Source organism: Triticum dicoccoides, chromosome 3B (genome assembly GCF_002162155.2).
Source record: "Triticum dicoccoides isolate Atlit2015 ecotype Zavitan chromosome 3B, WEW_v2.0, whole genome shotgun sequence".
Lineage (NCBI taxonomy): Eukaryota > Viridiplantae > Streptophyta > Magnoliopsida > Poales > Poaceae > Triticum > Triticum dicoccoides.
This window is the reverse complement of record NC_041385.1, coordinates 682,699,600-682,771,688: the sequence shown is the minus strand read 5'-3', so window position 1 is coordinate 682,771,688 and position 72,089 is coordinate 682,699,600.

Genomic DNA, 72,089 nt, shown 5'->3' with positions numbered 1-72,089 from the left:
ATTCATAGTTTGTTCCCCCGAGAAACAAACATCCAAGAAACATATCTGGGTTGGTCCCATTTTTGTTCACTCTAGCCACCTACTCCTATGTGTGGATAGCAAATCTAGTCCTGGTCATACCACTGTGTACAACGTTACCCCTATATTTCCCTTTTCGACCAAGATACCGGTTGGATGACCAGTCTGTACTACTTTCACCCCCTTCCCTTCCTGTTTGTACCAAGTCCGATATACATACTAAATTCCCCCACCCCCACTTTATTTCTTGTTTGAACCAAGTACTCCCTCCGTCCGGAATTACTTGTCATCAAAATGGATGTGTCTAGAACTAAAATACATCTAGATACATCCATTTCAATGACAAGTATTTTTGGACGGAGGGAGTACAAGATTCGACTCCATGAAGTAGCTTTACCTCTAACAATAGAAGAAAAAAAATACTAGGTGACGTTGGACCATCCGGTCGAGAGGGGCTGAGAGGTAGAAAATGATGCACATGCAGCAACGTAGCGAGCTGGGGAGGTAGAGCTAAGGCGGTTTCGAACGAAGATATACCTGAAGTTTGTGGGGATGTGGATAGGTGGGCGGTGGGAGGCGGGATCCGCCCACAGGCAATGACGAAGGGATCGGAGGACCTCCCGCGCCGACGTTCGGCTAGAGATAACGGTGCGGCCGGCAGTGGGTCTCCTCCCTCGGTGTCGACGACGGCCTAAACGCTACTCCTCCTCCCCTTCATCGACGGAGGGGGATACATCCGGATCTGTAACCAGCGGTGAGGATAGAAAGCCAGTGTTTTTTGAAGGGAGAAAGACAATGCTACTACCCCTATCTTGTTTAGATCTGGAGAGGATGAGAGTGTGTGAATAGAGCAACCCTAGCAAGCAAGCACGGAGGCTCCGGCCTATATATACGTAGTGGGGTAGTTTTCCTTTTTCACTCCATCAAAACAATCGTTTAAAATTGTGTACTACTACATGCCAAGTCGCGGTTTTTTTAGTTGTTGATTGTTTTTTGAGATAGCTACCCGCTTGTTCCAAGTGGTGTTACGGTGTGCCAGGTCGCACTTTGTATCGTTCAAGTCTAGTACCACAAGTCCCTCCATTAAATGAACAACCACCCCCTCGTAAAAATTGTGAACAAGCCCACGGCTAAAATTAGCGGAAACGTGGGTTGCCCCAACATGCATTATTATTTATATTTTCTACTCCACATGTCATAGACACAAAAATAATGTGTCATAGACACAAAAATTGTGGCAAGATTCCCTTAGGCAAGCCAAAGTGTGTCTAACAATTTGAGCAACTCAGGTTAGGCAAGTGTGGCAAGTGTGGGAAAAATAATGTGGCAACATAAGAAAAACATAGTCACAATCCAAACAGCCCCGTAATTTTTTGTGACATGCAAGAAAATTTGGTTAGTTAAATTTATAGTCAAAATTTGGCCAGGTGCATCAAATAAACACATGCAAGTATCAAAAGGAAAGTCACGACATGCATGCATGCGTTGTACTCCCTCCGTTTCCAAATATAAGTCTTTTTAGAGATTGCAACAAGTGACAACATACGAAGCTGAATATGTCTACATACGAAGTAGTCCATTTGAAATGTGTAAAAAGACTTAGGTTGGACATAGTGGGGGTAACATAAGTAGTATCATGCACTTGGGACTCGCAAACATGCTTATGTGGCAGACAATTAAAGAAGAGAGAGATGGTTATGGTAACATAGGTCGATACCGTAACAAAATAAATGTGATGCTACTATGTGTCATGCATGTCAATAAATGAGACCACCTATGATACTAATATATGATACTATGCACTATAGAGATAAGTAACATAGACTAGTAACATATGCATGTTACTAGTCTAAGTTACTCCCCACTATGACCAGCCTTATATCGAGTGCAGTGCTTTGATGTGTCGCATCAACTCGTACAAGACCGAGAAATTTGATTACTACAACGCCCTCTCCCTCACGGACTGAGCTCCGGTGCCTTAACTGCACCTGCCTTTGGCTACATGACAGGAGGGCCAACCACCTGTTGGACCCACCAGTCATAGACGCAAAGGCAGGAGCAGTAAGTAGAAGTTTTCGCTACACGCTATCCCTCCCGCATGAGGTGGACGGACATGCAGCAGTGGATTCGATACTGTAGAAGTAGGAGTAACATCATTGTTCGTCTTCTCGAAGAGGCGAAGAGCCAAGCGCAACCCGAACGTGGCAGTTGCAAACGCTCGCGTGGTGTGGTTCCTTGGAGCACGCATATAGTAGCTAGGCTCTTGCATGAGACAAAATTGCTATTGTTTAACAATTAAACTCCATCATCCATTGGTTGATACTCATTCTGCATAGGTCCACGCGCTTAGCACCGTTTCCTCCTGGGGTCACCAATGTTTATTTGCTAATTAATAGCATTGCTTGCAATGAACTAGCCATTGCAAGTCATTAAAAGAATGCACACCTCTCATCTCTTATTGGTTGATACGTCAAGAAACAAGAAACAAGGTAGAAGTTAATGCACCGCGCCTAAGTGTTTTGGGACTATTTGGTTTTCGTAAGATGACTTACACACGTAGACGGAGGGAGTAGTATATCCCTGTAAACCAGAAAGGAGTATTTGCCTTTCTAGAGATTTCAACAAGTGACTAGACTACACTGCGTGCAGCCGTGCAGTACTCCCTCCCTTCCGGTTTATAGGGCTCAAATCTCAAATCTCATGAACCAAGGCATTTTGCGATTGGAGGAATGTAATACCTTCGTCTAGGTGAACAAGTCATTCACATAGTTCTAGGTTGAAGATTTAACTATCTAAATATGTATTATATGTGAAAAAAATATATATTTAGAAACTACATCCCTGTAGAAATCTAGTGATATACTTTTCATGACATATAACACATATTTAATTCCTCAAATCGATGACCTAGAACTACGTGAATGACTTATTCATCTAGACGGAGGTAGTATCTCGTACTACTTTACAAAACTACCCTAATTAAACTCATGCATTAATTACGTAGTTCTCTCGTTTTCCTCTCCGCCTTGGTCGCGGTGCACAATATTGAGCACTCCTATATGACTAGCCGCTCTATCTACATGCGGGACATTTGAAAGCATCTGGGCCCGCGTGCCATCCACCAAATCACAACGAGCTGCTACAGTCGAGACTCACCTGTCACCCCGGTGTGGCCATCATGACCCGTCATATCACAAAACCCACACCTTTACCAATAGTGGTAAGGTGGCCTCCAAGTTGGACTGGACGAAGCAACCATCATTTCACTGGAACGCTTGTTCAAGCCCTTTCTTCCCTTTCTTGAAGAAAACCTTACTCCAGGCAACTCACTTCTGCCATTTTTCTTCTGTACCGACGAAGGAAAGGTGGGCGAATGTCACATCCCTAGCTCCTAGTGCTGCCTAGTGTTTGCATCTTGCTTGCACCATGTTTAACTTTCATGGAAATTTGAAATGGGGATGTTCAAACCATAGCATCAAAAGGAATTCAAATAGGTTCAACCAAAATATTTTTCAGTGATTTCAAAATGCCCTTTAAAAATGTTCATCATTTCTGGATCAAGGTGGAAGCATCTACCAAAAATGGTTCACATTTTTGCAGGACATATTTGGACTTTGAATTAATCCAAACATATTTGAATTGGGGCTATTTAAATGCTATATAGATTTTAGGATCTCCAAAAATGTTGGAAATTGTTATGGGTCACTGGAATAATTCAGGAAGCACCCATAATTATTTCCAGGATTTTATGAAATGGTTAGCATTATTACTAAACCAAAACAGAGAAACAAAATAGAAAACAGAAACAAAAAAAGAAAGAGAGAGAAAGAAAACCTCACCTGACTTACCGCAGCCCACCTGGCCGGCCCAGTCGGCAGCCCAACCACCTGGCCCAGCCCACCTCTTCCTGTCATCTTCCTCCCCTCGCCCCAAAGCAGCTCGGTGGCGAGCGCTGGCGACACCGTGGCCTCCTTCCTGCCTGCCTCACGCCCTCGAGGCCCTTCCAGCGCCACGGAGACGGCCACGCACCCCCCAGGCCCTCTCACTCTCTTCCCGAGCTCCTCTCCTCTTCTGGCTCTCTGGCACGCAACCACCGAGCGCTGTCGCCGCCGCGGATAAACACCACCGCGGCCATCGCCTCTCCATCACCTCTTCGTGATGTCCAGAGGCTCCGCCTCGACGCCACGGAGCCCCAAGACGAAGCACGCGCTCGCGGGACGCCCGAAGCGACGCCATCATCCTCATCCATGCCGTCGGCCGTCGGAGATCCCCCTCGCCGCCCCGCTTGCTACGACCCCTCCCTGAGCCCGCCAAGTCCTCCGTTGAGATTGCTGTGAGCTCCGCCACCATTCCCCCTCCTCCCCGCGCTCGTTCCCGCACCCTAGCCGCCCTTTTCACCAGGACCGTGAGCTCCTCGCCGCCGGTGATGACGCAGACGAGGCCAGAGCCACCATAGCTCACTCTCGAGCACGACAACGTGCTCCACACCTCACCAGGAGCCTAACACAAACACCAGCTCCCCCTCCCGTGCACTACAACGCCAAACCCGCAGGTGCCGAACTCCGGCCGCCACGGAGATGCTCGCCGCCGTCAACTCCGGCCACCCCAACTGCTGCCGCCACCACCACTAGATGCGCGAGAGCTCTAGCAAGCCGTAGCAGCAAACCGCGCTCAAAACGGAGCCCCATAGCGAAATTCCGACTCCCTCCGCCGTTGGTTTGGTCGTCGCCGGCCGAACTCCGGCGAAGTCGACGTGGCACCGTCATTAGTCGCTAATGACTCCGCTAATTAGCCCCCTCTCTCACTGACATACGGGCCCCACTGCCTAATCAACCTAGTTTAGATCCCGTTTAGTTTAAACTAACCCCCAAGGGCCCCATAGTTCAGTTTGACCTGGCCACATCACACGTTGACTGACCCCACACGACAGAGTTGACTTGCTGACGTGTCTATTGACCCGGTCCCGCCTGTCATCCACCCAAACCAGCCTGAGACACTGACGTATGGGTCCCACATGTCAGGTTTGACCTGGACCGGCCTCGTTGACTGCTGACGTTAGAGTGACGCAATGCTGACGCAATAAGTATTTTCTTGATTTATTTTTATACAGGAAATTCCAGAAAATGCCCTAAACTTCTAAACTTCATAGAAATTTAACCATAACTCAGAATGAAATAATTTATATATGAAAAATGATCAGAAAAATCCAATCTATCCATCTGTACTGGTTTCATGCATGTTAGAACAACTTATGACTACTGTTTAGGACAGATCATATAAATGGCATTTGAATATCCACATATGGGGTTTGAATTTGAATCTTGGATTCAAACCAACTCCATTTAATCTGTTGTAGTTGCATTAGGCCAACACACTCATTCTGCCATGTCATGATCATGCATCATATTGTGCATTTCATTGATTGTGTTTCTTCTTTGTTTGTCGGTGCTTGTCCCCTCTCAGTAGACGTGTACCAACGATGTGATCGATGACACCGATGAAGAACTATACTATCTTCAGAAGTGCCAGGCAAGCAAAACCCCCTTGTTCATTTCGATACAATCCTACTCTCTCGCTCCTTCTCTCTTTTACTGCATTAGGACAACAATGATTCATCTGTTACTTGCTACGGTAGCTGAACCCCTTTATCCTCTGCATGACCTGTCATTGCCACAGTAAATAGATGAAACCCACTAGCATGAGTAGGAGTTGTTTGAGCCCTGTTGTGCCTACTCATTCATGCTTGTTTGTCATGCCTGCTACTGCTTAGAGTTGAGTCAGGTCTGATTCATTGGGGGTGAATCAGAGGTGTGTGAACATGTCCTACTGTGTGTGAGCTAAGTGTGTGAACACGATTTGGTAAAGGTAGCAGTGAGAGGCCATGTAGGAGTACATGGTGGGTTGTCTCATTGAAGCCGTCCTCAGAAACTAAGTTCTGTGTTTGTGATCCATGAAACAGTTACTACCACGCATTGGGCCCGAAACCAATGGACCCTCTCGGCTTCTTAACCACCCTTCTTCTCAGTCCAGGAGTTGCAACTAGTTTCTGGTGTTTGTAGGATATGTGTTGGAGGCCGTGCATAGCGCTGACCCTAGGGGTGGGCTATGATGCGGTAGATACACCGTGGCCCGATGCACCGAGCGCCCTTTTGGTGTCTCGGGAACCCTGCACACATCATTTGGAGCTGTGAGCGAAACCCCGGCCGGATCTCCTTGCGGATGGAACCCGAATAGGTGATAAACCTGGACTAGAGACTTGAGTGTTTAGGTAGGCCGTGGCCGACACCCACATTGGGCTTCCGCTTGAAGGTTGCCGAGTACATGTCGTGTAAACGGCGGTAAGTGGTGAGAGCGTGTGTGAAGAAGTACACCCCTGTAGGGTTAACATCATCTATTCGAATAGCCGTGTCCGCGGAAAAGGACTTCTGGGTTGCCTATACAATTCATAGACAAGTGAAAGTGGATACTCTAAAATATGCAAGATAAGCGTGAGTGCTATGGATGGCGTTCTCGTAGGGAGACGGGAGCGGATCCATAGTGGTGTATTGATATGGTGAATATGTGGACTCGTGTGCGCCACCTCAAAAGAGTTACTTGCAGTCTTAGTTCAGGATAGCCGCCGAGTCAAAGCTGGCTTGCTGCAGTTAAACCCCACCATCCCTTTGTTGATAATGATGCATATGTAGTTAGTTCTGATGTAAGTCTTGCTGGGTACATTTGTACTCAGGTTTGCCTATTTTATGTTTTTGCGGAGAGACTTCAGTCTCACTAGTAGTTCCACGTGGACTTCGACGTTTAGCTTGTTACCTCAGCTACGATCTTGTGCCCTCGGCAGGATCTAGTAGATAGTCAGGCTTCTTAGCCTTTTTCATTTGTAGATGTCTGTACTCAGACATGTTAAGCTTCCGCTTGTGCTTGACTTGTATGCTCTGAATGTTGGGTCATGAGACCCATATTTGTAATATCTCGCTCCTCGGAGCCTATTAAATAAATACTTGACTCGTAGAGTCATGTTCTGATGCCATGTTGAATTTGCACATATCGAGCATATTGTGTGTATGTTATTGAAATGCTTGGTATGTGTGGGATCTGACTATCTAGTTGTTTATCCTTAGTAGCCTTTCTTACCGGGAAATGTCTCCTAGTGCTTCCACTGAGCCATGGTAGCTTGCTACTTCTCCGGAACACTTAGGCTGACCGGCATGTGTCCTTCTTCGTTCCTGTGTCTGTTCCTTCAGGGAAATGTCACGCGATGAATACCGGAGTCCTGTTAGCCCGCTACAGCCCGGTTCACCGGAGTCCTGCTAGCCCAGTGCTACAGCCCGGATTCACTCGCTGATGACCGACACGTTCGCTGCTGGGTCATGGATGCCTGTCCCTGTAAGTCTGTGCCACTTTGGGTTTACGACTAGACATGTCAGCCCGGGCTCCTTACCATATGGATGCTAGCGACACTATCACATACGTGTGCCAAAAGGCGCAAACAGTCCCGGGCAAAGGTAAGGCGACACCCGTGGGAATACCGTGCGTGAGGCCGCAAAGTGATATGAGGTGTTACATGCTATATCGATGTGGCATTGAGTCGGGGTCCTAACAGCATTGGTATCAGAGCTTGACTGCCCGTAGGATTACCAAGCTAAACTGGTCGAAGTTGAGTCTAGAAATTCTTTAGTTATGTAAGGGAATTGATTGTGGGATGGAACGTAAGGCTCTTTTTACTCCTTATACCTTATGCCCTTCTGTTCCAAGTCATCTTATGTTTCCTGCGGGGTTAAGGAACTAGGCTTTATCTTCTTTCTATCAGGATCACTTGTTACTAATCCGTAGACTTATAGAATTGTTAGACTTAAGCCTCGGTTCAGTTCCTACTACTTCCGTATGTTAACTGTTGATCTCGAAACCTTGATATTGTGCTTCTAAGTGGCTATGCCACCATTTTTGTAGCATGTCTCCAATCTTTTTGAGCATTTACAGCCGTTATGCTGTCCGAGTCATCCTAGGTTTCTAAATAGTCTGAAGCATTTGCAAAAGCCCTTCCTCCCGTTCTGATGTCCCTTTGGGCCAGATTATTCACATTAATTGGTGAGTTGAGGTACTCTGTTGCCTTGACATATATGCTTGATTTATTATTATGACCTAGGTGTCTTAGAGTGCCACCTAGTAATCGAACCATGTTTTGCGTTCCGAGTGTGATGATTCTGGCCATTATTCTCGAAAGCATCCCGTGATGCCATTTAGTTAGTAGGTATTCCACTCCTTGGGTTTTGAACCCAAGATTCACCCTACTTACTTCATGTTGTTAGCGTTTGCTAGTTCCTTTAGGTTATTAGTAACCTTTGCAATAGTCCTCGAGGTCCGTGGTATCTCCTTCTTCCAAATACTATGAACCACTTACGGCAGATGTTTGTTGGATCAAAAGATCACAACAAGAGTGCTCTAGATGGGTTCTCCATTCTATATCGTGACTCTGCCAGTCCTACCTTCTCTGCATGGGTTATTCGGAAGAAACCTGTTGAACTTGATTCGACATACTAACCTATGCATCCACAACTCAGAAAGTTATATGTTCCTTGAGTTGTTCTCTTTAGTTGTGTTCTGACCCCGTCTATCATTTGATAGTCAAGGGTATGCGTGCATTCGTTCATCGATGCCTATTACCCTTGTGGTTCGTCAAGCCATTCTATCCGGAATGACTTGGAGAAACAAACTCCAGTACCTCTTCCATATCCAGGATTGGGTCAAAGTAGTTGTATTCCGCAGATCAAATGCCAATCCAGCTTTTGTTCTGTTCTACCCTGAAGTATTGCCATCTTTATGTCAGGAATGTCATGAGGAATGCACCTTCTCTTATGAATCCTTGACATAGTGATACTTCTCGCCATCATTATTCATTCCTCGGTTCCGTGTTGCCGCAACCGGAATGCCGACAAGTGAATCGTAATGTGTGAAATCTATACTCCTAGCAACCTTGTTGCTTGGTAGATAAAGGACAATAATTTCATTCTTAGCGTGTTGGTTCTTGAATCATCATTCTAAGATAGATTGTGCTACCTAGTCCATTTTCCTGGTGCACTCTTTGATCGATGAGTTAGGATTATTTCGAATCCTCGCTCTTTTGATCATATCATCTTGCCCTGAAAAGCAAGACTGCTCTCGAGCTTAATAGCATATCGGTGGTTCGTGATTTTCTGAATATCTTCTCGGAAGTATCACCAGGTTGTCACCTGACCGCTATGTTGAGTTCGTGATCAAGTTGGTTTCTTATAAACCATCCCCTTGTCCAAGAATCTGTGTTGGATACCCCTGAGCTAGTTGGTTAAGCTAAACAACAACTTGGAGAGTTGGAGGATAAAAGCTCACCTGACTTAGTTCATCTCCAAGGGATATCCTTGTGTGTGTGTGTTGAAGAAAGATAATATCTTCATTGATTGATCCTCGTGATCAGTTGTTGGACCTATTTTCTCATCAAACTTTGATTTGAGTATGGGTTATCATCAAGTCAAATCAGAACCAACGATGTTCGTAATGTTGTATTACTCGTGGATGATCCCTCGAGCATACACCATTACATCTTTTGGTCTGACCAATGCTATCACCATGTTCACATGATGGTGGAAGTCCAGTGATATGGAAAATTTCGATGAGTTGCTGTTGAGTCCATCAGCAGCATTCTATCTCCCCCATGAGTCATGTTGAACATCAACCTAGTGCTGGAAACTTTGTAAGCAATGCCTTTGTGTTCCGTTCATGAAGCTTATGCTTGGATGGAAGAAGTGACTTCCTCGAATTCATGTGCATTTGGTGCAAGTTGCCGCCGTGAGTTTGAGAAAGATTGTTTTGTTTCCTTTGGAATCATCCCATGTCAGTTATGCAAGTGCGAAGGTATTCTATGGTTTGGTAGATTAATTACCTCCATTCCATATGTATTCCCTAGCACACCAAGCCACTGAATGACTTGTTCAAGGATAATAAGTTCATCGATAAGTGCACAAGGACTTCGATATCCTTGATGATGGTTCCCCACCTGAACTCGGTAGTGTTTTATCATAAGACTACTATGTGTTCATGTTTGTCTGGGACAGCATGTTCACACATGTTTAGCAGAACCAGCTCATGTTTTGGAGCTTGCTATCGTAGTTCATTTCCCGAGAATCTCGCAACGTCCTCTCGTCGATTTGTGTTGCAAACTTTCATTTCTCTTTCTAGACTTGATGAGTCTGGAATGTCCTGACACCAACCAGATCTGATTCTCAGGCAGATATGATGGTTGGATCATTCCTAGCATTTGCATTTTTTTCCCAGCTTGCACCACCATTGTGCCAATCCCCCATGGGCTGGCCTTCTCGGTAGTTGCTGTCCAATATCATCTTCAAAAGTGGTCCTGTCATGGGTCCCATCCATTTCCGGTGATAAGCAAAATTCATCTATTGCTTTGTCTTCGACAAGGTAGTCCACATCATCCATTCTAGTCGGAATATGCCATTCTTCCGAGCTCCTTCAAGTAATCGATTGCAAATTGCCTTGGGCTGGTATGAAGAGTTTCAATGATCTCCGAATCAAAAGTAATTCTTTTTGCCACTTAAGGGAATATTTCTGCGAGTCACGTGCCTCAAGATTTCTTGTTATAGTATCATGGCAACTCAACTCTTCGCTACGTTGACAACCAATCACCAGCTTCTTAAGCGTGAAATTGTTATCTACCTAGTGAACCTTCGTCATCTGTTCCACTCCATTCCTCTAGAGGTGTGCTTCGTCTCTCATCTCGAGAGATGTTGCTATGTCTCATTCCGTGAGTTAATCCTGAGTTGTTCGATCTTCGAGAAGATCGACCCTTCTAGAGTTTTTCCTTTCCTCTCGTTGTCATGTGGGTTGGAGTTCTCAGAGCAACACATCAAGACAAAGATGGTGATAGATTCAACGTTCTTATGAAGTGCAACCTGGATCATGAAGATTGTGTTAGTTTGAGTCCCCCTTCATCTTACCCTACGCTTGAATCTCGGGACGAGATTCTTGTTTAGTGGGGGCGAGTTGTCACATCCCTAGATCCTAGTGCTGCCTAGTGTTTGCATCTTGCTTGCACCATGTTTAACTTTCATGGAAATTTTAAATGGGGATGTTCAAACCCTAGCATCAAAAGGAATTCAAATAGGTTCAACCAAAATATTTTTCAATGATTTCAAAATGCCCTTTAAAAATATTCATCATTTCTGGATCAAGGTGGAAGCATCTACCAAAAATGGTTCACATTTTTGCAGGACATATTTGGACTTTGAATTAATCCAAACATATTTGAATTGGGGCTATTTAAATGCTATATAGATTTTAGATGCTCCAAAAATGTTGGAAATTGTTATCGGTCACTGGAATAATTCAGGAAGCACCCATAATTATTTCCAGGATTTTATGAAATGGTTTAGCATTATTACTAAACCAAAACAGAGAAACAAAATAGAAAACAGAAACAAAAAAAGAAAGAGAGAGAAAGAAAACCTCACCTCACTTACCGCAGCCCACCTGGCCGGCCCAGTCGGCAGCCCAGCCACCTGGCCCAGCCCACCTCTTCCTGTCGTCTTCCTCCCCTCGCCCCGAAGCAGCTCGGTGGCGAGCGCTGGCGACACCGTGGCCTCCTCCCTGCCTGCCTCACGCCCTCGAGGCCCTTCCAGCGCCACGGAGACGGCCACGCACCCCTAGGCCCTCTCACTCTCTCCCGAGCTCCTCTCCTCCTCTGGCTCTCTCGCACGCAACCACCGAGCGCTGTCGCCGCCGCCGATAAACACCACCGTGGCCATCGCCTCTCCCTCGCCTCTCCGTGCTGTCCAGAGGCTCCGCCTCGACGCCACGGAGCCCCAAGACGAAGCACGCACTTGCGGGACGCTCGAAGCAACGCCATCATCCTCATCCATGTCGTCGGCCGCCGGAGATCCCCCTCACCGCCCCGCTTGCTCCGACCCCTCCCCGAGCCCGCTGAGTCCTCCGTTGAGATTGTTGTGAGTTCCGCCACCATTCCCCCTCCTCCCCGCGCTCGTTCCCGCACCCTAGCCGCCCTATTCACCAGGGCCGTGAGCTCCTCGCCGCCGGCGATGACGCAGACGAGGCCAGAGCCACCATAGCTCACTCCCGAGCACGGCAATGTGCTCCACACCTCACCAGGAGCCTAACACACACACCAGCTCCCCCTCCCATGCACTACAACGCCAAACCCGCAGGTGCCGAACTCCGGCCGCCACGGAAATGCTCGCCGCCGTCAACTCCGGCCATCCCAACTGCTGCCGCCACCACCACTAGATGCGCGAGAGCTCTAGCAAGCCGTAGCAGCAAACCACGCTCAAAATGGAGCCCCATAGCGAAATTCCGACTCCCTCCGCCATTGGTTTGGTCGTCGCCGGCTGAACTCCGGCGAAGTCGACGTGGCACCGTCATTAGTCGCTAATGACTCCGCTAATTAGCCCCCTCTCTCACTGACATACGGGCCCCACTGCCTAATCAACCTAGTTTAGCTCCCGTTTAGTTTAAACTAACCCCCAAGGGCCCCATAGTTCAGTTTGACCTGGCCACATCACACGTTGACTGACCCCACACGACAGAGTTGACTTGCTGACGTGTCTGTTGACCCGGTCCCACCTGTCATCCACCCAAACCAGCCTGAGACACTGACGTATGGGTCCCACAGGTCAGATTTGACCTGGACCGACCTTGTTGACTGCTGACTTCAGAGTGACGCAATGCTGATGCAATAAGTATTTTCTGGATTTATTTTTATACAGGAAATTCAAGAAAATGCTCTAAACTTCTAAAATTCATAGAAATTTAACCGTGACTCAGAATGAAATAATTTATATATGAAAAATGATCAGAAAAATCCAATCTATCCATCTGTACTGGTTTCATGCATGTTAGAACAACTTATGACTACTGTTTAGGACAAATCATATAAATGGCATTTGAATATCCACATATGGGGTTTGAATTTGAATCTTGGATTCAAACCAACTCCATTTAATCTGTTGTAGTTGCATTAGGCCAACACACTCATTCTGCCATGTCATGATCATGCATCATATTGTGCATTTCATTGATTGTGTTTCTTATTTGTTTCTCGGTGCTTGTCCCCTCTCAGTAGACGTGTACCAACGATGTGATCGATGACACCGATGAAGAACTATACTATCTTCAGAAGTGCCAGGCAAGCAAAACCCCCTTATTCATTCCAATACAATCCTACTCTCTCGCTCCTGCTCTCTTTTACTGCATTAGGACAACAATGATTCATCTGTTACTTGCTACGGTAGCTGAACCCCTTTATCCTCTGCATGACCTGTCATTGCCACAGTAAATAGATGAAACCCACTAGCATGAGTAGGAGTTGTTTGAGCCCTGTTGTGCCTACTCATTCATGCTTGTTTGTCATGCCTGCTATTGCTTAGAGTTGAGTCAGGTCTGATTCATCGGGGGTGAATCAGAGGTGTGTGAACATGTCCTACTGTGTGTGAGCTAAGTGTGTGAACACGATTTGGTAAAGGTAGCGGTGAGAGGCCATGTAGGAGTACATGGTGGGTTGTCTCATTGAAGCCATCCTCAGAAACTAAGTTCTGTGTTTGTGATCCATGAAACAGTTACTACCACGCATTGGGCCCGAAACCAATGGACCCTCTCGGCTTCTTAACCACCCTTGTTCTCTGTCCAGGAGTTGCAACTAGTTTCTGGTGTTTGTAGGATATGTGTTGGAGGCCGTGCGTAGTGCTGACCCTAGGGGTGGGCTATGGTGCGGTAGATACACCGTGGCCCGATGCACCGAGCGCCCTTTTGGTGTCTTGGGAACCCTGCACACATCGTTTGGAGCTGTGAGCGAAACCCCACCCGGATCTCCTCGCGGATGGAACCCGAATAGGCGATAAACCTGGACTAGAGACTTGAGTGTTTAGGTAGGCCGTGGCCGACACCCACGTTGGGCTTCCGCTTGAAGGTTGTCGAGTACATGTCGTGTAAACGGCGGTAAGTGGTGAGAGCGTGTGTGAAAAGTACACCCCTGCAGGGTTAACATCATCTATTCGAATAGCCGTGTCCGCGGAAAAGGACTTCTGGGTTGCCTGTACAGTTCATAGACAAGTGAAAGTGGATATTCTAAAATACGCAAGATAAGCGTGAGTGCTATGGATGGCGTTCTCGTAGGGAGACGGGTGCGGATCCATAGTGGTGTATTGATATGGTGAATATGTGGACTCATGTGCGCCACCTCAAAAGAGTTACTTGCAGTCGTAGTTCAGGATAGCCGCCGAGTCAAAGCTGGCTTGCTGCAGTTAAACCCCACCATCCCTTTGTTGATAATGATGCATATGTAGTTAGTTCTGATGTAAGTCTTGCTGGGTACATTTGTACTCATGTTTGCCTATTTTATGTTTTTGCGGAGAGACTTCAGTCTCACTAGTAGTTCCACATGGACTTCGACGTTTAGCTTGTTACCTCAGCTACGATCTTGTGCCCTCGGCAGGATCTAGTGGATAGTTAGGCTTCTTAGCCTTTTTCATTTGTAGATGTCTGTACTCAGACATGTTAAGCTTCCGCTTGTGCTTGACTTGTATGATCTGAATGTTGGGTCATGAGACCCATGTTTGTAATATCTCGCTCCTCGGAGCCTATTAAATAAATACTTGACTCGTAGAGTCATGTTGTGATGCCATGTTGTTTTTGCACATATCGAGCATATTGTGTGTATGTTATTGAAATGCTTGGTATGTGTGGGATCTGACTATCTAGTTGTTTATCCTTAGTAGCCTTTCTTACCGGGAAATGTCTCCTAGTGCTTCCACTAAGCCATGGTAGCTTGCTACTGCTCCAGAACACTTACGCTGGCCGGCATGTGTCCTTCTTTGTTCATGTGTCTGTTTCTTCAGGGAAATGTCACGCGATGAATACCGGAGTCCTGTTAGCCCGCTACAGCCCGGTTCACCGGAGTCCTGCTAGCCCAGTGCTACAGCCCGGATTCACTCGCTGATGACCGACACGTTCGATGCTGGGTCATGGATGCCTGTCCCTGTAAGTCTATGCCACTTTGGGTTTACGACTAGCCATGTCAGCCTGGGCTCCTTACCATATGGATGCTAGCGACACTATCATATACGTGTGCCAAAAGGCGCAAACGGTCCCGGGCAAAGGTAAGGCGACACCCGTGGGAATACCGTGCGTGAGGCCGCAAAGTGATATGAGGTGTTACATGCTAGATCGATGTGGCATTGAGTCGGGGTCCTGACAGCGAATCAGTTATGCTGCTATAGTTTCATTCCAAGAATCTTCTTTTTGCGAAGCACCAACCGATTCTCACATCTTATTCTTTTCCCGTTTTCATTGTGATTGTGGTTTCCTTTCGATTGCTTTTTGTTTGTCAGTTCATTAATGGATCCTGGAGCACTAGGCAAAGAGTTGCCTGCGGACAACCGACTGGGGACAGCGATCTCCAGGAAGCGAGCACCGACCAACGAGTTGACCATGTTGGTGGGACAACCCATGGAGACGAAGAACTCCAAGAAACAAGCACTGGCCAAAGAATTGAGGACGTTGGCGGACGAACTCCTCAAAGAAAGTTGGAAGAACAGCAAGGGCCCCACCGTGCTTACCCGAAGAACTCTGATTGCCACCTATGTGAGGCTCAAGACCGAGTTTGAGGAGATAGTCGCCGTTGAGAAGCAGTATTCCCATGGCAAGGCGATGGCCCCCATCGAGCACGAGGAGATGGCCCCCGAAGGGGTGAGATGCCTCGGTGAGCTGCACAAGGTAAAAAATAATGGCTTATTACCATAGTTGTGGTTTTTGATTATTTGCAATGTGCTTGCTAATATGTTAGGGTTGTGCAGGTGCCGGTGGACGTCCTTGATGATTCCGATGTCGTGGCCCGTCCTGTTGGCATCGCCCCGGAAATTGATTCCGATGCCGCTGTCCATCCTGTGGACATCGCCCCAGAGATCGATTCCGATGTCGCAGTCAGTCCTGTGGACATCGCCCTAGAAATCGATTCCCATGCCGCTGTCCGTGCTGTGGTCATTGCCCGAGAGATCGATGACAAGAAATAGTTGGTTGCGCTAATCCTTCAGGGTAGTTTGCATTGCTCTGTGTTTAGTTACCAGAACGATGAGTGTTATCAAACCATCTTAGGGCTAGTGCACTGTCTTGTGTGGGCGGATCTTGCTACTTTTGTTTGATAGTGAATCATGCGATGAATCATGCGAACCCTCTCCGAGTTATGGAAACAGATGTATCCTCACCAGCTTTTGATGTAATATATGGCATGCTTAGATGTAATTTTGAACCATTTATCATATCAACATGGCTTGTTTGATGATTCTTGGTGTTAGTAGGCTAACTATTGTGCGAGCTATAGTACTTGCAAAACACCCACCAAGAGAAACATTGGGGCTGATGAGCTCGTGGTACGCTTATACTTATCCCTCGTCGATCGTCCAATAGCCCTAGCTCCTACTTCCTCTGTTCCACAATACATGTCTTCTATTTGTCAAAATATAGATGTATCTAGACATGTTTTAGTATACAGGTACATCCATTTTTGGACAAATGAAAGTCAATATTTTGGAACGGAGGGAGTAAAATTGTAGGCTTAGCGATCGATCAGACAATAGTCGACACGGATACATTCATGCCTCATTTGGTTCATAGGGTAGGAAAATCGTAGCAGAAGTACAAAGAACGTGCAACACAAAATCATAGCAGTGCAGAGACGTACTCCCTCCATTCCAAAATAGATGACCTAGGTGGGCTAGTTTGGCCTAGTGGGTTTCAGTGATATGACGTGGTACAGTGCCGTCCAGTCTTCGCGTGTGGTAGCAGTATTGCGGGTACAGTAAGTTTTCTTGAAGAAGCGGAATTCAACGAAGTCATGATGGTTCCTTCGTCCGAACAACTTACAGTGGGAAAGGTTGGGCCTGCGATACGACCGGGATAGACCAGGATAATTTTGTGCATGGCAAGTGGACCAGGATGGTCGACGTCCCACATGTCGGCGAATGAAAGTATTCTTTCCTTTATAGAGGACGAGCAACGAGTATTCATTGTTTATTTTTTATGAAAGCTATTGTCTCCACTGTTACTCCTTGACTTTGTCAATGCCTCTCTCTCCCCCACATAAGCGGGGACTACTTGCGATGCATGCGATGGGCAGATGGCGTCCTGAGGGGCCAGGGCGGTCAAAGCGGGCTCTGGAAGCATGACCCACCTCACATTATCACCATATATGTCTTGGAGTCCGTGCGCAGCGGGCGGGCGATCTCTTCTCCCTCCCCCATTTCTCTATTCTCAGCCGACACCCGCCGAGCGATTAGATTTTGGCTATCGCCGGTTTATTCAATTACAGTCCCACGTGTCAGTGAAATTGCAAGACAATGCGTGTCCCCTGTGGTGAGCGGCGTGCGAGCCGGACTATCGGGGGTGCGATGCGTATGAGTAGTTAGTGTGCCTCCTTTTCCTTTAGAACTTGCGAAGCGTAACATTTTCGCGCGATCGATCGATAAAATGACGAGGGCGGTGCTTTCCTGCTCGTTAGGCGGGCTAGTTTGAGTGATATGACGTGCTACAGTGCCGTCCACTTGCTCCATTTTTATGTAAGCAAGATAAAAATGGAGGACTGTTAGCGATTATAGCATGATAGTTAGGGCATCTCCAGTGCAGGCCCACAGATTTACACCGGCATCTATATGAACTAACCGGACAAAATTCGTGCAAACAAAGCAAATTTCGAATTAACCGGATGAAATTCATTACATTTTGAAAACTTTTCCTACAAACTGGACGAAATTCATTACATATTTCGCACAAACCGTACTAAAACCTATTGTAAACCTAATCTAAATGATCACCGGCGCCCGACCACCATGTCCGGCCATGAACCCGAGAAATCCGACCATTGCCTTTGCCTCCTCCTCATCCACCTCGATAACCTCCTCCTCCGGAGCACAAGGTTCTGAAGATTTCAGCCTCCACGTCACCGTCAAGCGGCTAATCGGCCGCCGATGTTTACCCGACCAAGCTTGGCGTCAACTGAGTGGAGTAGCGGTGACCTTCCCGGGACCAGAGCGGCGGTGACCTACCGTGTACTACTCTTCCTCGCTGCCGGCTGCGCCCACGCACACGTGCCGGCTTCGTGGTCGTGGTGGCGGAGGGAGGCCGGGGGGGTGCCGGCGATCTCCTTCGTTTGCTCCTGCGACAGTACATCGAAGAGAGCTTTGGAGCGTGCCCGGAGCGGAGCCGCCGATGTCCCTCATCTGCTCCTGCAGCAGTACGTCCAAGAGAGCTTCGGAGCGCCAGGAGGCCATGGTTGGAGTGGTGCCAACAGAAGGAAGGGACCGGAGGAGAATAAGTGTGGGTCTTAGGCTATGGCTGGGAGCTGGGGCTCAAGTTAATATAGCGGGCGAATGGCAATGAGCCGCGGCAGACAGATGGACAACTGGCGCCGGAGTAGGTTCGTCGGGCGTGAATGCGGACACTGCTTCAGTGACTTAACTACAGATGCGTTGGGTTGATGACATGTGGGCCCAACGGGCATCTGGCCCGCATGTCAGTGACACACCAATTGCACCTACAGTTAAGTCCGGTGAATGCGGCATTGACATTCTGGAGAGACGGTGACCGTTTCAGGCAGGACACGCGCGCTAGCGATGGAAGGGGTTTCGGAGTGCAGTGGCACTAAGATCGGTCGCTCACGATAGTACATACTCCATACCATACTACCATAGTACCCTCTCTAGCTAGGCTGTTTTATAGATTGTCGTTGTGATGGACGATATACATGAGCAAGGCGATCCGAGTATGACCGTTGGTGTTGAGCCAGGTGAATACATGCTTGGCGTTCACGTAGCCTCCATCGAACGTCTAAACAGTAATGCCAGGCACCACCGGGGCACGCAGGTGATGGGCTCGCCGTTTGCGTTGCCCCATGAGCAGGACTTTGATTTAGAGGGCGACGTGCATGCATTAGCATGCTTTGACAACGTGAGCGTGAGTGTTTGACGCGAAGTATTTCATTTTCATTTGGCTGACCAAGGTGCGTTGCAGCGACGAGTCCGTGGTTTGATTCCCCACATACGCATAATTTTGGTTTTTACAGTACTTCTTTCTCCATTGACAGGTAGGCCCGCACAGATAGATAAAGAACAAGAGCTGATGAGGCGCATGCGGGCTGTTTGACTGGTCAACCAGACAAATATGGAGCTATACGCTGAGCCAGTGACCATATAATCACCATATGTGGTATACAATGATCAAAGTGAGCTAGTATAAGACAAGTTCGATGACCACCAATGCATTTTACTCGGTAATAAATGACCATGATTGAAGGGGAATCCAAATTTTCTTTGTCTTCTGTCCTTGAGCTCTTGACAAACCAATGCACTATACGGTTGTCCGGCCACTCCACCCCAGAGCTCTCACCAAGCGTCGTTCATACCACCGTGCCGCACACTAACCAGTAAGGCAGCGATGGCATCCCACCGCACCGAGTTCCTCGCCGCCCACGACCACACACAAAATGGTAGGGAAGCGATGGCATCCCGCCGTGCCGAGTTCATCGCCGCTCGCGACCTCACAACTATGTGGGAGGAATTTGAAGATGCCACGGCCGAATGGGCGGTAGAGCAAGAGGCGACCAAAGCCGCACAGAGGGAGCAGAAAAGTCAGAAAGCACTCAAGAAAAGAGAGGCCCACCGCCGCAAGAAAGAAAAGGACGCACGTGCTGCTGCGGAGAGGTCGACAGAGATCTAAGCACGGTGGGGTGTCGCTGACAAAGCCGGGAAGGAGAACGACGGCATCTGGCCAGCATGTGAGAAGTAGTAGTACTAGTAGTTAGTGTGTGTGTCTGTGTCTGAGTACGAGCACGTACGAGTACTACTAGTTACTACCGTAGTTTTTAGAGCAAATTACCAGTACATTAGCCTAGACTAAATGGAAAAATTCCTATCCTATGCATCAAATGGCATCTCTTTCTCTATAGGAATTGAGATGCATGTCATCTCACTTCCTATGATTTTCATATTCCTATAAAATTCCTATCCTATGAACGAAAGGAGGCCTTTGTTGGAGTAACTACTGTAGCTAGCAGTACTGCTGGTACAGTAGTTTTCTTCAAGAAGCGGAATTCAACAAAGTCATGATGGTTCCTTCGTCCGAGCAACTTTAAAGTGGGAAGTGGGCCTGTGATTTGATGGCTCATTAGTCATTGTTAGTGCGGCGCGACGACCTGGGTGACTCTCCATTGGAGTTCTACATGCATGGCAAGTGGAGCAGGATGGTCGACGTCCCACATGTTGGCGAACAGAAGTATTCTTTCTGATATCGAGGAGCAATGAAACCGCGTGGTATAGTATCACTGCTGATTGGTTCGCAAAAAAATAGTACTACATCTCTCTCAGTTTACAAGGCGTGTGCGTACCCCTAGGTCATCAATTTTACCAACCTAATATAAGTAATATATTACAAAAAATATACCAATATAAACTTCAGATTTTCTATTTTCAAAAGATATAATTTTTGTGTTATATAGTGTACATTAGGGTGATCAGATTGGCAACCTAGGTATATGCGTAGGACTTGTAAACTGAGACGGAGGGAGTATCACTGCTGATTTATAATTATTTTTTATTTCTGATGAATGCTAGCGTTTCAACTCTTACGATGAAGGGTGCCAAACACAGCACATGCTGGATGTCCCACACGTCAGCGAAAGGAGTGGGACATGAACAGCATGGTAGAGCCCAGCGTAAAAAAACAAACAGCGTGGTAGAGCGTCTCCACTTCTTCCACTTCTGCGTCGGAGACCACACGTAGTAGTACTTAGTGGTATGAAAGATACAAAGTGCGACCTGGAGAGAAAGACACATCTAGTTGGAAGGTCTCGGGGCATACAAGTAAACAAATATAAAAGTTAATATGTGCCTCCAACTAATATAGTAGTAGTAGAGTACTTAGGCACGTACTCCATAACATCACCGTGCATTGCACGTACAACATTTAGTGGTAGTACGTAGTAAGAGACAAATGCCGCCCAAGAGTTCCCTTCTCGACCCACTTTTGGGTGTTTGGTAGAGTGTATGGAGGGTGCATGAGTCCACACTAGTTTAGCACAAATACACTAGAAGCATGCATGAAGAGAGCATGCATGAAGAGGGGTGTTGAGTTGAGCATGCATGAATAGGGGTGTTGAGTTGAGAATGCATGAAGAGGGAACAACTATGCTGAGACGAGAACGCAACCAAACACACCCTATATGCCACGCATGTTCATACTATTTGTGCCTTTCTACTTCACTTACTGCGCTACATTACTCAGGTTCGTACGTCCACTCCTGGGTACATGTCCGTCTCGTAGTTCCAATCCCACGTGTTCTTCATATAGATGGAACGATCCTTGCATAACACGTGCACCTTGATGCTAGATGTCTCGCGTGTTGGCAAAAGGATGAACAAAGCTCACGTAAAAAAAGGGTGGAAGAACATAGATTCCGGAGGACCGAGAAGGAGCAAGGAACCTTGTGGTGGAGCGTCTGCACTCATAATATTTAATACTATTCAACGATATAAAATTAACCAATCATCTCCACAGTGGACTGGAAGAGTACGAAACACGGCAGCCCAGTGTAGTTACATCATACTAGTACACGGCTAACCCATGCTATCACCATATTTCTTGGCTTCCGTGCGACACCTATCTCTAGTAATCCAGCATCCTGTATCGCTTCTCCCTCCTCGTCTCTATCAAAGTGCGGCGGGCTGGCATTTTTGCCGTCTATTGAGGTCGATTAACTCATCACATGTTAGCAACATGCCAAGAGCATTCTAAAAAAATTCCTTTCACGTTCTGTTTTCAAAAACAAAAAAATCCTTTCACGTACGAATTTGCCTGTATGCTTTGAGCAACTTGCATGTCCTATACTTCTCCTGTTTGATACTCTAACTTAGCTAGAGGTTAGACTAACTCATGACTAAGCCTGAACTAACTGTAGCCAAACAGGTGTTTGGGTGACAGGGTTAGATTGACAATAAATGCACTTGATGGAGGGAGAAAAGTGATTTTTCAGTGGTCCCAATGAGAACTATCTCTAGTTAGCACCTCTTGGGTGGGATAGTTTTTTTTGGTGGGTTCGGTGCAACTTGCTCCAATTTAAACCCTCATGCCGGGATACTTTAGGGTTATTTGAGCCCCAACTAGCTCAAACTAACTCTAACCCATGGATCCAAACAGGGCCCATGGCCACTCTCGACGCGGAGCAGTAGCGTGCACCAGGAAGCGACGCTCTCTCGGCCGTCGCGCCACTTCAAAGCCGGCGCCAGTGAGAGGTCGCCTCCGCTCTGGCCGGGAATTAATACGGCACTGACGCTCCAGGGCGACGCTGACCGTTTCACGTGGGAAGCGCGCGCTAGCAAGGGAGTATAGGTTTTGAACCGTTTTAGGTGTAGTACTGGTAATTTGCAAAACTACTCAATTATTGCACTCACTTTCCTAAGAAATTGTGGTAAAAATGTTACTCCACAGGCCACTTCCCTTCTCCTTCCTCTTCCACCGCCCGCGCACATCCGCGAGATGCGACCGATCAACCCTTATATAGGAGTGCTAGCACAAAAAGATGCATGCATGACCACTAAAATTTCCATATTAAAGCGCCGCTCCGGCGGGAGTATGGCGTATGTTGTTACCTTCGGCCGGGCCATGGCTACCGGGCGACGGCGACCAGAGAAGAGGCGGCGGGAGGGGAATGAATGCAGCTACTATTTGAGTTCGCCTTCCGGCTTAAATAAATGTGCAGCATCACATGTACCCACGGGTGCACAAATTGTAACATACGTGTCTGCTTAAGTGGGCGTCACATAACTGGTGTGTGTGTGAGAGAGATTCTGAGAGACAGAGTGCGTGTGTGCGACTCTACTCTTCAGACAGGTACTCAACCTTTTGCATCAGGATATAGTATAATGGTATTTACTTTACCTAGTGATTTACGTGGCCATGTTAACATGGTTGTGTCAAAAAAAATGTCACTTCCTGCTCGTGATTTGCGTTATATAATTACAAGCAAGATTCTCGTGCATTGCACGGAACATCAATATGCATTTTTTTAACAAAACACCTGTTGTGATTGATCCATGCAGGAGTAATCCCATGTGTAAAAACTAATGATATCTCGAGAATTTTATCGGAAAACTGGTATCTCGAGAATGTCATCGAAAAAATGAAAGATGAGAGATAAGGCGAGGAGGAGTGGAGCATGGTGGTGACTGGTGGTCGGAATTGGCGGAGGCATGGGGATGAATGGCGCCGGCAGGCGGCAGCGGCCACCATGCATGCTAGATTGTTCCAGAGACTTATTCCTTTTTTAATTGCTGAGCAATGAGGTTGAGGGAGATAGTGATGTGGAGAGAGGTGCGGGTATCTTTGGTAAAATTATCATAGTTTTCTTTCTATCCGTCAGATATAGATCATACGGTGTGTATTACAAGATGGCAGGCACACCATCATCGCCAACTCGTTTTTTTTATAAGGGTACAGATGATAAGTTTGCTGACTACTAAAGTAAAGTGGAATTTGTCCAAGTTATGCAAGTAAATAAAGGTGATTGTTTATCATACGGGTAAGATTGGATGAAGGGTGGTAGGAACAAATGCTCCGCCTAGAGCATGTGTGTGTGAGATGGAGTCTTACTGTGTGTGTGGGGTGTGTGTGTGTGTGAGAGAGAGAGAGAGATGGAGTCTTAGTGTGTGTGTGTGGGGGGGGTGCGTGCGTGTGTGTAAGTGTGCATGGCTTCATCATAGAGAGGCGATGTGTATGGCAGAGGCCACCAACGATGGGGTGCGGGAGAGAAAATTCGCGTAGAGAGGGAAGAGAAGGTGTGTGCGCGTGAGAGGAGTCGATATCTAGAGAACGTGTTTGTTCGAGAGACACCGAGGAAGACTACTATATATTGATGGTGCATGTAGGCGGGAATTAAACAAAAGGATGGTATTATTGGTTTCGGGGATATAGGGGAAGAGTGAGAGGCGGGGGGGGGGGGTAGCTAGAAGGAGATTGTTAAGTGTGAGTGTGTGTTTTACCCATCCAGGCGGAAGTTATGTGCACAAAAGAGGAGAACGATTCGATGTGGCGTTAGGATTGAGGGTAATTAACTACGTATGGAGACATAGAGACCTTGAACGTGCATGTGTGAGAGGTATACATGTATACGTGGGATGTGTGTGTGTGTGCGCGCGCATGATCGAGATAAAAGAAAGAAGACATAAGTCATAAGATCAACAACATGGGAGAGACGGATCAGTATGACAATATGCATGCATGTGAGAATGCAGGGAAGAAGGCCTGACAATTGAGCATGTGTTTTTGTCTTTAAGAGATAGTGGTGTAGGCTGGAGCATGCATCTATGGCGAGCAGAGGGAGTGAGGCACAACGATTGTGCAAAAGAGAACAACCTATAAATGCATATGTATGGAGAGACATATATAGTATGGGTGATAGGAAGCAAGACTCCGTGCGAGAAAGAAATGTTGATGGAGAAACTACAGATAGATACAGAGATGGAGATGCTAGCTAGAGGGACATCCGCTAGTTTGGGTGTTGGAGATGACCGCCGGGTGGTTCAGAGGGTGAAGTTATATATGTGTGTGAGAGGGTACTTGACTGCATGTAGAGAGAAACATATGTAGTGTGCGTGATAGGAATCAAGAGTGAGGGCGAGAAAAAATGTTGATGGAGAAACATATAAATAGAAAGATAAAGATGCTAGCTAGTGTGCGTTAGAGATAGGAGTCGAGTGGATCAGAAGGCTGAGTTATGTGTGTGGGTGTGAGAGAGATAGACAGAGGGTGCATGTGAGTCACATACAAATAGATATTAGAGAGAAATGAGATCCCGAGAGAGGGAGTTTTGTGTCTGTGAGAGAGAAAGATATTTCACAACGAGAGTGATAGCTAGAGAGACATATGAGGGAACGCAAGATATATCTAGGGAGAGAGAGTGTGTGTGAGCGGCATACAAGAGAACAATGGAGAAATATGAGACCCTGGGAGACATAGTTTCTGTTTGTGTGTGAGAAAGAGATATTTAAGAGGAAGAGTCATAGGTTCTCATATTTAAGGAGCAAAAGACATCTCTGTATGAGGGGTGTAAGAGTGGCACACATGGGAATAGTAGAGAGAAATGAGACCCCGGGAGACAAAGTTTTGTGTTTGTGTGAGACAAAGAGATTCCACATGGAGAATCATAGTTAGAGACACATAGCAGGGAGCGAGATATACTTAGAGAGAGATAGAGTGATGAAGGTCGAGGGAGAGAGTACTGTCAGTGTGTTACGAAGATAAAAGATCATTGTCGACATACAGGTAGCACGAGAGATACCTGAGAGGCGTATAGGTCCAGAGAGATAGTCCTATATAAGCATGAGTGATAGCTATATGAGACGAATATCTGGATTAAAGGGGATTCAAATATTTAAACTGGAGATCACGACATCGGTAATATCATAACACAAATTGGTGTACCAGACATTCATATTCATTTGAATTTGGGCACACGTGTAATGTTATATAGTTTATCAATATTGGTGATCCATAGATTCTTTAATTACAAACAGTGCATGGTTTATATGCAATTAATGTCTAAACGGGATTACACTATATGTTGCGTGTGTGAAACACATTATACATGTTTAAGAAGTAAAAAAAAACCCCGCATGAAACACACATTAATTGGAGACAGTTAGCGAGGAATGCATACTTTGGATTTCAACATAAAGTGGTTTCAAATATTTGAAAATCCAAATTGATGGATACAACCTTATGAATCCGACATCATGCCATTTGTAAACCATATTTATGTATAAATGGTGTTGTGCTTTTGAATGTATATATAAAAATAATGATGTATATAGAATGTAATTCCAATTGAAAATGGATCCCGCCCGAAAAAAATAGAATACAAACGGGATTCGAATTGAGTTGGCACGAGCATAAACATGCACTGTGAAAAATTTGAACGAAGCGGGGAAAGTCGCAGTAACCGTTCGAAACCAAAATCTGCGAGATGGAAATTACTACTGCCTATCCCTGCCACGCAAAGCCTATCTGCTGGATTTCTATAGGTTTCGATAGGGGTAGGTTTGTAATTTCACCCAAATGTGACGTAACCGCCTCTCACCCGAATTCATAAACGGTGGGCGCCAAAACACAGTGTGTCCTCGGCCGAAATCGACTCCCTCCCTGATTCATATTCATATACATGGTGGGCGCCAAAAACAAACTCTTGTCGGCAAATATTTGGTGTATGCGAGATTATCGTCCTATCCCCAACCGACTAATGTTGCTGTGATGTAGTAGAAATTTGAAACAAGGGCTAAGTTTGTAAATTTCCTCGCATTTGAGACAAGTGCGCCCTGAATACATGTTTCCCCCCTTCCTCTCTACCTCCCTTTTCCCCATTCGTACTCTGTGGGCGCTAAAACACCATCTCCACCCCACCCTCCTCCGTTCGCCGCCGCACGCCACCCCATCCACCGCCGTCCTCCTCCACCATGCCAGAGCTGATACGCTGATGCCGCCGTCCATTACAAGAGATCGACCTCTCTCATCCACGGCTTCGGACTGGGATATCCTTGCATCCCGTCCTCTCGCTTCATCCCCGCCGTCGTCCACCTTGCCGGTGCCGCTCCTACGACCGTCTCTTCCACCGCGCCCCGCCGCCACCGTCTACCCTCCTAGATCTGGTTCTAGGCCGCCGATAGCCATCGCTACCGCAGCACCGTCAAATTCTCAGCAGATGCGTACACGGTGCTGCACCATAGGCGATACTCTTTCGTATCTGCTCAACTTATTTATCGCAACAAGAAAATAGATCGCCACTGCTTTACTCTGATTTCTTGTCTTGGTTGCGACGTTTCCTTTGTCCGGTTTGCACCTTCAGATCTGCCATGGCACGCTTAACACTATATTCCCAATGCTTATGGGTTTCCCCTTTTATATTCCACACTAGTTAAATCTAAGTAGACCAAATTTTTCAGAGCTCGCCGGAGTTTGCCGGTGCGAACGAAGGGGCTCGGGTGGTTGTGGGGCCTCACCGAACGAAGAAAACTCGACGCGGGTGGGGGTTGGGGTGGGGGTGGGGGTGGGGTGGCAGAGGAACACGGGCGGTGCGTGCCGGTGGTCCGGCCGGTGGCCCGTGCGGTGTTCTGTATGGGAAGAATCAGAGACGAGGAAGAAGATGGGTTAGGAGACGTAGGATCTTCATCCAACCGCCTGAAATGGTCGAGAGACAGCTGGGAGTTGCATTCTTAATGCGCTCTGGTTCATCATGTGTGGGCACCGCGCAACCAACATTTTATTATCCAAAATCTGCTTGCTCTTCTTAACCATGTTCCTCTTCCGTTCTTCTTTAATATGTACTCTCTCCGTTCCTAAATACAAGTCTTTGTATGGATTCCACCATGGACTACATATGGAGCAAAATGAGTGAATCTACACTCTAAAGTGTATATGGATACATCTGTATGTGATCCATAGTGGAAATCTCTACCAAGACTTATATTTTGGAACGGAGGGAGTTTGATAGTAGTACAGTATGTTCCTTGTACTGAAGATGAGCAGGGAAATTTGCAGTGTAGAGGTCTATACGGTCAGTTTTGATGGACACTTTGAGCCTCTTTGATTCGTAGGATCTTGTAAACATAGGAATAGGATTTGTAGTGGCCTGCCCACTTGAATCCTATAAGAACAGCAAGAAAATGCGGGGAGCTGTGTCGCCTTTGAGAGTTACACTGATATTAACAGTACCGCACCTTCACTTGAAGAGAGCTGGTATCCGAAGCCTTTCTAGCCGTACCGGCAAACTAGCACATATATTCCAGCAAGTTCCACTTTGCTGATTTTACTCTGATGCTTAAGGTTTTCCCATTATATCTACACTATGATCTGTGTAGCTGCTTTGTTTCGCACTAGCAGCAGTCCACTCTTGAAGCTAAACACTACAATGACTCACAAAATTGACACCAAGGCATTGGGTTCCATTCTGGATGCAATGAAACTCATATGCTCCCCACCTGTTGACTCTTGTTCAAAATATGATCGTAATGACTCTTTTTCAAAATTGCCACATATAGAGAGACAACATGTAATTGCATTTCTTTGGGCGCTATGATTCATCATGAATGGGCAACCAACATTGTATGCAATGAAGCGGGACCTCAAGAATATGCTTCCTCTTCTGTTCTTTAACATGTTCCTCTTTGTTTATTCTATATACAGTACGTACAGTATGTTCCTTGTCAGGAAGGGGCGCAGGGACATCTGCAGTCAACAGCTGATAGAGCTGGCCTGTACGTGATCGATAGGATTTCAATTACTAGTGGCAATACAACACCGTATTTTCAAGCCAGTTCCACTTTCCCGATTTATATATCGTGGTTATGGTGTACCCCTGTTATGTACACTATGATCTGGCTAGTTGCTGTGTGCTCTTGTTATCATGGTTTGGCAATAAACTCTCTATACCGTATATTATGAACCCGTCATCTACCAGCTATCCTTACTTCTGGAGCCTATTTTTATGTGTACTTGTGCCAGATTATATAAATGCACGCACCATATTACAACACACATGAGCTCTCTCATCAAAATCCAGTGATAGCACACAAGTGTTTACAGGGGCGCCCCTATATTAGAATATCATCTGCATTACAAAGATAATCTCACAACTATTTATGTTTTCATGGTTCTCAGATATTATACGCAATTACAATGAATATCACAATCCACGCATCAAAAGAATAATGTGGAACACTGCAATGACTTACAAAATTGGCACCAAGGCATTGAGTGCCATTCTGGAAGCAATGAAACTCATACGCTCCCCACCTGTTGATTCTTGTTCAGAATATCATCCTAATGACTATTCTAACCTCGAGGAGTCAAAGGCAGATGGCCTGTCCTGTTCACCCATCAAGGTTCCTGTTCTAATTTGGCAAGGTTTTATTGATTGCGCGTATCTTGCATATGTTGTCTGGCATTTCTTCTACTTTGTTGCACCGCCATCTTCTTAGTTTACTCATCATATAACTCGAGATGCCATGCCCATCCATTATCAATACATATTCCATCTGTCATCATACCATGTTTTTCCACTCAAATGTTGTTCTTGTGCATCAGACATCAAAAAGGAAGAGGGTGATTGCCGAACCCGAAGGAGCACCAGCAAAGTCCTTGGAAAACGTGGTGGTGCCGGAGAAATCAGACAGCGCCCCACTTATATTGGTTGTACAACCAGTGACACAAAACGTAGGACCGACTCCAGCAGAATGTACACATACTTCACTGGCCACACCACTAGCCCCACCACACAGGACCTGCACTCCAGCAAAAGGTATACCGATTTCATTTGCCATAGCACCAGCAGTACCACAGAAAAATCCCACTCCAGCAAAAACTACAACAAGTCCACCGGCCGAAGACCTATCCCAACTGCAGAGACGGACAATTCCTGTAGATTGGAACCCCATTCCATTTATTCCCAGTTTAAAAGACAATGCTTTCAATGTTGTTAGGGACTACGTGCATATATTCCCATCATGGGAAGATTATAGTGAAGACAAACACCATTTTCACATCTTCCTGTCCAACTTACGTGTAAGTGCTATTATTCATGGTTATTAGTTTCCTGTTCTCTGCTGATCGAACACATCAATGATTTACATTACATTGTTGTAACTAGGCGAGGGTCAATCTGGATAGTCATGACGAGCAAAGCTTGCTTGTGCTTTTCATGGAAGCATTGCAGCAGTATCGGTGTTACCTAAGGAAATCACACTTTGATGGCAAGTCTATAAACGAATTTCCGGTGAAGTCTCCTGTGCTAACTTTAGAAGACATTGAATGGAAAAACCTTGTTATGCATTGGTCTCGTTCCCAGGATGAGGTACTGTATATGAAATCACATGACAATTTGAACTTCTACTTTTCCGCATGTGCTTTACAGATCTTTTTTGCAGGAAATCTGCTCGAAGAAGAATTCCGATTTGAAAAGAACGACAGGATATCGCAAATATGCCGCCCGCTGCTTTGCTCTTGTTAGTACTTGTTGTCCTGTCTCACTATACTTGCACACATATCTGGTTCATTATGTGACAGTAGTATGCATGATAGCTTGGTAATCAATTGTTCGCTCCAAATTATCTGATCTGTACGAATGGTTACATTAGTGTAGAATATATCCAATGCCAATGAATTTTTTTAGCTCTACATTGTTCTTGTAAGTACATGCTGTCCTTTATCAGTGTACTTATATTGACAGGTAGTTGTTCATGTACCATCACTCTGCAGCTTATTTTCCTTTGCCCTCCATTTTCTACACATCAGATCTATATTTACTCTTACCATAAGGTTCGTATTGAAGAAGTTTAGCTGTGCATTGCTCTTGGCTTGTGCCTTTTGCCTATATCGCTGCACATACATTTATAGCTACTTGGTTATGTAGCATCACTCTTCATCTTATCTTAAATATTCTCCATTTTTTCGTATATTATCACATCTATATATACTCTTAACAAAATGTAGAATAAAGGCAATGCTTATGAAGAAGATTTTGTGGTAAACTTCTTGAATTGCCCCCCCCCATCAGCATGGACAAGGGCTTTATAGAGCCTGTCTTCACCAGTAATGTAAGTTTGTCCTTCTCAAGCCTTCAAACTTTGTTGTGTATATTTGGTTAGGCATGAATGCAACAGCTGTTTATTTTGGTGTTTGCATCAAATTGCATGTTTAGAGTTTATTATGTACTCCCTCCATTCCTAAATATAAGTCTTTCTAGAGATTTCAACATGCACTACATACGGAACAAAACGAGTGAATCTATGCTCTAAACTATGTCTATATACATCCGTATGTAGTTCATATTGAAATCTCTAAAAGACTTATATTTAGGTTCGGAGGGAGTAGTTCATAAACAAAAGTTTGTCCTTCTCAATTTAAGTTTTCAGTTGTACAACCAAGTTCCTTCTTCACACCATGTAAATTAAACTATATAGAGCAAGTGATCTTCTTTTGCACCGCATGTATGCTTCTGTTCTTCATCCGTAATCCAGTGGTGTGGTGAACCTACCCACTACAGCACAATGTCATATTCTGCAATGTCTTAACTATGAACAATGTCTTATCATTCTACTATTATTTAAGCCGTCTCTTTATTTGCCAATCTGAAATGGGATAAATTGACAACACACTAACCATTGATACTTATGAGTTCTTGATCTGTAATCCAGTGGTGTCGTGAAGCTGCCAACTCCTTCACAATGTCAGTTCCTGTCATGTCTTGACCTGAACAATAACATATTGTGTTAATACATTTTAAACCGTGTTACATTATTCGTCAGTAAGAAATGTGATGAATTGTCAGCACTGATACTTTTATGTGCAAAACATGTCATCTGTCTGCTTGTTTATCTTTCAGAGTGAGGAAGATATAAGTGTTGAACAAGCGCAGTCTCATCATCTTCCTCAGGTGCTTGCGCTGCAGCTCGCCAGCAGGGCTAACCTTTCTTGAACTCTATTGAAGTGTTGTCGGTTTTGTATATTATTTGTCGGTGTGTTTATTTGCACTGGTGGCGATCTTTGATGCCCAGTGTATGTAATCTATTGTCTGCTTGTTCTTTATTATCATAGTGGCAAACTTTGATGCCCAATGGATGTAATATGCCGTAATTTCTTTATTGTATAGTCTAGGTTTTTTCTTATTCATGATGTTGCAGTTATTTTACTGTATATATATCCTGTCTTCGCAGTAAAGCGGCCAAACCGTAAAATTACGGTACATCGATGTATGATCCGCATCATGGGCCCCGTCAAACTGGACCACTAGTAGATTCGGGCTTTAATAGGCCGAGTAACCCCGGCCCTCTTTTCGCAAGAAAACTCAATGGGCTTTTAGGAGGCTGAGAAGTAGGTTGGGCCTGAAACGTGCCGAACAACTCACAGGCCGGCAGCAGCCCGAATTGGACCCCGGCCCATGATTGTGCGAATCAAATCACGGGCTTTTAAGAGGCCAAAATTGGCTCGGTCCTTGTTTGGCCCAATCAGATATCGGCTGCGAGCAGGCCGGATGCAAACCGGGCCGTAGTTAGGCCCAACTATATGACGGGCTTTTAACAGGCCAAAATTAATATAGGGCCGAAATGTTAAATGGGCCCTTAACAGGCCGAAACTAATATCAGGCCGATTTACTAAATGGGCCTTTAGCAAGTGGGCCCATAAGCATAGCGTCCAGTTAACGGGCCGAATCTGATATGGGCCATAATTGAGGCTGAAGCCTCTTAAAGGGCCGGACCTGATCTGGGCCGTGATTTGGCCCAGAACGTGGGAGGCTTTTAACGGGCCGGATCTCATATGGGCCATTATTAGGCCCAGAACGTGGCAGGCCATTAATGGACCGGATCAAATATGGGCCGGTATTTGGCCCAAAACATGGCAGCCAGTTAATGGGCCGGCCTACCAGGGTCCTCAAAATCTTGTGGGCCTATAGCTGGGCCGGCCCATTAGTGTCGGCGAAATCTCATGGGCCTTTAGCTGGGCCAGCCCATTATGATCCGCAAGAATTTTGTGGGCCTTTACTTGGGCCGGCCCTTTATGGCACACATAAATCTTGTGGGCCTTTACCTGGGCCGGCCCATTATGGGCCGCGAAATCTTGTGGGCCTTTAGCTGGGCCAACCCATTATGGTCCGCAAAATCTCGTGGGCGTTTAGCTGGGCCGGCCCATTATGGTCCGCAAAATCTTGTGGGCCCTTAGTTGGGCCGGCCCATTTAAACTCGATGGGCCGTGCCATGTGTCGACGTATCATAGGCGCCTTCTATCCAATGAGTGGATGACATCTGTCCCAACGATGAGCTGACACGTGTTTCCTCCAGCCAATGATGATTTTACACGTGGAAAATCCCCATTGGTCGGGGCTGTTAACGGGTTATCGGATCCAAAACCCAACCCGATAGCTTAACGGTATTCCGTTACGGTGGATGCCACGTGTCGGTCACCCTTGACGAAAGCACTTCTATGACGCGCGATTTATCATCATGGAAGTGGACACTTCCGTGATGATAATTTTGGTAATGTCATGGAACACTTCTATGACAACACAGGTATGACTATCTTGATTCTTTCATAAATTTGTCATGGATGTACATGCATGACAGAAAACGCGACCTACTGTGACAAACAGGTATCATCACGTAAGTGTATTTTTTTTGTAGTGCTGCCCCACCATTCAAAATATACATGTATCCGGTTGTGACTTAGAGTTATCCAGATCTGTGTCGAAGCTAGCGTCGACGTAACCCTTTACGACGAGCTCTTCGTCACCTCCATAAACGAGAAACATATTTTAGTCCTTTTCAGGTACTTTAGGATATTCTTGACTGTGGTCCAGTGTTCCATGCCAGGATTACTTTGGTACCTTCCTACCAAACTTACGGCAAGGTTTACATCAGGTCTGGTACACAGCATGGCATACATAATAGACCCTATGGCCGAGGCATAGGGGATGACACTCATCTTTTCTCTATCTTCTGCCGTGGTCGGGCATTGAGCCGAGCTCAATTTCACACCTTGCAACACAGGTAAGAACCCCTTCTTGGACTGATCCATATTGAACTTCTTCAATATCTAATCAAGGTATGTGCTTTGTCAAAGACCTATGAGGCGTCTCGATCTATCTCTATAGATCTTGATGCCTAATACGTAAGCAGCTTCTCCAAGGTCCTTCATTGAAAAACACTTATTCAAGTAGGCCTTAATGCTGTCCAAAAGTTCTATATCATTTCCCATCAAAAGTATGTCATCTCATATAATATGAGAAATGCTACAGAGCTCCCACTCACTTTCTTGTAAATGCAGGCTTCTCCATAAGTCTGCATAAACCCAAACGCTTTGATCATTTCATCAAAGCGAATGTTCCAACTCCGAGATGCTTGCACCAGCCCATAGATGGAGCGCTGGAGCTTGCATACCTTGTTAGCATTCTTAGGGTCGACAATATCTTCCGGCTGCATCATATACATTTCTTCCTTAAGAAAGCCGTTAAGGAATGCCGTTTTGAGGTCCATTTGCCATATCTCATAATCGTAGAATGCGGCAATTGCTAACATGATTCGGACGTACTTCAGCTTTGCTACGGGTGAGAATGTCTCATCGTAGTCAACCCCTTGAACTTGTCGATAACCCTTAGCGACAAGTCGAGCTTTATAGATGGTAACATTACCATCCGCGTCCGTCTTCTTCTTAAAGATCCATTTATTTTCTATCACTCACCGATCATCGGGCAAGTCTGTCAAAGTCCATACTTTGTTTTCATACATGGATCCTATCTGGGCCCGCCATCGCTTCTTCATAGTTCGAAGGTTCACCATTGTCTAACAACATGATTTCCAGGACAGCGTTGCCATACCATTCTGGTGTGGAACGTGTCCTTGTGGACCTTCGAAGTTCAGTAGCAACTTAATCTGAAATACCTTGATCATCATCATTAACTTCCTCTCTAGTCGGTGCAGGCACCATAGGAACATCTCCCTGAGCTGCGCTACTTTCTGGTTCAAGAGGCAGTACTTCATCGAGTTCTACTTTCCTCCCACTTATTTCTTTCGAGAGAAACTCTTTCTCCAGAAAGGACCCGTTCTTGGAAACAAAGATCTTGCCTTCGGATCTAAGGTAGAAGGTATACCCAATGATTTCCTTAGGGTATCCTATGAAGACGCATTTTTCCGACTTGGGTTTGAGCTTTTCAGGTTGAAGTTTCTTGACATAAGCATCGCATCCCCAAACTTTTAGAAACGACAGCTTAGGTTTCTTCCCAAACCATAATTCATACGGTGCCATCTCAACGTATTTATACGGTGCCCTATTTAAAGTGAATGTAGCTGTCTCTAGAGCATATCCCCACAATGATAGCGGTAAATCGGTAAGAGACATCATAGACCGCACTATATCCAATAGAGTGCGATTATGACGTTCGGACATACTGTTTCGCTGAGGTGTTCCAGGCGGCGTGAGTTGTGAAACAATTCCACATCTCCTTAATTGCATACCAAACTCGTGACTTAAATATTCTCCCCCATGATCTGATCGTAAGAACTTTATTTTTCTGTCACGTTGATTCTCTACCTCATTCTGAAATTCCATGAACTTTTCAAAGGTCTCAGACTTGTGTTTCATCAAGTAAACATACCCATATCTACTCAAGTCATCGGTGAGGGTGAGAACATAACGATAGCCACCGTGAGCCTCAACGCTCATTGGACCGCACGCATTAGTATGTATGATTTCCAATAAGCTGGTTGCTCGCTCCATTGTTCCAGAGAATGGAGTCTTGGTAATTTTACCCATGAGGCATGGTTCGCACGTGTCAAATGATTCGAAATCAAGAGACTCCAAAAGTCCATCTGTATGGAGCTTCTTCATGCGTTCATTATCAATCTTACATCTTTTGGTATTCACACTATGAATAATTGTAACATCACGTTCGAGATTCATTAAGAATAACCCATTGACCAGCGGGGCATGACCATAAAACATATCTCTCATATAAATAGAACAACCATTATTCTCAGATTTAAATGAGTAGCCATCTCGTATTAAACGAGATCCAGATACAATGTTCATGCTCAAAGCTGGCACTAAATAACAATTATTGAGGTTTAAAACTAATCCCATAGGTAAATGTAGAGGTAGCGTGCCGACGGCGGTCACATCGACTTTGGAACCATTCCCGACGCGCATCGTCACCTCGTCCTTCACCAGTCCCCGTTTATTCCGCAGCTCCTCTTTTGAGTTGCAAATATGAGCAACCGCACCAGTATCAAATACCCAGGGGCTACTACAAGTACTGGTAAGGTACACATCAATTACATGTATATCACATATACCTTTGGTGTTGCCGGCCTTCTTGTCCGCTAAGTATTTGGGGTAGTTCCGCTTCTAGTGTCTGCTTCCCTTGCAATAAAAGCACTCAGTTTCAGGTTTGGGCCCATGCTTTGGCTTCTTCCCGGCAACTGGCTTTACCGGGCACAGCAACTCCCTTGCCGTCCTTCTTGAAATTCTTCTTACCCTTGCCTTTCTTGAAACTAGTGGTTTTATTGACCATCAACACTTGATGTTCCTATTTGATTTCTACCTCCATTGATTTCAGCATTGAAAATACCTCAGGAATGGTTTTCACCATCCCCTGCATATTGTAGTTCATCACAAAGCTATTGTAGCTTGGTGGGAGCTACTGAAGGATTCTGTCAATGACTGCGTCATCCGGGAGGTTAACTCCCAGCTGATACAAGCGGTTGTGCAACCTAGACATTTTGAGTATGTGCTCGCTGACAGAACTATTCTCCTCCATCTTACAACTGTAGAACTTGTCGGAGACTTCATATCTCTCGACTCGGGCATGAGCTTGGAAAACCAATTTCCGCTCTTGGAACATCTCATATGCTCCGTGTTGCTCAAAACGCTTTTGGAGCTCCGGTTCTAAGCTATAAAGCATGCCGCACTGAACTAGGGAGTAATCATCACTACGTGACTGCCAGGCGTTCATAACGTCTTGAGTTTCTGGGAAAAAAGGTGCTTCACCTAGCGGTGCATCTAGGACATATGCTCTTTTGGCAGCTATGAGGATGATCCTCAAGTTCCAGACCCAGTCCGTATAGTTGCTGCCATCGTCTTTCAGCTTGGTTTTCTCTAGGAACGCGTTGAAGTTGAGGGCAACATTAGTGTGGGCCATTTGATCTACAAGACATATTGCAAAAGTTTTAGACTAAGTTCATGATAATTAAGTTCATCTAATCAAATTATTTAATGAACTCCCACTCAGATAGACATCCCTCTAGTCATCTAAGTGATCCATGATCCGAGTCAACTAGGCCGTGTCCGATCATCACGTGAGACGGACTAGTCATCATCGGTGAACATCTTCATGTTGATCGTATCTTCTATACGACTCATGTTCGACCTTTCGGTCTCTTGTGTTCCCAGGCCATGTATGTACATGCTAGGCTCGTCAAGTCAACCTAAGTGTTTTCACATGTGTAAATCTGTCTTACACCCGTTTTATGTGAACGTTAGAATCTATCACACCCGATCATCACGTGGTGCTTCGAAACAATGAACTTTCGCAACAGCGCACAGTTAGGGGGAACACCTTTTTGAAATTATTATGAGGGATCATCTTATTTACTATCGTCATTCTAAGCAAATAAGATGCAAAAACATGATAAACATCACATGCAATCAAATAGTGACATGATATGGCCAATATCATTTTGCTCCTTTTGATCTCCATCTTCGGGGGGCCATGATCATCATCGTCACAGGCATGACACCATGATCTCCATCATCATGATCTCCATCATCGTGTCTTCATGAAGTTGTCACGCCAACGATTACTTCTACTACTATGGCTAACGGTTTAGCAATAAAGTAAAGTAATTACATGGCGTTATTCAATGACACGCAGGTTATCCAATAATTAAGACAACTCCTATGGCTCCTGCCGGTTGTCATACTCATCGACATGCAAGTCGTGATTCCTATTACAAGAACATGATCATCTCATATTTCACATATATCATTCATCACATCCTTTTGGCCATATCACATCACAAGGCATATGCTGCAAAAAGAAGTTAGACGTCCTCTAATTGTTGTTGCATGTTTTTACGTGGCTGCAATAGGATTCTAGCAAGAATGTTTCTTACCTACGTCAAAACCACAATGTGATATGCCAATTTGTATTTACCCTTCATAAGGAACATTTTCATCGAATCCGATCCGACTAAAGTGGGAGAGACAGACACCCGCTAGCCACCTTATGCAACTAGTGCATGTCAGTCGGTGGAACTTGTCTCACGTAAGCGTACGTGTAAGGTCTGTCCGAGCCACTTAATCCCACGATTCCTCCGAAACAAGATAAGACTAGTAGTGGCAAGTAAATTGACAAAATCTACGCCCACAACAAAATTGTGTTCTACTCGTGCATAGAAACTACGCATAGACCTAGCTTCTGATACCACTGTTGGGGATCGTAGAAGAAATTAAACTTTTCTACGCATCACCAAGATCAATCTATGGAGTCATCTAGCAATGAGAGATAGAGGAGTGCATCTACATACCCTTGTAGATTGCGAGCGGAAGCGTTCAAGAGAACGGTGTTGATGGAGTCGTACTCATCGTGATCCAACCGAAGATTCTAGCGCTGAACGGACGGCACCTCCGCATTGAACACACGTACAGAGCGGAGACGTCTCCTGCACCTTGATCCAGCAAGGAGGAGGGAGAGGTTGAGGAAAAGAGCTCCAACAGCAGCACGACGGCGTGGTGGTGGTGGAGAGGCAGTACTCCGGCAGGGCTTCGCCAAGCTCTTAACAGAGGAGGAGAGGTGTTGGGAAGGGGAGGGGCTGCGCCTTGGATGTGGTGTGCAGCCCTCCCTCACCCCTCTATTTATAGGGGAAGGGGAAGGGGGCCGACCCCCTCTAGATGAGATCTAGAGGGGGGGCGGCCAAGGGGAGGGGGCTTGCCACCCAAGCAAGGGGGGCGCCCCCTCTAGGGTTCCCCCCAACCCTAGGCACATGGGCCCACAGGGGGGGTGCGCCCAGACCTCCAGGGGCTGGTTCCCTGCCCACTACGGCCCATGAGGCCCTCCGAGAGAGGTGGCCCCTCCCGGTGGCCCCAGTACAATACCGAAAAGCCCCAAACTTTTCCGGTGACCGTATGACAACTTCCCATATATAAATCTTCACCTCCGGACCATTCCAGAACTCCTCGTGATGTCCGGGATCTCATCCGGGACTCCGAACAACATTTGGTAATCACTTACAAGTCTTCCTAATAACCCTAGCGTCACCGAACCTTAAGTGTGTAGACCCTACGGGTTCGGGAATCATGCAGACATGACCGAGACAGCTCTGCAGCCAATAACCAACAGCGGGATCTGGATACCCATGTTGGATCCCACATGTTCCACGATGATCTCATTGGATGAACCATGATGTCAAGGATTCAAGCAATCCCGTATACAATTCCCTTTGTCAATCGGTACGTTACTTGCCCGAGATTCGATCGTCGGTATCCCAATACCTCGTTCAATCTCGTTACCGGCAAGTCACTTTACTCGTACCGTAATGCATGATCCCGTGACCAACCACTTGGTCACATTGAGCTCATCATGATGATGCATTACTGAGTGGGCCCAGAGATACCTCTCCGTCATACGGAGTGACAAATCCCAATCTCGATCCGTGTCAACCCAACAGACACTTTCAGAGATACCTGTAGTACACCTTTATAGTCACCCAGTTACGTTGTGACGTTTGGTACACCCAAAGCACTCCTACGGTATCCGGGAGTTACACGATCTCATGGTCTAAGGAAATGATACTTGACATTAGAAAAGCTCCAGCAAATGAACTACACGATCTTGTGCTATGCTTAGGATTGGGTCTTGTCCATCACATCATTCTCCCAATGATGTGATCCCGTTATCAATGACATCCAATGTCCATAGTCAGGAAACCATGACTATCTGTTGATCAACGAGCTAGTCAACTAGAGGCTCGCTAGGGACATGTTGTGGTCTATGTATTCACACATGTATTACAATTTCCGGATAACACAATTATAGCATGAACAATAGACAATTATCATGAACAAGGAAATATAATAATAACCATTTTATTATTGGCTCTAGGGCATATTTCCAACAAAGATACCCTTGGACCCGGAGCACCCGGAGAGGCACACTGTCATAGGTGCAAACCTTGACAGCAAATAGGAAAGCGAGCTTGTTGATTTGCTCCGTGAGAATCGGGACATCTTTGCATGGTCTCCCAAATACATGCCGGGTGTTCCGACGGATTTCGCCGAGCACAAGTTACATGTCCGACCTGACGCCAAGCCAGTCAGGCAGCCCTTGCGCCGCCTGTCGGAAGAGAAGAGAAGAGTTGTCGGAGAAGAGATAGCCCGGCTTCTAGCAGCCGGTTTCATCATGGAAGTATTCTTTCCAGAATGGTTGACCAACCCAGTTCTTGTGCTGAAGAAGAATAAGAAGTGGTGCATGTGTATTGATTATACCAGCCTCAACAAAGCTTGCCCCAAAGATCCCTTTACCCTGCCAAGAATTGACCATGTGATAGACTCCACAGCCGGATGCGAGCTGCTGAGTTTTTCTGGATGCGTACTCAGGGTACCACTAGATCAAACTGAACCCGGCCGACAGTTTGAAGACCGCCTTCATCACGCCATTTGGAGCCTTCTGCTACCTGACCATGACGTTCGGCTTGCGAAATGCTGGCGCGACGTTTCAGCGTTGCATGCAGAAGTGTGTCCTCAAGAAACTTGGCAGAAACGCCCATGTTTATGTGGATGATGTGGTGGTGAAGACGGAAAAGCATGGCACGCTGCTGGAAGACCTCAAGGAGACTTTTGAGAACCTCTGTCAATTCCAGATCAAGCTCAACCCGGAGAAATGTGTCTTCGGAGTACCAGCCGGCCAGCTTCTCGGTTTCCTGGTCTCAAAGCGCGGCATAGAGTGCAACCCTATGAAGATCAAGGCCATTGAGAAGATGGAGGTGCCCACCCGACTGATGGACGTGCAGAAGTTCACCGGCTGCCTGGTGTCAGTCAGCCGTTTCATCAGTTGGCTGGGCGAGAAGGCTCTTCCCCTGTACTAGCTCATGAAGAAGACCACTTTTTTCGAGGGGAATGACAAGGCGGACGAAGCTTTTCTCCAGCTCAATAAGATGTTGACCACCCCGCCTATCTTGGCGGCCCCGACTGATAAAGAGCTCATGCTCCTCTACATCGCCGCCGCCAGTCGGGTGGTCAGCACAGTCATAGTGGTGGAGCGCAAGGAGGAGGGCAGAGCATTGCCGGTCCAGAGGCCGGTGTATTACTTGAGTGAAGTACTTTCCAAAGATGTGCTATGGTGTGCATTTTGCCGCCAAGAAGCTGAAGCCTTACTTTCAAGAGCACCCAATTACTATTGTCTGCACTGCTCCGCTTGCTAAGATCATTGGAAGCCGAGATGCCTCAGGCCGAGTGGCCAAGTGGGCCATTGATCTGGCCGCCTACACCATCTACTACCAGCCTTGCACCGCCATCAAGTCACAAGCACTGGCCGACTTCCTCGTCGACTGGGCCGAGACCCAGTACCTGCCGTCAGCGCCAGACTCTACCCATTGGCGGATGCATTTTGATGGTTAAAAAATGTGCACCCGTCTAGGAGCCGACATCGTCCTCACCTCTCCCAAAGGCGACAAGCTCAGATATGTGCTGCAAATCCACTTTGCCGCCTCCAACAACGTAGCTGAATACGAGGCACTCATAAACGGGCTCCGGGTTGCCAAGGAACTCGGCATTCGCCGGATCCTGTGTTATGTTGACTCCGACTTGGTTATTCAGTAGTCGTCAGGCAACTAGGATGGCAAGGATGCAAATATGGCAAGCTACCGCTTCCTCGTACAACAATTCAGTGGATATTTTGACGGGTGCGAGTTCCTCCATGTGCCAAGAAATGAAAACGAGCAAGCAGATGCCTTGGCATGGATCGGCTCCACCCGACAAGCAATACCAGCCGACGCCGCCCTACAACGTCTACTGAAGCCGTCTATCAAGCCGTCACCAGAGTCCAACTCCATCTTCATGCCGGCCCCTCCTGAAGTAGTCTGATCCGACTTGAGGGCCCCAGAAGCCGGCGCGGGGACTTTGACAGGCGGCCCGGGGACCGCAGCGGCCCGGGGACTTCGGAACCCGGGCCGGGGACTGCAGCAGTCGGCTCGGCGACTTCTTCAGCTCAACAGGCGGCAGCCGACTCCAACCCGCCGCCTCTTGGCCCAACCGCCCTTGTACAAGTTGCAGTCGTGGAAGTCGGAGAGATAGGAGCACCCTCATGGGCTCAACCCATCCTCAACTTCCTAGTGAACAAAGAGCTGCCGGCTGATGAGATCCTAGCCCGACAAGTGCAACGGTGGGCAGCAACATACACCATAGTCAACAAAGAACTGGTTCGGCGCAGTGTCACTGGTGTGTACCAGCACTGCGTGAAGCCGGACCAAGGTCAAGCAATCCTCAAAGATATCCACCAAGGCGAATGTGGTCACCACACGGCTTCAAGATCATTTGTTGCCAAAGCTTTCTGCCATGGTTTCTTCTGGCCGACTGCTCTAGAAGACACCAAAGAGTTGGTCCAGAAGTGTAAAGGGTGCCAGAAGTTCCGCTCCAAGCCACACTTACCGGCTTCTGCACTCAAGACCATTCCCATTGCCTGGCCCTTTGCCGTTTGGGGGCTGGACATGGTGGGACCATTCAAGACGGCTCGTGGTGGCATGACTCATTTGCTTGTCGCTGTGGACAAGTTCACCAAGTGGATAGAAGCAAAGCAATCAAGAAGCTGAATGGGCCGACAGCCATGACTTTCATCACCGACATCACCACTCGGTACGGCATACCACACAACATCATCACTGACAACGACACAAACTTCACCAAAGGAGCCTTGGCTCATTTCTGCGCGACGCAGGGCATCTGACTGGACTTAGCGTCCGTTGCCCATCCGCAGTCAAATGACCAAGTGGAGCGAGCAAACGGCCTCATTTTGCCCGGCATCAAGCCCCGACTGGTCGAGCCTCTAGAGTGGTCGACCGACTGCTGGCTCAATGAGCTGCCAGCCGTCCTCTGGAGCCTGTGCACAACTCCGAACAAGTCAACCGGCTTCACACCCTTCTTCCTCGTGTACGGCGCTGAAGCCTTCATCCCGACGGACATAGAGTTCGACTCCCCGCGAGTCACCAAGTACACCGAGGCAGATGCCAATGAGGCACGAGAAGACGGTGTTGACTTGCTGGAAGAAGGCCGGCTGTTGGCACTCAGCCGATCCGCCATCTACCAGCAGAGTTTACGCCAATACTACAACCGCAAGGTGAAGCCAAGATCCTTCCAAGAGGGAGACCTTGTGCTCCGGCTGATCCAGCGGACAGCCGGCCAGCACAAGCTCTTGACACCTTGGGAAGGACCTTTCATCATCAGCAAAGTACTGGGCAACGGTTCTTACTACCTGATCGACGCTCAGAAGCCCAGAACACGCAAAAGAGATGAAGCAGGCAAGGAGACGGAGAGGCCATGGAACGCAAACCTCCTTGGAAGATTTTATAGTTGAAATCAGTATGTATCATGCTATCTTTTGTATTAAGTATGGAGACTCCGGGTCCCCCGAGAAGAGCTCGGGGACTACCCTCTTTTATCTATATGATAAGTATTCCGCGTATGAATGTGTTATTTTATTATTCCGCCTGGCACCGGGTTTGACCAGTCGGCCCGGAGGCTCGCCGCCTTCTGCTATATGCCGCCTCCTGCAGTCGGACAAGTAGTGTGTCGGCACCAAAAAACTTCCCCTGTTAGAAGCTGCAGCTCGCAGAGCGACTGTACGGCGGGCAGGGGTTGCAAAACAATGCCCATATGAAAAATGGCTAAGGAAAATACACATATGGCCGAGGCCGGCATCCCACCTTTTCGACCGGCTGCCGAGCAGCCGGCCGGCCGGCTTTTGCTTGCCTTGCCGATAGTCCAAACGGCTAAGTACTTGCCCTCCCACAAATAGCTAAAGTACTCAACCCAGCTGCAGTTTTCAAGTGGCTGTTTGGCTGGCAAGAGGATAGCCAAGGGAGGGCGGCAAAGGAAAAAAGCAAGGAGCAGAAAGCAAGAAAAGTTAGAAGCCGGCAAAGCAAAGCATGAATTGCGACAAAAATATTTACATAGATAAAGGCCCACTGGCCAGCATTCAACAGAGTTTGATATACACCCCGCGGGTGGAATTCTGCAAATTTAATCAAAGTTTGTCCAGACTAGTGAGCAGAAAAAGAGAAAGATAACACCCTAAGGGGCGACAGAAGGATCCGGCTGGACGGTGGAGTCGGCAGTGCCGGTTGGTGCAGCAGAAGGGTCCAGCTGGACGGTGGAGTCGGCGGTGCCAGTTGGTGCAGCAGAGGGATCCGACTGGATGGCAGGGTCGGTGGCACTAGTTGGGGAAGTGGACGGCTGGACGGCATAGCCGACAGCGTCCGTCGATGGAACGGGTGGCTGGTCGGTCTCCGCCTGGCCGCCTCCAGCAGCAGTCGGTGCACTTGAGTGCGGGTCGTTGCTCGAGGCCCGGTCAGGTTGAGGTTGGCCATCCGCTCCGACCTTCGGTGTGTCCTCCTCGCTTTCCTCCTCCTCCTCCTCCTCCCCTTCATCGCTGGAGTCGATCACCTCAGCCGAGTCCTCGCTGTACTCCGGGTTCAGCCCGAGCCACTCTAGTGGCGCGTCGGCGCCCTCTTCAACCACTTCCGGGATGAAGACACTAGTGTCAGTGTAGTCGGCGATCACCGCCGCCCCGCTAACAAGGTCGGCCTCCACCGCCATCAGCTCCTCCTGCGCCTCCAGTCGAAACATGGTCAGCTGGGCTAGATCTAGCCCAGGGTACCATGCCTTGACGAACTCCAGGGCTCGGCGCGCTCCAGCCCGGGCCACGGAACCCTTCCAGGCCTCCAGGCGGCCGGCCGCCAACTCCTGCCAGTCGGCAGTCCGACTGGGAGTGCATGGAGCCTGCACGCCTGGCCAGAGGGAGGAGATCGCCTAGGCCCCGACGCGCTAAAGACGGCGCGGCATCTGATGGGCTGGCCGAAGGCGGGCTTGGATGCTGAGGTGCTGCTCATTGAGAGTCCAAGGGGCATCGGCGGCAATCTGCACACCTTCTGCCCTCCGCTCCTGGCGTTGGGCCTTGATGACCTGGTTCGCGACGACGGAATGGCCCGGGAAGAAGTCTGTTCGAATGAAGGGCAAGTAAAGCCAAAGGTCATAAGCCGGTAGTCGGATGGAGTAAGGGTCGGCGACTCAAAACAAGAAAGAAAGAGGAGGAGGCCTACCGTCGACCAAGTCCTCAATGCTGCTGAAGCAGGCAGTCAGCTGCGCCTCCTTGTCGGCCCAGGTGGAGCGATCTATCTCGAACTCGGTGAGGAGGTCGGTCTCCTTCGTCTTCGCCTCCTTCTGAGCCGTCTTGAGGGTCTCCGACTACTCCGCGAGTTGCGTGACTAGTCGGTCACGCTCCTCGGCCAGTTTGCTGCACTCCGCCTCCTTGTCGCAAAGTGCGGTGTTGGCTTCGCCTAGCTGCTGCTGCAAGGCGGCGTTGGCCTCTGCAAAGAGGGAAGAAGAAAGAACGTCATTCAATCAATAGAGAAGGGATGCAGTTGCCGGGGAGATCCGGCCCGACTTCTCTGCAGTTAGCCCGAATCTCGGGGACTACAACCCGTGGGTGCGCTATCGCGCCCCCATAGAGAAAGAAGTTATCAACAGAAATAAAGTCACCGGGAAGATCCGGCCCGACTGGTCAGCAGTCGGCCCGAATCTCGGGGACTACAGCCCGCGGGTGCGCCAGCGTGCCCCCGCAAAGAAAGGAAGTCAAAACTTACTCCGGCTCTCAGACAAGTTGGCGGTCTGCTTTTCCAGTTCCCGGACTCCAGAGTTGAAGGTGGCCGCGTGAAGATTGTGGTAATGCTGCGATAAGGATGTCAGAAGAAGTTAGTGTTTGATGCTTGCAAGTTAAAGTTCCGGACCGCTTGCTCAGCAGCCAACCCGAAACATGGGGACTACACCCAGTGGGTGCGCTGGCGTGCCCCCACGAAGGAAGCAAGAAGATCAAAAATAAGAGAAGTAAGAAACTTACTCGGATGGCTGCCCGCGAATCCAGGAACGCCTCGTTGCATCGCTTGAGGGCTTCGGCTTCAGCCCGGAGTTTGGCCTGGACGTCGAGGGCCGCCTGGTTCAAGGCTCTCGTCCCGCCCCCGCGTACCCAGCCGGCGGGCGCGGCGCTGGTCGCCTCGGTGTTGGGGACCGACGAACTCGCGGCACCGGCCTCCAGCGGCCGTGGTGCCGAGGCCGCCTTCGAAAGATGGCGGAGCACGGGTGTGCAGACCTCATGAGTTAGGCCCGTTACCACATCGTTCCCGGCTGGCGGCACCGGTGGGGCGGCCGGCTGCCCGTCTTGCGCTCCATCGGTCGGCGGTGGTGGTGGCACGATGATGTCTGGCATGGCCACGTCGCCGCCCTCCCTCTCCATGACCGGCTGCTCATCACCGGCTCCCCCGGTCGTCGCCACAAACTCTGGCGGAGGTGGCGTGGTGTTCAGGGGAGTCACGAGCAGCGGCTCCTAGCGGCACGCGGCCTCTGCAAGCCGCTCCTTCACCGCAGTGTCAGCCTCCGCCTGCGCCAGCTTCCTCACCGCAGACGCCGCCGCCTTGTCAGCCTCCACCTTCTCTAGGCGGGCGGCTTTCTGCTGCTCGCGCACCTCCCATGCGTTTCGCTCCTATGCTTCCTGAAGGTCGGTGGCCGGATCGATTCACCGGGTGGTGGTGGAGGTCTCCGCCGACCTGATGACCGAGGCGGCGGCCGACTTCTCAAGGGTGAGCGGGGCCTTGAGATAAGAAAGCAGGATAAAGAAGTTTTTATGCCAAATCGGCAAAGAAGTGGAAGCGTAAGAGAAATACTTACACTGACACCATCGGTTGCCTCTGGAACATGGCCACCTTCGCCGCGGCCTCTTTCCGCCTGGTCGCCGCGGCTGGGTTCTTGGGCTTCTTTGGCGTGCTGCTGAACAGGGCGACGCCCTGCTTCCGCTTGCGTTTGCCTCCTCGAGCAGACGGCCCGGCAGAGGGGCCTACGCCGGTGTTAGCGGTGCTCCGGGAGGGGCGCGGCTCATCTTCGTCGTCGTCATCATCGGGCCAAGTCTCCATGTTGCCGCCCTCTTCGGAGCCGCCTGCCACGTTGTCCTCCAAGGCGGCCGCCCCCAAGTCGGGGTCGTCCACGTTGCTCACCTCCTGGTCTGGCAGGTAGTCACCACCCGGCCCCACAATGGCGTCCATCATCGCAGACATGTAGATCTCCGCTCCAGAGAAGGAACCACTTCATACAAAGTACAAGACTAAAGCCAGAGCTAAAAAAGAAGAAATTAAGAGACTTACGGCAGGCGGCGGGTTGTCACGGGAGTACGGCCACTTCCTGAACCGCCAGGCTCCATCCGACACCTTGAGGTCGAAGATCTCGTTCACCATCCTCTCCACCTCGGCAGTCGGCATCTCCTTTGTGCACATCCTACTTGGGTCGCGATGCCCGCTCATCCGATAGATCAGATGAGGGAGGCCTTGAAGCCGGAGAACCCGACGCTCGACAAAGGCGATGAGCAGGTTGGACGCCACGAGACCCTCCAACTCCTGGAGCACCCGGAGCCGGCCGATGGCGGCAGCCGCGTCCGCCGACAGCGGCTTCGGCTTGTAGCCCCAGTTGGGCCGAAGCCCGACAGGGGGGCCGGCCTCGTAGGCCGGCAGGTTGATGAAGTCGACTGCCGGGTCAACGTTCTCAACGTAGAAGTAAGATTGCTGCCACAGTTTCACCAACTGTGACAGCTTGATGACCGGGAAGGCATTCCTCTTCGCCGGCCGGAGCACTGCGACGAAGCTGCCTGATACGTCTCGAACGTATTTATAATTTGTAAAGCATTCATGCTATTTTATTATCTGTTTTGAATGATTACGGGCTTTATTATACACTTTTATATTACTTTTGGGACTAACCTAATAACCGGAGGCCCAGCCCATATTGTTGTTTTATTGTGTATTTCAGTATTTCGGAGAAAAGGAATATCAAACGGAGTCCAAACGGAATGAAACCTTCGGCAACGTGATTTTTTGGAAGAATATCACCCAGGAGACTTGGAGTTCATGTCAGAATACCCTCGAGGAGGCCAGGAGATAGGAGGGCGCACCCCCACTGGGTGTGGCCCCCTGTCTTGTGGGCCCCTCGAGCACCTCCCGACCGACTTCTTTCGCCTATATAAGCCTATATACCCTAAAAACATCAAATATCAAGATAGATCGGGAGTTCCGCCGCCGCAAGCCTCTATAGCCACCAAAAACCTCTCGGGAGCCCTTCCCGGCACCTTGCCGGAGGGGGGATCCATCACCGGTGGCCATCTTCATCATCCTAGCGCTCTCCATGACGAGGAGGGAGTAGTTCACCCTCGGGGCTGAGGGTATGTACCAGTAGCTATGTGTTTGATCTCTCTCTCTCTCGTGTTCTCTCTCGTGTTCCCTCTATGGCACGATCTTGATGTATCCCGAGATTTGCTATTATAGTTGGATCTTTTCTCCCCCTCTACTCTCTTGTGATGAATTGAGTTTCCCCTTTGAAGTTATCTTATCAGATTGAGTCTTTTATGAGAACACTTGAAGTATGTCTTGCCGTGTTTATCTGTGGTGATAATGGGATATCACGTGCCACTTGATGTATGTTTTGGTGACCAACTTGCGGGTTCCGCCCATGAACCTATGCATAGGGGTTGGCACATGTTTTCTTGACTCTCCAGTAGAAACTTTAGGGCACTCTTTGAAGTACTTTGTGTTGGTTGGATGAATCTGAGATAGTGTGATGCATATCGTATAATCATGCCCACAGATACTTGAGGTGACAATGGAGTATCTAGGCGACATTAGGGTTTTGGTTGATTTGTGTCTTAAGGTGTTATTCTAGTATGAACTCTTTAATAGATCGATTTGAAAGAATAACTTTGAGGTGGTTTCGTACCCTACCATAATCTCTTCGTTTGTTCTCCACTATTAGTTGCTTTGGAGTGACTCTTTGTTGCATGTTGAGGGATTTTTATATGATCTATGTCGGTGTACTAGAGTAGGGGTACCCTAGTATCCCGAACTCGTGCACGGGCAGTTGCAGCGCCCCGCGGCAAGGCTTGCTGAACGACCGCTAGGGTCCTCCATGGGTTCCCTTGGAGCCCCTTCAAGAACAAAGCATTCAAGATGAAGAGACAAGACCCCGGCAAGAGGAGCTTGCCGGGAAGGCCAACCAAGGCACCACAAGAAACTTGCCGCGACGCACCACACGTCCCGGCAAGATCCAGCGAGCGACAAGCTTCCGGACGCGACAAGACGACGACCCCGACAAGGCACTCGCCGGGGGCCCGCTGCCACTCTGTACCCATGCTCCAGCGCACCCACCCGCGTGTCGCCATGAGGCTTCCTTAGGGGCGCGTGGTGGGAGCCTGTGCAGCCAGGGGTACGCGGTGGCAGGCGGAGATGAAGAGAAGGCCATCGTGGCAAACGGTGGTGCTCCTAACGGTCACTTTTTGCACTGTTTAGGCAACTCAGACGGGCATTCAATGACCTTGTCCCCTGCCGTCAGTGTTAGGTAGGGTGCACTGTGTCCACAGTAGCGGTAGCTGCACCTACCGCATCCTTTTCCATTTTTACCCTTCTAGTCTACGTTGCCACCTGCCGGTGACCCCTTGAAAGTATAAAAGGAGGCCCAAGCGCAACGTAGAAGGGGTTCGGCTCATTCAAAAAATCAGGAACACTCTCACGCTCGGTCTGGCAGCATCCATCGCTCCTGAGCAAGAATTCAATACACACAAACAAGCAGCAGTAGGGTTTTACGCATCCGTGCGGCCCGAAGCTGGGTAAAAACTGCTCGCGTGTACCGCCTCGATCCGCTCTTTGCTCGACCTCCGCCCTCACCGAATCGAAAGGGGCTCAGTCCGCCGATCCCCATAGGTGTTCGTGGATCAGTTTCCCCGACATCTTTGGCGCGCCAGGTAGGGGGGCGTCGAGGTTGTGCGAACCCGATCCGGCGTGCACGCGAGCTAAATCTTCATCGTCTTCATCGACATGCCACCGAAGAAGAAGGATTCGGAGGCAGCTGTTCCGTCTGCGTTGCTTTCACCGCCTCCGGAGCAAACGGGTGGTGGAGTGGACGCCGGCGGAAGAATGGGCGTCGACGAGGGAGCCCTCAGTGCGGCCAAGTCCAAGGACAAGGCGGCACAGACCTCGGCGTCCATGCGCGCACCGCGCCCCTCTCAGGAGGCGCGGGACCAGCAGCGTCATGGCGTTCGCAGCGCCATACGCCCGCTGGGCCAAGATCAAGCTGGTGGTTCTCGTGGCACTCAAGACCAACATGCACGTCAACATGCTGGCTCGAGCGAAGTACGGTCGCCTGGACGGGGCACTGCTCCTTCTAACGTGGTTAGGAGTCCGAGCACGCCCCACTCCTTGCACCGTTCACCTCCGCCGCCCACCACTCCAGCAGAAGCCTTGGCATGAGCTCAACTGCTCCTAGACTATCCTCCGACGGCGGACAAGACCGACGAATGGAGGGCCACTATCCAGAGCCTCATCGGCTTCGCCAACGGCGACACTGCGCGGCAACCAAGCACCTCGCTGCCGCGGCAGGATAGCCGGACGCGAGCCGATGGCAACAAGACCGGGGGAGGTGCGACTTCCATGCACTCTCCACTACGAAGGCCAAAATCGCCGACTCGCTGGGTCCACCCCGACAGCGGCTCCACCGCGTCGTCGGACCCACGAGCTCGTCGCGACCAGCATCAAGTTCTCCATGAACGACAACAAGAAGACGCTCGAACCCGCATCGAGCGCCAAAGAGAAGCGCGACGTCAATCCGACAAGCGCGCTGGGCCCTCTGTTGACATGCATGCGCCAGGGGAACCAGGCGATCTGCCGTACGCGGTAGGTTGTCTTGCGTTCACCCGTGAGCTGCGGCAAGTCCAGTGGCCCAGCACAAAGAATTTCAAACCAGACGTACCAGAGAAGTACGACGGCAAGACGCATCCGTCGGAGTTTCTCAGCATCTACACCATCGCGGTGCAGGCTGCCGAGGGACGGGATGACAAGATCCTTGCCAACTACTTCCCGCTGGTACTCAAGCCCAACGTCAGGTCCTGGCTCATGCACTTGCCGGACAATTCCATCTCCTCTTGGGCAGATTTATGCCATCAGTTTGTCGGCGCCTTTACCGGCGGCCACAAGCCACATGGCCAAGAGAGCGATCTTCATCTGCTCGCCCAGAAGGAAGGAGAGCCACCGCGCAAGTACATTCAGAGATTCAGCCGTGTACAGCACAACATCCCAGACGTCCACCCCGCCACGATCATCAGCGCGTTCCATCAGAACGAGCGAAACCGAAGGATGAGGGAGGAGATGGCGATGTGTAAGATCAGAGACGTCAACGAGCTTTACGCCTTGGCCGACAAGTGTGCACGCGCTGAAGAGGGGAGGAGGCTCCCCGGAGAGAGTACAAGAGCAGGAGGATCCGACAGTGAGGATGCCGCCCCGACAAGGAAAGGCCAGCGGCGGAACAACAGAAGGAAAAAGGGCAAGGAAGTGCTAGCTGTCGAGCTGACCGGCAACGATGCTCCAGAAACTTCAGATCCCTGACAGCGAGCTCGAAGAGACCGGCACATTCCAAGGAATCAGCCCGGGAAGAAGCAAGCCGAAGGGGAAGATCACGCTGCCGGTCACATTTGGCAGCGAGCTGAATTTCAGAACTGAGAGGGTCACATTTGACGTTGCCGATTTTCCAGTGCCCTACAATGGGATCCTTGGCCGTCCAGCGCTCACCAAGTTTATGGCAGCCTCTCACTATGCATACAACATGCTCAAGATGCCAGGCCCGATAAGTGTCATCTCTGTCCCCGGCGACAAGAAGGATGCCCTTATCTGCGCCGACAAGATCTACCGGGAAGCAGCAGCCGCAGCTGATCACAACACACTTGCCGCTGAAGCTCCCGGGGGGAAGAAGAAGACAAAGTCCGGCAAGAGCTCTGATGCCCACTCCGGCAAGCGCACCTCTTCGGAGTGCTGCGCTACCGTCGAGGATGCACCATCGAGCTCCACCGGCAAGTGCAAGAAGACGATGGCAGCTCCACCCGAGACCAAGAAGGTGTCCACCAAGGAGGACGGCACTGGTGGTACCTTCACCATCAGTGCCACGCTTGACCCCAAATAGGAAAGCGCGCTCATTGCTTTCCTGTGGGCGAATGTCGACGTGTTTGGATGGCAACCGTCTGATATCCCCGGTGTTCCCAGGAAAGTAATTGAGCACCACCTAGCCGTTTGTCCTCATGCTCGGCCCGTCAAACAGAAAGTCAGGAAGCAAGCAGTGGAGCGCCAAGAGTTCATTGCAGAAGAAATCAAGAAGTTGGAAGCAGCAGGCCTTGTCATAGGAGTGCTCCATCCCACGTGGTTGGCCAATTCTGTTGTCGTACGCAAGGCTAACGGGAAATGGAGGCTTTGTATAGACTTCACTGATGTCAATAAAGCTTGTCCCAAAGATCCATTTCCCTTGCCGGGCATTGACCAGATTGTTGACTCCACAGCTGGATGTGATTTGCTTTCATTTCTTGATGCATATTCAGGATACCATCAAATCTTCATGGCAGAAGAGGATGAGGAAAAAACCACATTTATCACCCCTTGCAGCACATACTGTTTTGTACGGATGCCCTTTGGGTTGAAGAATGCTGGTTCAACATTTGCAAGGGTAGTCCATGTCGCTTTTGAGCCACAGATACACAGAAATGTGGAAGCCTACATGGATGATATAGTGGTCAAGAGCAAGGACAAGGCTACCCTGATCCAAGATTTAGAAGAAACTTTTGCAAATCTGCGCAGGATCAACCTCAAGCTCAATCCCGAGAAGTGCGTGTTCGGAGTCCCTTCCGGCAAGCTTCTTGGGTTCTTTGTGTCTCAGCGGGGAATTGAAGCCAACCCCAACAAGATCAAGGCCATCGAGCAGATTGAAACACCGAAGCGCGTCAAGGATGTGCGAAGGCTTGCCGGTTGCGTGGCTGCTCTCAGCAGGTTTATCTCTAAGTCTGCTGAGCGCGCCCTGCCGTTTTTCAAAATATTGAAAAAGGCAGGTCCAATGAAATGGACTCCGGAAGCGGAGAATGCGCTGCAGGACTTGAAGAGGTACCTGTCCTCCACTCCAATACTTGTCGCACCTAAGCCACAAGAGAAGTTGCTGCTGTACCTAGCGGCAACCAATCAAGTGGTTAGTGCTGCGTTAGTAGCGGAGAGGGAGGCGGATGATGAGCCAGCGACCGCGACAAGTGAATCCAGCGACAAGCAGGGGGCTTCTCCGACAAGCTCTGGTCCCGACAAAGATGAATCTGCGCAGCCGTGCAAGGAGGTGCAGAAGAAGATGGTGTAGCGCCCAGTTTACTTTGTCAGCTCCCTTCTCCAGGGGGCTAGGTCGAGGTACTCTGGCGTGCAGAAATTGCTTTTTGGCCTTCTCATGGCCTCGAGAAAGCTGCGCCATTACTTCCAGGCACATGAGATAATAGTTGTCACTCGCTTTCCATTGAAGAGGATACTACAAAATCCAGAAGCAACAGGCAGGATTGTCGAGTGGGCGCTGGAACTGTCAAGCTTTGGCCTCAAGTTTGAGAGCACTGCAACGATCCAAAGCAGGGCATTGGCAGAGTTCATAGCAGAGTGGACGCCAACCCCAGACGAAGAAATTCCAGAGACAAGCATCCCCGTCAAAGAGGCAAGCAAGGAGTGGCTGATGTACTTTGATGGTGCCTTCTCGCTGCAAGGCGCCGGTGCAGGCGTGCTGCTTGTCGCACCCACCGGAGAGCACCTCAAGTACGTAGTCCAGATGCACTTTCCCAAAGAGCAAGCAACCAACAATACTGCAGAGTATGAAGGATTGCCTGCCGGTCTCAGAATCGCAGCAGACCTTGGGATCAAGAAGTTCATTGTCAGGGGTGACTCACAGCTTGTCGTCTGCCAAGTGAACAAGAATTACCAGAGTCCGTTGATGGAAGCATATGTTGATGAAGTGAGGAAGCTAGAAGAGCACTTTGACAGCCTACAAATGGAGCATATCCCAAGAGCTCAGAATGATATTGCTGATGGCCTGTTAAAGTGCGCCGCACTAAAAGTACCTGTGGAACCAGGGATCTTTGTGCTCAAGTTGACTCAACCATCCATAACACCATCAACTGAACAAAGCAAGAAGAGGAAGTTGGTTTCCGGTGACTACTTTCCGGCAGAGCTCCCCGAAGCCGCCGCCAAGAAAGTCCCCAAGATCAACACCAAGGATGCTGAGGGGCAGTCTGCTCCGGCAAACCTTATGGTTTGTTCCGTCGAAGCAGACGCTCCCGACAAGTTTTGCTCCGGCAAGCTTGCCGGGGAACATCAAGCTCCGGCAGGGCCGCAAGTCCTTGCCGTAGAAGCGGATGTTCCCGCAGCAGCAGATACACCTTTAGTCCTTGTTGTCGAGCCACAAGCTCCAGCGTGGGCGCAACAGATTGTCCGTTTCCTTCAGACAGGAGAGCTTCCCGAAGAGCAAGAAGAAGCTGAAAAAGTAGCCTGGCAGTCAAGTATGTACAAGTTTGTCGAAAGCACAGTGTATAGAATAAGACTCAACGGTGTGAAATTAAAGTGCATTTGCCGGGAAGATGGACAACAGCTGTTGGCAGAGATACATGGAGGCATATGTGGTCACCACATTGGCGCAAGAGCACTTGCCGGCAAAGCATTCTGGCAAGGCTTCTTCTGGCCGACAGCCCTCCAAGATGCAACTGCACAAGTAACCAAGTGTGAAGCGTGCCAGTTCCATTCCAAACAGATACACCAACCAGCTCAAGCTCTCCAGACGATCCCTTTATCCTGGCCATTTTTGGTCTGGGGGCTCGACATCCTCGGCCCCTCCCCCCGAGCTGTCGGGGGCTTTGAGTTCTTGTATGTTGCAATCGACAAGTTCACAAAGTGGCCGGAAGTGGAACCAGTGAGGAAGGTGACAGCACAGTCAGCAGTCAAGTTCTTCAGGTCAATTGTTTGCCGTTTCGGGATCCCTAACAGGATCATCACCGACAACGGCACACAATTCACGAGTCGCACCTTCATGCAGTACGTCCAAGACCTTGCCGCCAAGGTCTGCTTCACTTCTGTTGCTCATCCGAGAAGCAACGGTCAAGCAGAGAGGGCAAATGCTGAAGTGCTGCGGGGCCTCAAGACCAGAACTTTCGACAGGCTGCACAAGTGCGGAAGAAACTGGATCGAGGAGCTGCCGGTCGTTCTTTGGTCGATCAGAACGACACCAAATCGAGCCACTGGCCAGACACCTTTCGCTCTAGTCTATGGAGCAGAGGCAGTTCTCCCCACGGAACTCGTATACGGGTCAGCTCGAGTGCTCGCTTATGATGAGCTTGAGCAAGAGCAGCTGCGGCAAGATGACGCGCTGCTCCTTGAGGAAGACCGTCTTCAGGCTGCTGTGCGAGCCGCTCGCTACCAGCAAGCTTTGCGTCGCTACCATAGCCGCAAAGTTAAAGCCAGGAGCTTCGAGGAAGGCGACCTTGTTCTTCGGCGTGTTCAGTCCGCCAAGAATTCCAACAAGTTGACGCCGAAGTGGGAAGGCCCTTATCGGGTGAAACGAGTCACTAGGCCTGGCGCTGTCCTCCTTGAGACCGAAGATGGCATTCCAGTGAGCAACTCCTGGAACATAGAACATCTTCGTAAGTTTTACCCGTAGGGCGCGGTTGCCGAAAGCTTTTCCGGCAACCACCTTTTGTACAAGTCTTGCCACTGTTGCATGTAATCCTTTGTACAAAGCCGGGCGCAGACCCCGTGCACCAGTAAAGTTCATGTGCCCCGCACATCTTGTCAGTTTTTTTATGCTATAATCCTTTTTTTCGCATATGTTATCTGACACTTTGTGCAGCACCAGATCCCGGTAAGCGATAACGAGCCCAAGGCTCCATATCATTACTTTATTTCTCTGTTTCTTTCTCAAAAGAAGGAAGGTTCCCTCGCCCACAAGGTTTACCGGGGGGGAAGGAGAAGATAATGGTGTGGACCAGGCCGTTCAAGAAAGTTTCTCCTTGCCGGGAAGCAGACGACAGAAAAGCTAAGTTGCTAAAGCTTGAGCAATCAGTTTTTTAAGTTTTTGAGTTATTTTCCTTGAACGACCGTGCTTTGTATGGAAAACCTGTGCGCGGAGGAACCAACTCATAGCTAGTTGCACCTTTACTTTGTTTCGAGTCTGCTCAACAACTTAAGTGAGCTGCTAGCGCCCTTATTTTGCTTCGAGTCCGCTCAACAACTTAAGTGAGCCACTAGCGCCCTTACTCTTTTTCGAGTCCGCTCAACAACTTAAGTGAGCTGCAACTAGTTGCGACAAGGTTGCTTGTCGGTAGCGACCCCGCCAGCAGGCTGCTGAAGTTCCGCACTCGGCGCTCGCGGCAAGGGTGCCTGCACCGGCAAGTTTCCCTAGAAAGCGTAGGGCAGAACCATACAAAGCCAAGAGTCGAGTAAAGGAAGTAACACAACAATTTTTTGCCTAAGATAGAGTTATATTACAAAAATAACTTGTCGCGCCTCTAATAAAGTGTTCCCATGACATGACTGGCAGCGACAAGAAAAGAAGAAAACGGACGGCCTAATCCACGCGACCGCCGTCAACCCTTTTGACCTCGTTCACCCTGTCCACAATGGGTGCGACGAGGGCCTTAACTGCGTCAAGATCAGCGTCCGCCGGCAGCCTCTTGAGGACGTTGGTGAGGTTGAGGCCCGGATTGCGGAAGGCCACCTTCACCAGCACCTTCTCAAGAACTCCGGCACAAATCAAGCGTGACTCGTCGGCCAGCTGCTTTGGGATCCGTTCCCGGAGCTGCTGGAGAGCCGTCGCCACGCCCTTGAAGAACAGAGTGAGCTTGGTGCTGGGTTGGAGGTTCTCGTTGGAGGAGTACTCGAAGCCTTCCACCCCCAACTGCACCAGCTCCTCTTCGATGACTGCAGCAACGTTCACGAGGCCCTCCGTCCAGAGCGCCACGGTATCTCTGAGGAGATTCTGGGTTTCAGCGGCCCTCGCCAGCAGCGCATCGTTGGCCTTGATGTCTTTCTTCAAGTCTTCCTCCCGTTTCCTGGCGCTGTCCAACGTCTCCGTCAAGGTGGCCAGCTTCAGCGTCAGATCCGCGTTGGAATCCTTGGCGGCGCTCAGTTCCTTGCCCTTCTCGGAGAGTTGGCCCTGCAGCTCACCATGGGCAAGGGCGTCCTTCTCGCGCTCCAGCTTGAGCGCTGCAAGCTCTTCGCCACCCACCTTCAGATCAGCCTCCGGCTGCGCCACCTTTGCCTCCAATTCTTTCTTGGCGGCCTCGGCAGCCGTAGCCGCATCCTTTGCCTCTTGGAGCATCCCGCCAAGTGCCCGTTCGCGCGCGGCAAGCTCCTCTTCGTGGCTGTCGAGGTTCACTTTCCGTTGAGTCAGCTCGCCTTCTCGCGCGTACAGCTTCTCGCTGGTGAGCCGCTGCTGCTCTTCGGCCTCAGCCTTCTCAAGGAGGAAGGCCTTCCGCTCCTCAGCAAGATGCTCCCGCTCCTCCGCCAAGGCCCGGAGACTTTCTTGGCGAAGACCCCGGAGCTCCTCCGCACGCTTCTCTATGTCCACGCTCGCCCTCGCGACAAGCGCTTCCCGGGACTCCAACTTGACTTGGCGGGTGCGATAGAGCACCAGCAGCCTCCGCAGCAGCCGCTCCTCCTCGGGCTCGTCACTGCTGCTTCCCGGCGCGTCAACAATCGACAACCTGGCGGAGGCGAGCAACTCCCCATCCAAAACTTCTCCTTCCACCGGCGCCTTGGAGCTTGACGCCCAAGGGAGCCTGATGAAGATGCCCTCGCCAGCTTTCAGATAGGCGCCGGGCTGGGGCTCCTCGGAGCCTAACGCTGCGGCAGCGGCAGAGGGATCGGCGGTCGGTGCAGCGCCTGACGCTCCTGCGGCCTCAGGGCCGTCAGTGCGATCGCCAGATCCCCCGCCAGCTTCCTCGGCGGCAGCCTTGGCGGCCTCTTCACGGGCAGGCACATCGGCACCAGCTCCGTCTTCGGCGGCCGCGGCATCATCAGTGTTTCCGCGCGCGTCCTCTCCGTCGCCCGCCTCGATCTCCATCAGATCCGCGGAGGGTGGACCTGACGACCGGAGAAGAATGAGAAGTCAAACAAGCACTCAAGAAGAAAAATTTGCAGAAGAATACAAAGAAAGTTTCGGGCAGGAAGGATTACCTGTGCTGGGATCTGCTGTCATGACCTCCACCACCGGGGGATCATTGGCGCTGTCCCTTGCCAGAGACTCCCCCCTTGCCGGAGACTCCTCCCTTGCTGGAGACTCCTCCCTTGCCGGGGGTCGCTTCCTTGCCGGAGAACTCTCCCTTGCCGGGGAGTCCGCCCTTGGCGGCGCAGTCGAAGCAGACGACGAGTCGGAGGAGATCACCATGCCCTCCTGATGAAGCTGTTCTGCTCCTGCACAAACAAACCAGTGATCAGATGTCAACAAAGGAAAAGAGCAACCACGCGCACCCAGAAGCAGAAAGTAAACCATATGCTTACGCTGGGGGCTGCTCCGCGAAGTGATGGCCGGATCCGGCAAGGTGGTCTCGGGCGTGCCTCCTGTCATCGCAGTGGGCTCGTCCTCGATGACCACCACCTGAGCCTTGGCCCTCTTCGCCGCCCTCTGGGCCAGAGTCCTGAAAAGGGAGAGTCCAGGGTGGGTCAGATCAGATGCAAGACAGAAATGGCGGAAGAGAGCTACGTTGGGGTGGACTCCGACAAAGTTTTCGCATAGATGGGCGAAAACTGCCATGGTCAAGACGGTGTTGGGGGTAAAATCAAGGAGGTGGAGCCCGTAGGTGTTCATGATATCACAGAAGAAATCAGAGAATGGCGAGCAGAGCCCGCAGTAGAAGAACACGACAAAGAAAGGGTACCCGCCAACTGGAGCTTCTTGCGAGGTGATGGCGGAGAGTACCTTTGTGCGTGGATGCGCCCGTGTCTCCGTCGACCAGAAGAGATAGTACCAGTCCCTCAGATCCTTTGCGGAGAGCTCGGGGAGGAAGGTGGCCCGCTCTTTCCGCAGCGCCTCAGGCCGCCGCGCTTCGGTCGACTTCACAGCTTTCGCGGCCTTCCCCTTTCCGGGCTTCGGAGCCATGGCGGAGGCGGTGGGGGAGATCGACGGCGCTGGTAGTGGCGGCGGCGACGGGAGCGGAGCGCTGCTCTCTTTCGACTTTGGAAGCGGAGGAGGGCGGCGGAGGTTTATGCGATTGCAGCAGCGAATGACGAAGATAGGGGGAATACCCCTGTTTCCCCTGCTTATAAGGAAGAGGGGGCGGACGTTGCGCTCTTTCCAAATAAAAAACCACCCACGATCTCCCCCCACGACGCCATGATTGACGCGTGCTGTTGCGGGGGGTGCGGTGGATATGGAGTTAGATTCGGCATACCCCAGGCCCGCGCGTGCCCGTGCCCTGTTTTGGGCCTGGCCCAACAGCGCTCGGCATCGTGTATGGCCCAGGCCCGGGGGCTCCTGTCGGTGTACTAGAGTAGGGGTACCCTAGTATCCCGAACTCGTGCACGGGCAGTTGCAGCGCCCCGCGGCAAGGCTTGCCGGACGACCGCTAGGGTCCTCCGTGGGTTCCCTTGGAGCCCCTTCAAGAACAAAGCATTCAAGATGAAGAGACAAGACCCCGGCAAGAGGAGCTTGCCGGGAAGGCCAACCAAGGCACCACAAGAAACTTGCCGCGACGCACCACAGGTCCCGGCAAGATCTGGCGAGCGACAAGCTTCCGGACGCGACAAGACGACGACCCCGACAAGGCACTCGCCGGGGGCCCGCTGCCACTCTGTACCCATGCTCCAGCGCACCCACCCGCGTGTCGCCATGAGGCTTCCTCAGGGGCGCGTGGCGGGAGCCTGTGCAGCCAGGGGTACACGGTGGCAAGCGGAGATGAATAGAAGGCCATCGTGGCAAATGGTGGCGCTCCTAACGGTCACTTTTTGCACTATTTAGGCAACTCAGACGGGCATTCAATGACCTTGTCCCCTGCCATCAGAGTTAGGTAGGGTGCACTGTGTCCACAGTAGCGGTAGCTGCACCTACCGCATCCTTTTCCATTTTTACCCTTCTAGTCTACGTTGCCACCTATCGGTGACCCCTTGAAAGTATTAAAGGAGGCCCAAGCGCAACGTAGAAGGGGTTCGGCTCATTCGAAACATCAGGAACACTCTCATGCTCGGTCTGGCAGCGTCCATCGCTCCTGAGCAAGAATTCAATACACACAAACAAGCAGCAGTAGGGTTTTACGCATCCGTGCGACCCGAAGCTGGGTAAAACTGCTCGCATGTACCGCCTCAATCCGCTCTTTGCTCGACCTCCGCCCTCACCGAATCGAAACGGGCTCGGTCCACCGATCCCCATAAGTGTTCGTGGATCAGTTTCCCCGACAATCTATCTATGTTATTATTGTTGAGAGAACTTGCACTAGTGAAAGTATGAACCCTAGACCTTGTTTCCTATCATTGCAATATTGTTTACGCTCACTTTTATCGCTTGCTACCTTGCTGTTTTTATAATTTCAGATTACAAATACCTTTATCTACCATCCATATTGCACTTGTATCACCATCTCTTCGCCGAACTAGTGCACCTATACAATTTAGCATTGTATTGGGTGTGTTGGGGACACAAGAGACTCTTTGTTATTTGGTTGCAGGGTTGCTTGAGAGAGACCATCTTCATCCTACGCCTCCTACAGATTGATAAATCTTAGGTCATCCACTTGAGGGAAATTTGCTACTGTCCTACAAACCTGTGCACTTGCAGGCCCAACAACGTCTAGAAGAAGGTTGTGTAGTAGACATCAAGCTCTTTGCTGACGCCATTGACAGGGAGGCTAGGTAAGCGGTACTCACACCCCGTCAACTAAGCTCTTTTCTGGGGTGAGTGCTTGAAGGTATATCTTTAGATCTTGCAATCGAGTCTTTTAGTTTCTTGTTTTATCACTAGTTTTATAAAAGAAAATTAAAAAAAATGGATTTGAGTTTGTCTCATACGCTTCATCTTTTTAATATCTTTCGTGATAATGATGGAAAGGAAAATTGTGCTCAAGTGCTAGAAGAAGAACGCATTAGAATGTTTGGTACTAGATCTTTGTATGATGAGCATGATTGCAATGTTGTTAGTATGAATTTTTTGAATACCCATGATGCTAATGATATGCAAAGCCACAAGCTTGGGGATGCTATGTTTGATGAATATGATATTTTTTGTCCCCCAAGTTTTGATGAGAATATTTATTATGATGAAAGCATGCCTCCTATTTATGATGATTATATTGATGAAAGTGGGTTTGGAAGAGTGTCAACTTTACGTAGTATTGATCCCACTATTTTGGAGGATGTTGAATCTTATTGTGATGAATATGAAAGTGGATTTGGAAGAGTGCCAACTTTATTTAGTGATGATTCCACTATTTCGGAAGAGGTCCCAATTGATTATGAGAATAAAGTTGCTATTTATGATGATTATTGTGATGACTTGTATGCTATAAAGAATAAAAATAACCATGAAACTTGTCATCATGATTTTAGTTTTCAATTGGATTATGCCACACATGATAATTATTTTGTTGAGTTTGCTCCCACTACTTTTAATGAGAATAAATTTGCTTATGTGGAGAGTAGTAAAATTTCTATGCTTGTAGATCATGAAAAGAATGCTTTAGGTGCTGGTTATATTGTCGAATTCATTCATGATGCTACTGAAAATTATTATGAGGGAGGAACACATGCTTGTAGGAATTGCAATAATGTCAAGTTTCCTCTCTATGTGCTTAAAATTTTGAAGCTATGCTTGTTTTACCTTCCTATGCTAGTTGATTATTGTTCCCATAAGTTGTTTGCTCACAAAATCCATAGGCATAGGAAGTGGGTTAGACTTAAATGTGCTAGTCATATTCTTCATGATGCTCTCTTTATGTTTCAATTCTTATCTTTTATGTGAGCATGATTGTCATCATCATGCCTAGCTAGGAAGGCATTAAAGAAAAGCGCTTGTTGGGAGACAACCAAATATTTACCCTTACTATTTTTGTGTGTCCACATAATTATGCTACTGTAGTAATCATGTTTTATAGCTTTTGTTTCAATAAAGTGCCAATTAGAGCCTTTGGGAAGACTTGGGTGAAGTCTTTATGATCTTGCTGTAAAAAACAGAAACTTTTGCGCTCACGAGATTAGCTGCCATTATTTACTGGAGAGTGCTTTTAGGTTGATTATTTTTCAGATAATTAATAGACAAATTCCTCAGGTCCACCAATTTATTTCAGAATTTTTTGAGTTCCATAGGTATACGTTTGATACATATTACTACACACTGTTCTGTTTTTGACAAATTCTGTTTTCATTGTGTTGTTTGCTTATTTTGATGCATCTATGGCTAGTATGTAAGGGTATGAACCATAGAGAAGTTAGAATACAGTAGATATTACACAAATATAAATAAAGAATGAGTTCATTACAATACCTTAAAGTGGTAGTTTGCTTTGTTTTTGCTAACGGAGCTTACCAGTTTTTTTTTTGAGTTTTGTATGGTTGAAGTTTTCAAGTTTTGGGTAAAAGATTCGATGGACTATGGAATAAGGAGTGGAAAGAGCCTAAGCTTGGGGATGCCCAAGGCACCCCAAGGTAACATTTGGAAATATGCCCTAGAGACAATAATAAAATGATTAGTATTATATTTCCTTGTTCATGATAATTGTCTATTATTCATGCTATAATTGTGTTATCCGGAAGTCGTAATACATGTGTGAATACATAGACCACAACATGTCCCTAGTGAGCCTCTAGTTGACTAGCTCGTTGATCGACTGATAGTCATGGTTTCCTGACTATGGACATTGGATGTCGTTGATAACGGGATCACATCATTAGGAGAATGTGTGATGGACAAGACCCAATCCTAAGCATAGCACAAGATCGTGTAGTTCGTTTGCTAGAGCTTTTCCTATGTCAAGTATCTTTTCCTTAGACCATGAGATCGTGTAACTCCCGGATACTGTAGGAGTGCTTTGGGTGTACCAAATGTGACAACATAACTGGGTGACTATAAAGGTATACTACGGGTATCCCCGAAAGTATCTGTTGGGTTGACACGGATCGAGACTGGGATTTGTCACTCCGTATGACGGAGAGGTATCTCTGGGCCCACTCGGTGATGCATCATCATAATGAGCTCAATGTGACCAAGTGTTTGGTAACGGGATCATGCATTACAGTACGAGTAAAGTGACTTGCCGGTAGCGAGATTGAACGAGGTATTGGGATACCGACGATCGAATCTCGGCAAGTAACGTACCGATTGAAAAAGGGAATTGTATATGGGGTTACTCGAATCCTCGACATCCTAGTTCATCCGATGAGATCATCGTGGAACATGTAGGATCCAACATGGGTATCCAGACCCCACTGTTGGTTATTGACCGGAGAGTCATCACGGTCATGTCTGCATGTCTCCCGAACCCGTAGGGTCTACACACTTAAGGTTCAGTGACGCTAGGGTTGTAGAGATATTAGTATGCGGTAACCCAAAAGTTGTTTGGAGTCCCGGATGAGATTCTGGACGTCACAAGGAGTTCCGGAATGGTCCAGAGGTAAACAATTATATATAGGAAGTCCGGTTTCGGCCATCGAGAAAGTTTCGGGGGTCACCGGTATTGTACCAGGACCACCAGAAGGGTCCCGGGGGTCCACCGGGTGGGGCCACCTATCCCGGAGGGCCCCATGGGCTGAAGTGGGAGGGGAACCAGCCCCTGGTGGGCTTGTGCGCCCCCCCCCCCCTTGGGCCCCCTGCGCCTAGGGTTGGAAACCCTAGGGGTGGGGGCGCCTCCACCTGGCTTGGGGGGCAAGTTCCCCCCCTGGCCGCCGTCCCCCGTGGAGATTGGATCTCCTAGGGCCGGCGCCCCCCTTGGGGCCCTATATAAAGAGGGGGGAGGGAGGGCTGCACACCCTGCTCCTGGCGCCTCCCTTTCCCTCTGCAACACCTCTCCCTCTCATAGAGCTTGGCGAAGCCCTGCCGAGATCGCTGCTGCATCCACCACCACGCCGTCGTGCTGCTGGATCTCCATCAACCTCTCCTTCCCCCTTGCTGGATCAAGAAGGAGGAGACGTCTTCCCAACTGTACGTGTGTTGAACGCGGAGGTGCTGTCCGTTCAGCACTAGGATCATCGGTGATTTGGATCACGACGAGTACGACTCCCTCAACCACGTTCTCTTGAAAGCTTCCGCTCACGATCTACAAGGTTATGTAGATGCACTCCTCTCTCTCGTTGCTAGATGAACTCCATAGATTGATCTTGGTGAAGCGTAGAAATTTTTTATTTTCTGCAACGTTCCCCAACAGTGGCATCATGAGCTAGGTCTATGCGTAGTTTTCTTTGCACGAGTAGAACACAAATCTGTTGTGGGCGTAGATGTTGTCAATTTTCTTGCCACTACTAATCTTATTTTGCTTCGGCGGCATCGTGCGATGAAGCGGCCCGGACCGACCTTACACGTACGCTTACGTGAGACAGGTTCCACCGACTGACATGCACTAGTTGCATAAGGTGGCTAGCAGGTGTCTGTCTCTCCCACTTTAGTCAGAGCGGATTCGATGAAAAGGGTACTTATGAAGGGTAAATAGAAATTGGCATATCACGTTGTGGCTTTCACGTAGGTAAGAAAATGTTCTTGCTAGAAGCCTATTGCAGCCACGTAAAACATGCAACAACAATTAGAGGACGTCTAACTTGTTTTTGCAGCATATGCCTTGTGATGTGATATGGCCAAAAGTTGTGATATATATGTGATGTATGAGATCATGTTCTTGTAATAGGAATCACGACTTGCATGTCGATGAGTATGACAACCGGCAGGAGCCATAGGAGTTGTCTTAATTATTGTATGACCTGCGTGTCAATGATTTAACGCCATGTAATTACTATACTTTATTGCTAAACCGTTAGCCATAGTAGTAGAAGTAATAGTTGGCGAGCAACTTCATGGAGACACGATGATGGAGATCATGGTGTCATGCCGGTGATGAAGATGATCATGGCGCCCCGAAGATGGAGATCAAAGGAGCTATATGATATTGGCCATATCATGTCACTATTTGTTTGCATGTGATGTTTATCATGTTTTGCATCTTATTTGCTTAGAACGACGGTAGTGAATAAGATGATCCCTCATAATAATTTCAAGAAAGTGTTCCCCCTAACTGTGCGCCGTTGCAAAAGTTTGTTGTTTCGAAGCACCACGTGATGATCGAGTGTGATAGATTCTAACGTTCACATACAATGGGTGTAAGACAGATTTACACATGCATAAACACTTAGGTTAACTTGACGAGCCTAGCATGTACAGACATGGCCTCGGAACACAAGAGACCGAAAGGTCGAACATGAGTCGTATGGAAGATATGATTAACATGGAGATGTTCACCGATGATGACTAGTCCATCTCACATGATGATCAGACATGGCCTAGTTGACTCGGATCATGTATCACTTAGATGACTAGAGGGATGTCTAATCTGAGTGGGAGTTCATTAAATAATTTGATTGGATGAACTTAATTATCATGAACTTAGTCAAAAAACCTTTGCAAAAATTTCTTGTAGATCAAATGGCCAACGCTCATGTCAACCTCAACTTCAACGTGTTCCTAGAGAAAACCAAGCTGAAAGATGATGGCAGCAACTATACGGACTGGGTCCGGAACCTGAGGATCATCCTCATAGCTGCCAAGAAAGCATATGTCCTAGAAGGACCGCTAGGTGAAGAACCCATCCCAGAGAACCAAGACGTTATGAACGCTTGGCAGTCACGTGCTGATAATTACTCCCTCGTTCAGTGCGGCATGCTTTATAGCTTAGAACCGGGGCTCCAAAAGTATTTTGAGCAACACAAAGCATATGAGATGTTCGAGGAGCTGAAAATGGTTTTCCAAGCTCATGCCCGGGTCCAGAGATATGAAGTCTCCGACAAGTTCTATAGTTGTAAGATGGAGGAAAATAGTTCTGTCAGTGAGCACATACTCAAAATGTCTGGGTTGCACAAGTGCTTGTCCCAGCTGGACATTAACCTCCGGGACAAGGCGGTCATTGACAAAATCCTTCAGTCGCTCCCACCTAGCTACAAGAGCTTTGTGATGAACTACAAAATGCAGGGGATGGTGAAAACTATTCCTGAAGTATTTTCAATGCTAAAATCAGCGGAGGTAGAAATCAAAAAGGAACATCAAGTATTGATGGTCAATAAAACCACTAAGTTCAAGAAAGGCAAGGGTAAGAAGAACTTCAAGATGGACGGCAAGGAAGTTGTCGCGCTCGGTAAGCCAGTTGCCAGGAAGAAGCCAAAGAATGGACCCAAGCCTGAGACTGAGTGCTTTTATTGCAAAGGGAAGGGTCACTGGAAGCGGAACTGCCCCAAATACTTAGCGGACAAGAAGGCCGGCAACACTAAAGGTATATGTGATATACATGTAATTGATGTGTACCTTACCAGTACTCGTAGTAGCTCCTGGGTATTTGAGACCGGTGTGGTTGCTCATATTTGTAACTCAAAGCAGGAGCTGCGGAATAAGGGAGACTGGCGAAGGATGAGGTGACGATGCGCATCGGGAATGGTTCCAAGGTTGATGTGATCGCCGTCGGCACGCTACCTCTACATTTACCTACGGGATTAGTTTTAAACCTCAATAATTGTTATTTAGTGCCAGCTTTGAGCATGAATATTGTATCTGGATCTCGTTTAATACGAGATGGCTACTCATTTAAATCCGAGAATAATGGTTGTTCTATTTATATGAGAGATATGTTTTATGGTCATGCCCCGCTGGTCAATGGTTTATTCTTGATGAATCTCGAACGTGATGTTACACATATTCATAGTTTAAATATCAAAAGATGTAAGGTAGATAACGATAGTCCCACATACTTGTGGCACTGCCGCCTTGGTCACATTGGTGTCAAGCACATGAAGAAGCTCCATGCTGATGGACTTTTAGGGTCTCTTGATTATGAATGATTTGACACATGCGAACCATGCCTCATGGGAAAAATGACCAAGACTCCGTTCTCCGGAACAATGGAGCGAGCAACCAACTTATTGGAAATCATACGTACTGATGTGTGCGGTCCGATGAGCGTTGAGGCTCACGGAGGCTATCGTTATGTTCTCACTCTCACTGATGACTTAAGTAGATATGGGTATGTCTTCTTGATGAAACACAAGTCTGAGACCTTTGAAAAGTTCAAGGAATTTCAGAATGAGGTAGAGAATCAACGTGACCAAAAAATAAAGTTCTTACGATCAGATCGTGGAGGAGAATATTTAAGTCACGAATTTGGTACGCACTTAAGGAAATGTGGAATCGTTTCACAACTCACGCCGCCTGGAACACCTCAGCGTAACGGTGCATCCGAATGTTGTAATCGCACTCTATTGGATATGGTCCGATCTATGATGTCACTCACCGATTTACCGCTATCATTTTGGGGATACGCTTGATGATGTTATGTACCTAGGGTAGGGTCATGGACCCTATCTAGGATACCATACCCAAGGACATCCTTAGATGAAGCTACCTTCCAGTCGACCAAGAGAGACTCCACTCGACCGGCTAGAAGGCACTCGACGAACCTAAAGACACTCGACCATAAAGACTCACTCGACCATCAGGAGTTCAGGATCTACTTGTATCCAAACGGTCTGTAATTAAGTAGTCTTAATGGTCATGATGACACTTTATGTAGGGCGTTACCAGAAACGCCCGACCTTAATGTACTTTAACCCTCTGCTACGTGGGTTGGCTGGGGTCCTGGCTTCCTCTATATAAGCCACCCCCCTCCACTGGTAGAAGGGTTCGCACCCCTATAACTCATATACACATAAACCAGTCGACCGCCTCCGGGCTCCGAGACGTAGGGCTTTTACTTCCTCAGAGAAGGGCCTGAACTCGTTAAACACTCGTGTGTACAACTACTCCATAGATAGGATCTTGCCTCTCCATACCTACCCCCCATTCTACTGTCAAACTTAGAACCACGACAGTTGGCGCCCACCGTGGGGCAGGTGTCTTAGCGACTTTTTTTTGGAGAAGTTGCAATTTGTCCGATTGCCTTCATCATGGTTTCCGGCGGAGCTCTGGTCGAGGGTCGCGAGATCCGTCTCGGTGCGCTCACTTTCATCGCCGACGACTCCGCTTGGCTCCAGGAGGCACCACTCGACATCGACGCGCTCCCCGTCCGCAGGGCAACGCACTTTCGGGCGTGTGTCTGCGGCGTCCTGCTGCGGCAGTCGTCGACCCCATACCGGTCGACTCCTGCGCCGTCCTCCCTCCCTGTCTCCCGCCAGCGCAAGTACTCCGGTCGGTCGAGGCTCCAGCGATGGGTGAGACACACAGTGGCTCGCCAATCGGCCACCACCCAAGTCGCGGGAATTGAGCCCGACGAATCTCTCTACGGCCTATTCGACCTGTCGACTGGCTCCGTAGAGACTGCATCCGAGTGCGATAGCAGTGATCTAGCCGTGGAGGTCCTGATGGTCAACGGGCCTCGTAGTCCTCCCGGTTTCCCTCGCAACGACGGGATGGACGACTGGGGCGACCCCGCTCAGGCCCACGAAGAGTATCAGCCCGAGCCACTCACTTCTCAACAGAGGGAAGAACTTTGCCGCCGGAACATGGATGCCCTGCATACTCCCATTGCAGGAGAAACTCCTGAAGCTCTTGCCCTGGAAGAGGCGCATTTAGCCAACTTGGCTGAACGCACTCGACTGGAGAACCTCCAGCGAGCACTACTAGCATGCGCGTCAGCGAGTACCCGACTCCCGCCGATGCCAGCTCTTTCCGCAACCGACTCAGGTATATCGAACCCCGATTCAAAATATGGCAGCTGTAGCCCGTATAGTGGAGTCAATTCAGCCCTCTCAGTCGGAGGCTGGAAGAGGCTTCATGCAGATCAGAGATTTGCTCCGGGCGGCAGGAGATCAGAATTCAGTTGTGTCACAGTCACGCAACAGGATTCACAGTCGATCTGTCGCGGCGAATACTGTTCAGTCGGCTCACAGTCCAAGGTCGCCTCCGAGGCGCGTGGGACGTGAAGGCCGACGGGACCACTATGATGATCGATTTGATCGTGATGATAGGCATCGAGTGCCCACTCCTCCCCCGAGAAGTGGGTCTAACGCCCATCGGCAGCAAGATGACAGACGCCAGCTCAGTGTTGGGCGGAGAGCTCCAGTCGACCCCAGAGAGCCAGGCTTTGACGCGAGATCCTTCATCGTGCAAGGTTTGGTCGACCGGAACAGAGCTCATAGAGGTGGCCATGACAGAGATGTGCCCACAAGCAGCCGAGTCCATGTTTCAGGTCCAGAATGTTTTAGCAGAGCCATCAGAGCCGCAGTGATAGCCCCTAACTTCAGGTTGGCGACTGGGGTGAGTAAGTTCACCGGAGAGTCTAAGCCTGAAACTTGGCTTGAAGACTACCGAGTGGCTTTTCAGATTGGTGGCGGTAATGATGAGGTGGCCATGAAGCATTTGCCACTTATGCTAGAGGGTTCGGCCAGGGCGTGGTTGAATCAGTTAGCTCCTAGCAGCATTTACACCTGGGAAGATCTTTCCGAGTGTTCGTCAGGACGTTTGAGGGGACTTGCAAGCAACCGGCCGGATTGACAGAACTGCAAGTTTGTGTACAAAAGTCGAGTGAAACACTGAGATATTACATCCAGAGATGGATCACTTTGCATCATATTGTAGAGAATGTGTCAGACCATCAAGCGGTCTGCGCCTTCAAGGATGGTGTCAAGAACAGAGAGTTGAGCCTGAAGTTTGGTCGAACTGGAGATATGACCCTGAGTCGGATGATGGAAATAGCCACCAAGTACGCCAATGGCGAAGAAGAGGACCGACTCAAGAGTGGCAAGTACAAGCCGAGTCAGTCGGATAAAGGAAACTCCAGTCGGAAGCAAAAGCGGAAGGCCGAGCCAGCTGCTCCTGGAGAGGCTCTGGCCGTGACTCAGGGCAAATTCAAAGGGAAGCCCAAAGGATCTTGGAACCCCAAGAAGGTAAAGGATAAGGAAGGTAATGACGTGATGGATCTGCCGTGTCATATCCACACGAAGAAAGACGAATAGGGTAACTTCATCTACCCAAAGCATAGCACTCGCCAGTGCCGGCTCTTAATCCAGCAGTTTCAAGGGAAACAACCGAAGGACAAAGAGAAGGAGTCGGACAAGGCCGAGGACAAGGAGGACAGTGATGGAGAGTACCCTCATGTCAACTCCACTCTGATGATTTTTGCTGATGTAGAGAGCAAAAGTCGACTGAAAGTGATCAACCGTGAGGTCAATATGGTCGCCCCGACGACACCAAACTATTTGAGATGGTCGCAAACTCCAATTACTTTCGACCAATCTGATCATCCTACTCACATTGCCACCCCTGGGAGGCAAGCACTGGTGGTCGACCCAGTCGTCGAAGGCACTCGACTGACGAAGGTATTGATGGATGGCGGCAGTGGATTGAATATACTGTATGCAGAGACGCTCAAGGGAATGGGCATTCCGATGTCCAGGCTCAGTTCCAGCAACACGAGTTTTCACGGAGTCATCCCAGGAAAGAAGGCTGAGTCACTTGGCCAAATAGCTCTGGATGTAGTGTTCGGCGACTCGAAGCATTTCCGCAAAGAGAAGCTGACATTTGAAGTCGTGGATTTCCGAAGCGCCTACCACGCTATTTTGGGAAGACCAGCCTATGCCCGCTTCATGGCTCGACCATGTTATGTGTACCTCAAGTTAAAGATGCCTGGCCCCAAAGGCGTGATCACCATCACTGGTAGCCGGAAGAAGGCAGAAGAGTGTTTCCAGAAAGGCTCAAAGATTGCGGATGACCAGATAACAGTGGTAGAGCTGGAGGAATACAAGAAGAATGCAGATCCGAGTGATTTACTGCGGGCCAAGAAGCCCGCCATAGAGTCAGCATTTCAGTCGTCCAGTGAGACGAAGCCAGTTCATATCCACCCGACTGACCCGAATGCAGATCCGACCCATATTTCCACAACACTCGACTCTAAATAGGAAGAAGCGCTCATCCAGTTCCTCCGTGAGAACTGGGACATCTTTGCATGGAAGCCAGCTGACATATCGGGTGTTCCCAGGGGGCTGGCTGAGCATCGCCTTAGAGTCGACTCAAAAGCAAAACCTGTTAAAGAACATCTTCGACGGTTCGCCGTTCAGAAGAAAAAGGCCATTGGCCAGGAGGTGGCTCGACTCCTTGCATCAGAGTTTATCCGAGAGATATACCACTCCGAGTGGCTCGCCAATGTCGTCATGGTTCCCAAGAAGGACAACTCACTTCGCATGTGCATTGATTTCAAACATATCAATCGGGCCTGCCCGAAAGATCATTTTCCTCTCCCTTGCATCGACCAAATTGTCGACTCGACCGCAGGGTGCGAGAGATTGTCTTTTTTAGACGCTTATTCCGGGTATCATCAGATCCGTCTGTATGGACCTGACGAAATCAAAACAGCTTTCATCACTCCATTCGGGTGCTTCTGCTATATCACCATGCCATTCGGCCTCAAGAATGCCGGAGCCAAGTTCATGAGAATGATTCAAAAGTGTTTACTCACTCAAATCAGTCGGAATGTGGAAGCGTACATGGATGATATCGTGGTCAAATCACGAAAGGGTTCCGACCTATTGACTGACCTAGCTGAAACATTTGCCAATCTCAGAAGGTATGATATCAAGATCAATCCATCGAAGTGCACATTCGGAGTACCTGGCGGAAAGTTACTTGGTTTTCTCGTTTTAGAACGAGGAATCGATGCTAACCCAGAGAAAGTTGGCACCATACTCCGAATGAAACGCCCTGTGCGTGTGCATGACGTCCAGAAGCTTACTGGATGCTTGGCCGCTTTAAGTCGATTCATCTCTCGCCTCGGTGAAAAGGCATTACCCCTTTACCGACTGATGAAGAAGGCAGACAAGTTCGAGTGGACTCCAGAAGCTGATGCAGCGTTTGCCGAGTTAAAAAATCTACTCTCCACCCAGCCGGTGCTTGCTGCTCCAATCAGCAAAGAGCCTCTGTTGCTTTATATTGCAGCCACAGGACAAGTCGTCAGTACAGTACTTACGGTCGAGCGAGAAGTAGAAGGGAAAGCTTTCAAAGTTCAGCGCCCAGTGTATTATCGCTCTAAAGTTTTGACCCCATCGAAGCAAAGATATCCTCATTATCAGAAGCTCGTATATGGGATCTACATGACCATGCAGAAGGTTGCTCATTATTTCTCTGATCATGACATTACAGTCGTCAGCGACGCACCA